We start from the raw sequence: 72,089 nt of genomic DNA, 5'->3' as shown, positions 1-72,089 counted from the left end.
TAGAATGAACTGACAATACCACTAAATCATTCATTCCATCCAAAAGTATTAAATGCCCTCTGTATACCAGGCATTATAGAAGATAATTGGGATAAATTTTTGTTTGTTTATTTAATTGTTTCAGTCACACTCTTTGTGATCACATTTGGTGAAGATACTAGAGTGGTTTGCCATTTCCATCTCCAGCTCATTTAAAGATGAGCAAACTGAAGCAAAGAGGGTAGAGTGCGTTGATTAGGGTTACAAAGTGAGTAATTCTCAGAGGCCAGATTTGAACTCAAGAAGATGAGTCTTTCTGATTCCCAGCCCAGTGCTCTATGCACTGTAGGATGAGCCAGCTGCCCCAAGTTGGGATTATAGTTAGAATACAAAGACAAAAAAGAAATACATCTTGACCTCAAGAATAACAGGATCATGTATCGAGTGCTGGCCCTGGAGTCATGAGGACCCGAGTTCAAATCTGGTCTCGGACATTTGATATGGACTGGCTGTGTGACCTTGGCCAAGAGTCTCACAAAAAACAAACAAACGAAAAAAAGAATAAGATCATTGATTTTCAGATAAAATGAACCTATAAATTTATCTATTTCATCTCTCTCATTTTATAGTTGAAGAACATGAGACTGGAAGAGATTAAGTAGCCAGATATACATACATACATACACAAAACAAAAGGTTAGTGACTTTAGCTGTGATTTCATTTACATAGGATGCTTGCAGGTGAGGAAACTCCTTCTTTGACTTCAAGTTGACCTCTTCTCTGAAACATTTAGTCTTTAGACAATTCTCTGGAGCACCATTGAGGTTAAGTACCTTGTCCAGGGTCACAAAGCCAGCAAATACCAATGGTGAGACTTGAATCTAGGTTTCACTGGTTTGAGGATGACTTACCAACCATTGTACAACACTGCATCATTTTATTTATATTTGTACTTCTGTGTGTGTCAGTACATTCCAATAAGGATATGTGCATTGGATATGCATCATTCTATCTTGACTCATTTTCTCAAACTTCCACTTATACAAGCAATTTGCCTTCCAAGCCAGTGAATGGTACTTTCTCCCTTTATGATTCTTGGGATAACCCTGAAAATGTAGAGTGAGTTCTAGTACTCTTATTCCTGAGATTCCGTAAGTATGTTTCTCAGTACCATTTCTCTAGTATCAGTTAAATGATTAAAAACATTTTTTTTTTGTAAAAGAGTTTTTTACTGAGAAAGTAGAGTAAGGACCAAAGAACAATAACACTATCATCTTCCTCCCTCATGAGAGAAAAACAACCCAAATCAACAACTATCCTTTCCCATCTATTTATTCCCTGGGAAGATTGGTTTCTAACATTCCACTACTCTTCTCTCCAAACCCCTGGGGGCACCCTACTCCCTGATCTTAGGAATCCTTTTCTGCATTGACAATCCTTTTCTCCACTGAGTTCTCTTCTGGGTATGGCACAGCTGATGTATGTTATTCTCTTGAAGTGGGAATTGGGGAGAGAGAAAGAAAGCAGAATTTATTAAAAAGCCTACTATGTCCCAAACTATTTGCTAAGTGATTTTCAAATATTTCATTTGATCTTTACAACAACCTTCTGAGGAAGATGTTATTATTATCCTTATTTTCAGTAGAGGAAAGTAAGGCAAATAGAGTTGTGACTTGCCCAGGGTCATAAACTTCTTAATGTCAGGGATAGGATTTGAATGCCGACCCCCCCACACCTAGTGTGTTTTTCATTGTGACATTTAGCTTTGATTAGCTTGATCTCTCTTTGGTTATCTGACCTCTCTTTTTTTGTTAATTTTTTAAATTTTATTTTATTTATTTATTTTGAATTTTACAATTTTCTCCCTAATCTTGCTTCCCTCCCCCCACCCCCACAGAAGGCAGTCTTTTAGTCTTCACATTATTCCCATGGTATACGTTGATCTAAGTTGAATGTGATGAGAGAAAAATCATATCCTTAAGGAAGAAAAATAAAGTATAAGAGATAGCAAAATTACATAATAAGATAACAAGGGTTTTTTTTTAAATTAAAGGTAATAGTCTTTGTTCTTTCTTCAATCTCTTCAATTCTTTCTCTGGATACAGATGGTATTGTCCATTTCAGATGTCCCAAACTTGTCCCTGATTATTGCACTGATGGAATGAACAAGTCCATTAAGGTTGATCATCACCCCCATGTTGCTGTTAGGGTATGCAATGTTCTTCTGGTTCTGCTCCCCTTGCTCAGCCTCAGTTCAGTATTTTCCAAGGATTTGTTTTCTTTATTGCAAGGTGTTAATTTTCTCTCCCAAATTTTGCAATTGATTTTTAAACTCCTTCCTGATTTCTTCAAGACAGTCTTTCTGGGCTGGAGATAAAACCATATTCTCCTCAGGGGTTCTAGATCTCTCTGTGTTGGGGTCTTTACCTTCTAGGAATTTTTCTGTGGACCCCCCCCCTTCTGCTGGCCATTCTTCTTGTGTTGGGGGAGGGGCTTGTTCACAGAGGTTTGGTGTTGGAATCCCTAGAGGCTTTACTCACTTGGGTTTAGTAACTCCAAGTGGGCTGGCCAGCAAGGTGTGCTGATTGCTTTCTCTGGAGTGTCTGTGACCTTAATTTGAGGCCCTCTCCCTTGGCCTGGAAGGTGTGGGTAGGGCTGCTGGATACTTTTATCCTTGAACAATGTGGGCTCTGCCCTGGGACAAGGTAATTACTCTCCCTATTCAGCTAAGGGAGTTCTGCTACCCATGGGGGGGGGGGGGCAGGGCACTGTTACTGTGTTTGTTCTGTGAAGAGCACTCTACTAAAGTGAAAGTATGGAGTCTGAGGAGCCCAGCAGAGCAAAGTCTGCAACTCTCCATGCTGGAACTCACTCTCCAACCTCGCAGGAGAACCCCAGACTTTCAGTCCCACAGCCAAATCCTTTTTGCCCCACTTGACTCTTAGAGTACAGCTCCCACATTCAACTCCCCTGTGGCTGATCCTAGGCCAGTCCAGCTCTCCCCACTCGCAGCAGGCTCTCTGCTCTCTGTGCTGGCTCACTTCTTCTCCTAGCTGCTTTTTCTAGGTTTTGTCGATCAGATTTTTGTTAAGTGGTTTCTTTCATATTATACATGAAGGAAGATCAGGAGACCTTAGCACAGGGCCTGACTTCACTCCACCATCTTGGCTGGAAGACCTGACCTCTCCTCTTGCTGTTTATTTTGTTCTCATTGTTAGTCTCTGTATATCCATCTCAGGATTACCTAAAAAATAGATGTTATTGTTGCTGTTGTTATTATTATTATTATTATTTTGCATTAGAGGAAACTAAGGCAAATTAAACTCTGACTTGCCCAGGACCATACAACTCCTTACTGTCTGAGACAGGATTTGAATTTAGGGCTTCCTAGCCCCAGACCTAGGATTCATTTCATTGTCACCTCTAGTTTTGATTATCTTGATCTCTTTTGGTTTGACTATTCTTTCATCATGATAACTATTTTGTTTTCATTGGTGGCTTCTGATAAGTAGAGGTAAAGTGAGAATGCCTCCCAGGGGCAAAACAATGACAAGCTATGGAGTTTCATAGATTAAGAATAGCAAGAAGGTCATCTTGGATCTTGGCTAGATTTTAGAGGATGTGAGGGATTCTAACATACAGTAAGAGTGGAAAGGGTTTAAATATCCAAAAGAGATCCATAAACACATATGGAACCATGGGAGTTCATTGAGCAAAGGAATGGCATTATCACATTTATAATTTTGAAAAATTACTTTGAAAAATATGTGGAGGATATTTTAATGAAGGGAGGGATGAATTAGGTGACTATGCAGCAGTTTATATGCAATTTGGTGGATGTCTGGATTGTGGTAGTGCAGTAGTTGTGTATGTTGCAAGAAGATGACATATAAAAGAAAGTTGGTGGAGGTAGACCTGTCAAGATTTGACAGTTTATTGAACTTTGTATAATGAGGAAGAGTGGTGAGTCAGGGATGACTCTGAGGTTGTACACTTGGATAGTTGCAAAAGATGGTAGTATCCTTAACCAAAATGAGTAACAGCAGTGGGTTTGAAGGGAAAAATAATAAATGAGTTCTGTTTTAGACATGTAGAATTTGAGAGACAGAGGAACAGGGCCATTATACACAAAAATATTTACAGGAACTCTTTTTGGAGGGACAAAGATTTGGAAACTAGGTCTATGAATTTAATGAAACACCATGGTGCCATTTACATGAAAGAAATGACATCAGAGAAATTAGGAAGTTCTGAAAGCTTTGATGCAGAGAAAAGTGATCAGAACCAGGAGAACAATTTTTTCTGATAACAACAATATTAGGAAAACAAATAACTCTGAAAGACTTAAGAACTTTTATCAGTACAAGTGACTACAATTTTGGAACACCATTAATAAAATTGGCTACTCATTTTTTGAAAAATATATTTTTACCCATGAACAACATGTGAATTTGTTTTTATAATTATGCATATTTATTATAAGATTTTCTTTTATTTTTTAAAACTATTTTTAATGTTTGTGTTTTACAATTTTGAATTCCAAATTCTCTTTCTTCTTTCCTCCCATTCTCCCTCATTGAGAAGACAAGCAATTTGATATAGGTTTTACATATGAAATCATGCAAAACATACTTCCAAATCAGCCATGTTGCAAAAAAAAATACAAAGCAAAAAACCTAAAACAAAAAAAAAAGCCCCAAACAAACTCAAGAAAAATAAAGGAAATAAAGTGTGATTCAATCTTCATTCAAATTCCATAAGTTATTTTTCTGGAGGTAGATAGCATTTTTCATCATAAGTCCTTTGGGATTGTCTTGAATATTTGTGTTGCTGAAAATAGCTAAGTCACTCACAGTTGATCATCCTACAATATATCTATTACTATGTAGTCTGTCTTCCTGGTTATGATCATTTAACTTTGCATCATTACATTTAAATCTAGGTTTTTCTGAAAACATCCTGCTCATCATATCTTACAGCATAATAGTATTCTATCATAATCACATATGATTTGTTTTGGTACCACAAAAAGTGTTACTAGAAATATTTTGTACATATAAGTCCTTTTCCTTTTTTAAAAACCCCTTTGGGATATAGCAGTGCTGTCACTTGGTCAAAAATCATGGTGGTTTTACAGTTTGGGGGGCATAATCATAAATTGTTGTCCAGAATGTTTGGATCAGTTCACAGTTGTACCAATAGTATATTACTGCCCCTATTTTACTACATTCTCATCAGTATTTGTAACTTAGCTTTTCTTTTTTTTCTTTTATTTTTTTATTAAAGATTTTATTTATTTTATAATTTTCCCCCCAATCTTACTTTCCTCCCCCACCCCCCACAGAAAGCAATTTGTCAGTCTTTACTTTGTTTCCAAGTTGTACATTGATCCAAATTGAGTGTGATAAGAGAGAAATCATATCCTTAAGGAAGAAACAAAAAGTATAAGAGATAACAAGATCAGCCAATATGATATCTGCTTTTTTTCTAAAGGGAATAGTCCTTGAACTTTGTTCAATCTCCACAGTTCTTTATCTGGATACAGGTGGTATTCTCCATTGTAGACAGCTCAAAATTGTCCCTGATTGTTGCACTGATGGAATGAGCAAGTTCATCAAGTTTGTTCATCACCCCCATGTTGCTATTAGGGTGTACAGTGTTTTTCTGGTTCTGCTCATCTCACTCAGCATCAGTTCATGCAAATCCCTCCAGGCTTCCCTGAATTCCCTTCCCTCCTGGTTTCTAATAGAACAATAGTGTTCCATCACATACATATACCACAATTTGCTAAGCCATTTCCCAATTGAAGGACATTTACTTGATTTCCAAATCTTTGCCACCACAAACAGGGCTACTATGAATATTTTTGTACAAGTGATGTTTTTACCCTTTTTCATCATCTCTTCGGGGTAATAAGACCCAGTAGTGGTATTGCTGGATCAAAGGGTATGTACATTTTTGTTGCCTTTTGGGCATAGTTCCAAATTTCTCTCCAGAAAGGTTGGATGAGTTCACAACTCCACCAACAGTCTAATGTAACTAAGCTTTTCTGTGAGGTAGTACCTAAGAGGTATTTTAATTTATGTTTATCTAATCAACATTTTAGAACATTTATTATTTGACTATAGGTAGCTTTGATTGCTTCTGAAAATTGTATGGTCATATCCTTTTGACCATTTATCAATTGAAGAATGACTAATATTCTTACAAATTTTACTTATTCCCTATATATTTGAGAAATGCAGCCATTTTCAGAGAAACTTGCTATAAATTTTTCCCAGCTTTCTACTCTCCTGACCTTGGCTGCATTTATATATATGTGGAAAACCTTTTTTAATTTACTATAATCAAAATTAGCTATTTTATATTCCATAATTCTTTCTATCCTTTGGTCATAAATTCCTCTCTTTTCCATGAATGTGGCAGGTAAACTATTCCATTCTCCTCTAATTTGCTTAAGGTATTGAAATAATTTACCCATTTCTACTTCATCCTGATGTGCAGTATGAGATGTTAGTCTATACCTTTTTTCTGCCAAACTGCTTCCCAGTTTTCCCAGAAATTTTTGTCAAATAATGAGTTCTTGTCCCAAAAGTTTGGGTCTTCAGGTTTATCAAATGCTAGATGCATATGGTCATTACGTACTGTAAATTGTGTACTCAATCTATTTCATTTATCGACTTCTCTATCTTTCAGTCAAGACCAGTTTGTTTTGTTAATTACTTCTGTTTGAGATCTAGAACAAACAGGATACCTTTTTTCACATTTTTTCATTGATTCCCTCATCATTCTTGACCTTGGGATGGAGTTCTATCATTCTGTAAGAAATTATGAACAATTGAACTTTAGCAAAGTCTGCAAAGAATTTCAAGAACTGATGCTGAGAGAAATGAGCAGAAACAAGGGAATTTTTATACATTAACAAAATATGATGAGATGATCAGATATGATGGATGCAATTCTTCTCAGGAGTTCAATGATCAAGGATAATCCTGAGAGACCTGTTATGGAAAATGCCATCTACTTCCAAAGAAAAAACTATGAAGTATTTTTTAAATTTATTTTTATGAAAGATATTATTTGCGTTTTACAATTCCCCCCCCAATCTTACTTCCCTCCCCCCACACCCCCACAGAAAGCGATCTGTCAGTCTTTACTTTGTTTCCATGTTGTACATTGATCCAAATTGGGTATGATGAGAGAGAAATCATATCCTTAAGCAAGAGAAGAGAAGTCTAAGATGTAACAAGATCAGACAATAAGATAACTGGGTTTTTTCCTAAATTAAAGGGAATAGTCCTTGAACTTTGTTCAAACTACACAGCTCTTTATCTGGATACAGATGGCACTCTCCTTTGCAGACAGCCCAAAACTGGTCCCGATTGTTGCACTGATGGAATGAGCAAGTCCTTCAAGGTTGAACATCACTCCCATGTTGCTGTTAGGGTGTACAGTGTTTTTCTGGTTCTGCTCATCTCACTCAGCATCAGTTCATGCAAATCCCTCCAGGCTTCCCTGAAATCCCATCCCTCCTGGTTTCTAATAGAACAATAGTGTTCCATCACATACATATACCACAATTTGCTAAGCCATTTCCCAATTGAAGGACATTTACTTGATTTCCAAATCTTTGCCACCACAAACAGGGCTACTATGAATATTTTTGTACAAGTGATGTTTTTACCCTTTTTCATCATCTCTTCGGGGTAATAAGACCCAGTAGTGGTATTGCTGGATCAAAGGGTATGTACATTTTTGTTGCCTTTTGGGCATAGTTCCAAATTTCTCTCCAGAAAGGTTGGATGAGTTCACAACTCCACCAACAGTCTAATGTAACTAAGCTTTTCTGTGAGGTAGTACCTAAGAGGTATTTTAATTTATGTTTATCTAATCAACATTTTAGAACATTTATTATTTGACTATAGGTAGCTTTGATTGCTTCTGAAAATTGTATGGTCATATCCTTTTGACCATTTATCAATTGAAGAATGACTAATATTCTTACAAATTTTACTTATTCCCTATATATTTGAGAAATGCAGCCATTTTCAGAGAAACTTGCTATAAATTTTTCCCAGCTTTCTACTCTCCTTCTGACCTTGGCTGCATTTATATATATGTGGAAAACCTTTTTTAATTTACTATAATCAAAATTAGCTATTTTATATTCCATAATTCTTTCTATCCTTTGGTCATAAATTCCTCTCTTTTCCATGAATGTGGCAGGTAAACTATTCCATCCTCCTCTAATTTGCTTAAGGTATTGAAATAATTTACCCATTTCTACTTCATCCTGATGTGCAGTATGAGATGTTAGTCTATACCTTTTTTCTGCCAAACTGCTTCCCAGTTTTCCCAGAAATTTTTGTCAAATAATGAGTTCTTGTCCCAAAAGTTTGGGTCTTCAGGTTTATCAAATGCTAGATGCATATGGTCATTACGTACTGTAAATTGTGTACTCAATCTATTTCATTTATCGACTTCTCTATCTTTCAGTCAAGACCAGTTTGTTTTGTTAATTACTTCTGTTTGAGATCTAGAACAAACAGGATACCTTTTTTCACATTTTTTCATTGATTCCCTCATCATTCTTGACCTTGGGATGGAGTTCTATCATTCTGTAAGAAATTACGAACAATTGAACTTTAGCAAAGTCTGCAAAGAATTTCAAGAACTGATGCTGAGAGAAATGAGCAGAAACAAGGGAATTTTTATACATTAACAAAATATGATGAGATGATCAGATATGATGGATGCAATTCTTCTCAGGAGTTCAATGATCAAGGATAATCCTGAGAGACCTGTTATGGAAAATGCCATCTACTTCCAAAGAAAAAACTATGAAGTATTTTTTAAATTTATTTTTATGAAAGATATTATTTGCGTTTTACAATTCCCCCCCCAATCTTACTTCCCTCCCCCCACACCCCCACAGAAAGCGATCTGTCAGTCTTTACTTTGTTTCCATGTTGTACATTGATCCAAATTGGGTATGATGAGAGAGAAATCATATCCTTAAGCAAGAGAAGAGAAGTCTAAGATGTAACAAGATCAGACAATAAGATAACTGGGTTTTTTCCTAAATTAAAGGGAATAGTCCTTGAACTTTGTTCAAACTACACAGCTCTTTATCTGGATACAGATGGCACTCTCCTTTGCAGACAGCCCAAAACTGGTCCCGATTGTTGCACTGATGGAATGAGCAAGTCCTTCAAGGTTGAACATCACTCCCATGTTGCTGTTAGGGTGTACAGTGTTTTTCTGGTTCTGCTCATCTCACTCAGCATCAGTTCATGCAAATCCCTCCAGGCTTCCCTGAAATCCCATCCCTCCTGGTTTCTAATAGAACAATAGTGTTCCATCACATACATATACCACAGTTTGCTAAGCCATTCCCCAATTGAAGCACATTTACTTGATTTCTAATTCTTTCCAACCACAAACAGGGCTGCTATGAATATTTTTGTACAAGTGATGTTTTTACCCTTTTTCATCATCTCTTCGGGGTAATAAGACCCAGTAGTGGTATTGCTGGGTCAAAGTGTATGCACATTTTTGTTGCTCTTTGGGTGTAGTTCCAAATAGCTCTCCAGAAAGTTTGGATGAGTTCACAGCTCCACCAACAGTGTAATAGTGTCCCTGATTTCCTACAACCCTTCCAACAATGATCATTATCCTTTCTTGTCATATTGGCCAGCCTGAGAGGTGTGAGGTGGTACCTCAGAGATACTTTAATTTGCATTTCTCTAATAATTAATGATTTAGAGCAATTTTTCATATGGCTATGGATTGCTTTGATCTCCTCATCTGTAAATTGCCTTTGCATATCCTTTGACCATTTGTCATTTGGGGAATGGCTTTTTGAAAAACTATGAAGTCTTAATGCAGAGTATGCATACTATGTTCACTTTTTAAGAATTCTTGGGGCAGCTAGGTGGTGCAGTGGATATAGAAGTGGCCCTGGAGTTTAGAGAACCTGAGTTCAAATTTGGCCTCAGACACCTAACAATTACCTGTGTGACCATGGGCAAATCACTTAATCCCACTGCCTTGTAAAACCCTCCCAAATATTCTTTTATGTTTTTTTTTCTTTCTCATGTTTTCCCCCCAAGTTATAATTTCTCTTTCAAAATATGACTAATATGGAAATTGGTCAAACATCATTGTATATGTACAACCTATATCAGATTCTTTGCTTCCTTGGGGAGGGGGAAAGAAAGGTAGGGTAGTGGGAAAATGTGGAACTCAACAGCTTGCAAATAAATGAATGTTGAAAATGATATTTGCAAGAAAAGGAAAAAAATGAAATTAAAAAAAATAATTAATCCATGGTTCATCTATTTGATTGTTTGTTCATAAAATAAACTTCTAGTTTTGTCTATTAATGCCTTTCTTACTTTTAATCTTATTAGTTTCCCCTTTTATTTTTAGCATTTCCAATTTGGCGTTTTTACTGAGGATTTAAAATTTATTCATTTTGTAGTTTCTTTTTTATTTGAATGCCCTAGTCATTGATCTGCTCTTTCTCTCTTTTATTGATGTAAGTGTTTAGAGATATAAATTTCCTCCTAAGTACTGCTTTGGCTGCATCTCATAAATTTTATCATATTATCTCATCATTGTCTTTTCTATGAAGAACAGATAGATTGTTTCTTTGATTTTTTTTTAGAATCACTTATCTTTCAATTAATTTTAATCTATCTTTTCATGGACCTCCACTAAATGTAATTTTTATTGCATTATTATCTGAAAATGATCCATTTACTATTTCTGCTTTTCTGCATTTGGTTGCAACATGGTCAGTATTTGTGTAGGTGCCATGTAATGTTCAGAGAAAGGTGTTTTTTTTGACTCCCATTTAGTTTTTGCCAGAGGTCTAGTATTGCTACCTTTTCTAAAATTCTATTCATTTCTTTTTCCTTGCCTTTTTTTGTTACCTTTATCTTGTTCTGAAAGTGGAAAGTTGAGGTCTCTCACTTGTGTGGTTTTACATGTCTTTTTCCTCCTGTAACTCATTTAACTTTTCCTTTAAGAATTTAAATGCTATAATATTTGTTACATATATGTTTAGTATTGATATTTCTTCATCAACTGTGGCATCTTTTATCAAGATATAATTTCTTGGTTATCTCTTGTAATTAGATCTTATTTTTTGCTTTTCCTCTGATGAGATTATATTTTTGCCTCTTCTTTTTTACTTCAGCTTAAGCATAACTGATTCTGCTCCAGCCTCTTAAGTTTTACTCTGCATTTTATCTCTCTGCTTCAAGTTTGTTTGTTTGTAAACAATATATTGTAAGAATTTTCCATTCCTCCTACTTTTCCTTAGGTTAAGATAAATTTCTATACAGGACTGACAGTATATGCTATTTATTCTTTGAGTCTATTCCATTGGTTTTAACTCTTCCTGCCACTACCCCTCCCCCACCTTCCTTTTCACTATAGAAGCTCTTTCACATCTCTTTTATGTGAGATCCTTTATCCCATTCTACTTCTCTCTTCCCCCTTCTCTCAGTGCATCCCTATTTCTCACCCTTTAATTTTATTTTAAATACATTCCTTTTTTAATATGGATTTCAGATTGTGCTATATTTCTTAAATTATCTCACCTTAATCTATAATAATATTCCTAGGAGTTTTCATTTTGAGAACTTATCAAAAATGGATTCTTTCAATTTATATTTTGGTTTTATAATATCTCATATGGAAAGAGTCCTGCCTCCAGTACCAGCAATGGGTGCCCTATAATCCCATTGTGGTCAGTTTTCTGAGCCCTCTACCATCTGTGGCTGACAACTCTAGATGCCACTGCTGTGAATTTAGTTGCCTCCAATCCCTGCTTGTGGCTTTTTCTACTGACTGTTTAAGTGGTCTTGAACTAGAAAATTGTTTCACTGTGTCCTTTTGTTGATTCTCCCGCTCCAAAATTCATTTTGAGACATTGCTTTTACTTTGTTTGGAGGGACATTTGGAAGAACTTAGGAGAGGCCCTGCCTGTCATATTGATTCCACTTCTTTTTTTTTTTAGAAAGATTTTATTTCTTTTGAATTTTAAAATTTTTCCCCTAATCCCTCTTCCCTTCCCCCACCCCCCACAGAAGGCAGTTTGTTAGTCTTTACATTGTTTCCATGGTATACACTGATCTAAGTTGAATGTGATTAGAGAGAAATCATATCCTTAAGAAACATAAAATAGAGATATAGTAGAATTACATAGTAAGATAATTTTTTTAAAATTAAAGGCAATAGTCTTTGTTCAAACTCCACAATTCTTTCCCAGGATACTGATGGCATTCTTTGTCTAAGATACCTCAAAGTTGTGCCTGTTTGTTGCCCTGTTGGTATGAGCAAGTCCATTAGGGTTGATCATTGCTCCCATGTTGCTGTTAGGGTGTACAATGTTCTTCTGGTTCTACTCATCTCGCTCAGCATCTGTTCATGCAAATCCTTCCTGGCTTCCCTGAATTCCCATCCCTTCTGGTTTCTAATAGAACAAAAGTGTTCCTTCACATACATATACCACAGTTTATTAAGCCATTCCCCAATTGATGAACATTCACTCGATTTCCAATTCTTTGCCACCACAAATAGGGCTGCTATGAATATTTTTGTACAAATGATGTTTTTGCCCTTTTGCATAATCTCTTCAGTGTATAGATCAAAGGGTATGCACATTTTTGCTGCCTTTTAGGGATAATTCTAAATTGCTCTCCAGAAAGGTTGGATGAGTTATCAGCTCCACTGACAATGTATTAGTGTCCTAGATTTCCCACATCCCTTCCAACATTGAACATTATCCTTTTTGTTCATATTGACCAGTCTGAGATATGTGAGGTGGTATCACAGAGTTGCTTTAATTTGCATTTCTCTAATAAGTAGTGATTTAGAGCAATTTTTCATATGACTATGGATCACTTTGATTTCCTCATCTATAAATTGCCTTTGCATATCCTTTGGTCATTTGTCAATTGGAGAATGCATTGTCTTTTTTTAAAAAAAAGTTTGACTCAGTTCTCTGTATATTTTAGAAATGAGTCCTTTGTCAGAAATACTAATCATAAAAATTGTTTCCCAATTTACTACATTTCTTTTGATCTTGGTTATGGTGGTTTTGTCTGTGCAAAAGCTTTTGAATTTAATGTAATCAAAATTGTCTTCTTTATTTTTAATGATGTTCTCCATTTCTTCCTTGCTCATAAATTACTTCCCTTTCCATAGATCTGACAGGTAAACTGCTCCTTGATCTTCTAATTTGCTTATAATATTTTTTTTTATATCTAGGTCCTGTATCCATTTTGTTCTTATCTTGGTATAGGGTGTGAGGTGTTAGTCTAATCCAAGTTTCTGCCATACTAACGTCCAATTTTCCCAACAGTATTTATTGAAGAAAGAGTTGTTTTCCCAATAGCTGGACTCTTTGGGTTTATCAAAAAGTAGATTACTATAATCAAGTCATGCTATTGCACCTAGCCTATTCCACTGATCCACTATTCTATTTCTTAGACAATATCAGACAGTTTTGATGACTGATGCTTTATAATATAAATTTAGATCTGGTAGGGCTAAGCCACCTTCTTTTGGACTTTTTTTCATTAAATCCCTGGAGGTTCTTGACTTTTTATTTCTCCATATGAATTTACTTACAATTTTTTATAACTCGTTAAAGTATTTTTTTATAATTTTGATTGGTAGGGCACTAAGCAAGTAGCTTAATTTTGATAGAAGACTGTAAGTCCCACTGCCATGTCTCCACTCTCTGGTTGTTTCTTGGAGCAGTTCCCCCAGTGAAAGCCTCTGGATCTTATCTTAGGTTAGTCTGGCTCTCACCCTGCTCCCACTGGCTGTCTTCTCTCTGTGCACACCCAAGATCCCCGAAGACAGACTTTGGGTAGGTGTTCTTCTGCTAGCTTCTCTTTCTGGGTTTTATCAATCAGATTTCTATTACGAGGTTTGTTTCATATTATATAAGTGAAGATCAGGAGATCTTAACACAGGGTCTCGCTTCTTTCTGCCATCTTGGCTGGAAGTACCACTTTTTTTCTAATGGGAGAATGGGAGGGAAACAAAATAACTGCTTCTTAATTGAAGTGTATAGATGTGCATACATGTATATGTATATTTGAGCGCTATATAAAGTCTAAAACTAAGTATATACATATAAGAATAATGTGCATAGAAGTGACTTACTGACTCACGGAAGTTGATGAGATTACTAAGAAAATGTATTGAAAGAGCAGAGTTGGGCGAGGAATAGATAATGATAGATAAATTCAGGAACAGATATGTACAGGGGTGGCTAGGTGGTGCAGTGGATAGAGCACAGGCCCTGGAGTCAGGAAGTACCTGAGTTCAAATCCGGCCTCAGACACTTAATAATTACCTTGCTGTGTGACCTTGGGCAAGCCACTTAACCCCATTTACCTTCTAAAAAGCCTAAAAAAAGAGCATAGGACATGAGGTAGACTTATAGTTTGAGAATAAAACATATATTAAAAACCCAGAAAAAGAGATTGAAGAGGAATGACCAGACAAGTAGGAAGAAGACCAGGAGAAAGTGTTGCAGAGGTCAGAGAGGAAGTGAGTATCCAGAAGGACAGGTTGGTTCATAATATCTATATAATTAAAGAAATAGCACTGAACTAAAAGACTATTTAGATTGTACCATTGAAATGTGATTGGTAACTTTAAAAAGGGTAGTTTCTATTGATGAGGAGTCTAGAAGCCAAAAACAAAAGAGCTTTGTAGATTTAAAGAATAATTAGTTAAAATAGGAAAATACCATATGGTTAGTTTATTTCTACTGCTTTTGTCCTCATCACTAGTGACCATGTAACTATTTTATCATGTTCTTGTCCTTTCTGAGGAGGTTATGGTCTTTTCAAATAGTCCTGAGGTTTCAGTCACCAGGGTTCAGTCTCTCTCTCTCTCTCTCTCTCTCTCTCTCTCTCTGTCACTCCTTTCTGAGTTTGTCTTCAGAAATTGATGGGAGTGTTCTTTTGAGCACTTTACCCTTGATTAATATTGTGTTAGTCAACTACTACTTACCTAAGTTTGGGGGATAAAGAAGAGAAAAAAGAATCCTACTCTGATCACAAAGAGCTCACATTCTACTGTGTAGAAACAACATATAAACAAACAGTAGAAGAAAAATGGAGAAAGAAGAGAACTCGAATAATTTGATCTTTCTGGAAAGACTTCATTGAAGAGGTAGGTGGTGCCTGAATTGAACAAGGAAGAAAGAGTAAGAGTTTGAGATTTATTTAGAGATGAAAGAGTGCATACTGGGAAAGGAGTAAAACTTGTGTAAATTCATGTAAGAGTAGAAATGAGGTTATGAATTCGAGGAAATGCTAGTTTGGATTGCCTAGAACATAGATTTCTTTGAGGAGAGCATTGTGAAATAATCATGGAAAAGTGGTAGTAGATTGGTGCCAGTTTATGAATGCCTATTTGATAAATGTCAGGTTAGGGAATTTTATGTTTTTGTAAGTAATACAAGCTCCCTGAAGATTTTGAAATAGAAGAGTAACAATATCAGACCTTTACCCACTTGAGAAATTTATCAGCTACCACTTGATTTTAAGATAGTGGATACCCCATAGATAGAACTAAGGTTGTGACCTATTACCCTTTATTAGAGTACCTAAACTGGTTTAAATCAGTAGATTTCTTTGAAAATGATATTGGAATATAAAACCAGAGAATGGTGAAGTTGAAGCAGTTACCTCACTACGTTCAGCTAACTAGGTAGAAATATGAGAAAAAGAGTTTGAAATAATGTGGTCACATTGAAGGATTAAGTAGTTTCAGATATTTATTTTGCTATTATTCAATGATGGTTAGGAAATAGGACCTATTTCAAGTTGCCTCTACACAGTAGCAAAAATGAAAATTTTATTCTACCAGCTAGTTGTCTTCTTTATACCAAATTACTTTCATTTCTACTGAATTGTGTCATGCAGATATAACCTTAGTTCCTTCTTTAAATTCAGAATATAATTCAATATGAAATAGTCATTAAGCCCTTTCGGGGGAAAATTACTGTGTTATGTCATTAAGTAGAATTTAATGACAAATGAGGCAGGGTCTGTACCCTCAAGATGCCTAACATTGAGTAGAGTTTTCCTTTGAATTTACTGATCATATTGGATTTAAGAATGTGTATTTCCTGTTCTTCCTCTGTAGAAAAAGACTAGAATTTGCTTCCCTAGTATAGTGTGTATTGAAAATAGTCTCCAACTGTGATTCAGTCACAGTTCTTACTGGCTATGGGGCATTGGGCAAATCATTTCTCCATCTTCAAAATGAGATTTTTGGGCTAGATATAATCCTTTCAATTCATCAAACTATTAAAGATTCATTTTTATTGATGTCCTTTTGTTGGATATCACCAGTGATTTACCCATTTCACAGAGCACTATTTTATAACAAATAGAATTTTTAAGACAAAAAAAACAGAAAAAAGTCAGTATAATTAATTAATACATTGAAAAAATCTGATAGTATATAAAATAAGCAACAGTTGTATACTCTACCTCTGTAAGTGGATGGTGTATCTCCTCAGATCTCTTCTTTCAAATCATTTTTGTTTTTATAATTTGTAACATTCACTTTTAATCTTTTTTTCCACTGGTTGCTCTTTAATTTACATTGTTGAAATCATTGTTTTTATTGCTTTTTTAACTCAACTTACTTTACTCTGCATCAATCCATGGAGATCTTTCTATTCTTCGGTATTTTTATCACATTAATAATTTCTTACAACACAATAATATTACATTATATTCATGGAAGAAATTCTATTTTACCAATTCTCTCTTAATGGGCATGCCTTCTGTTTGCAATTCTTTGCTGTCAAAAAAGTGCTGATTTAAATATTTTAGTGTATATGGGCACTTTCTTCTTATCAATGGTTTCCTGGGGTTATAAACCTAGTAATGGAATTTCTCATTCAATCATCAGATCTAAAACAATATTATATAAAGTGGCATTAATCAAAACTATTTGGTACTGGCTAAGAAATAGATTGATGGATCAGGTACACAAGACATAATAATAAATGTATAAAGTAATCCCCTGTTTGATAAACCCAAAGACTCCAACTTCTGAGATAAAAACTCACTATTTGACAGAAACTGTTGGGAAAACTGGCAAATATTATGGCAGAAACTAGGCATAAACCAACACTCACACCCTATACCAAAATAAAGTGGAAATTGGTACATGATTTAGACATAAAGGGATAAAATTAGGAGAGAAAGGAATAGTTTACCAGTCAGTTGGAAAGGAGAAGAATTTATGAAAAACAAGGTAGAGAACTTTATAACATGCAAAATGGATAATTTTGATTACATTTATTTAAAAAATTTACACAAGCAAAAAACAATGAAGTCAAGATTAGAAGGAAAGCCAACAATTTATCCAATGTTTATGATAAAATTCCTATTTATAAAATATATAGAGAACTGAGTCAAATTTATTAGAAGGCAAGTCAAGTCATTCCCCAATTGAAAATGGTCAATGGATATGAAAAGCAGTTTTCAGATGAAGAAATTAAAGGTATTTAGCCATGTGAAAAGATTTTTTAAGTCATTAAGTCACCATTGATTTAAAGAAATGCAAATTAAAACAACTCTGAGGTACCACTTCACATCTATGAAACTGGCCAATAGGACTATAAAGGAAAGTGATCAATATGGCAAAACTGTAACATTAATGTACTGTTGGTAGAGTGGTGAACTGATCCATCCATTCTGGAGAGTAATTTGGAATTGTGCTCTTAGAACTATAAAGCTATGCATACCCTCTGATTCAACAATAGCACTACTAGGCTTGTATCCCCCCAAAAAAAATTATAAAAAGGGGAAAAATCTCACATTTTCAAAAATGTTTGTAGTAGCTCTTTTTGTGGTTGCAAAGAACTGGAAATTGAGGGCATGCTTATCAATTGGGGAATGACTGAACAAGTTGTGGTTTATGAATATAATGTAATGTTATTATTCTATAAGAAATGATATGCATTCAAATTTCAGAAAGACTTGCATGAAATGATGCTGAGAGAAGTGAGCAGAACCAGGAAAACCTTGTACACAGTAACAGCAATATTGTGTGATGATCAACTATGATAGACTTAGCTCTTCTCAGCAGTACAGTGATTAAAGACACTCCAAAATTCCATATCCAGGGAAAGAACTTTGAAGCCAGTATGCAGTTTGAAGTATACTATGTACACTTTTTTAAAATTTGTTTTTGCTTTCTTTCTTTCTTGTGGTTTTCTCCTTTTGTTCCGATTCTTCTTCATTACTAAGATAGAAATATGTTTAACATGATTGTTCATATATGACCTTATCACATTGCTTGCTGTCATGGGGAGGTGGGAGAAAGGGAAAAATTTGGAAATAGAAATCTTACAAAAATGAATATTGAAAATTATTTTTACCTGAAACTGGAAAAATTAAAAATTGGAGCTATTAATAAAAATAAACAAAAGGCATGATTATTTTAAGTCATTTTAATTGCATAATTTCAAATTGTTTTCCAGAATTGTTGGACTAATTCACAACTCCACCAACAATATACTATTGTGCCTATCTTTCCACATTTCTCCATCATTGACTATTATCATATGTTGTCATCATTAACAGATAGCAGTGTATGAAGTGAAACTTCAGTCAGTCAGCATTTAAAAGTACCTACTATGTGTCAGACACTGTGATAAATGTTGGGGAAAAAAGAGAATAGACAGTCCCTGCCTTTGAGAAGCTCAAATCTCAGATCATTGTTTTTTATATTTGCATTTTTCTTATTTATAATATTTGTACTATTCTTTCATTTGATTATTAATAGATTGCTACTTTGAGAATTGTCTGTTCACACACTTTTTACCACTTATATGCTAAGGAATATACCTATTAAGGAAGGCACTTTAACAAATTTTTATTAAAGGGGTCCAGGTAGTATTACAACTTGGAGATATAAAGACAAAGGTTTGCAAAATAAATATAAAGTGATTGCAAGGGAGCACTAGAATTTGGAAGAATTGGGGTAGGTCTCTTGTAGGTGGCTCTTGACTTCAATTTTAAAGAGATTTATGCTTTTCAAGAAGTGGAGTTAAATAGGGAAACACAAATAAATTATTGTATATGAGGAACAGTCTCACCTCTAAAATCCTTTAATTCTAAGATTAATTATTTGGTGCCATTAAATGAACAAGACTGTTTGGGTTGATTAGATAAATAGACTGATTAGAACAAGAAAAAGATTAAGATCTTTTTTCACTAGATTTAACACCTGCCCCTCTCCTCTGCCCAAGAATTTAGATAGGCATACTGTTTATACTTTCACTAATATCCTGTTTTGATGATTCATTGTGTTATGGAGGTTCCCATAGGTTCCTAAAAGCAGAGTGAAACTGTGTCAGGGCCAAGCCAATTGGAAAGACTCAGAGAAGAAAGCTGATTGTCTTTGTGGCTCAAGATTCAATTGAGCTAAGTTTGGAAAGGCTTTTCAGTGGGTTTGCTACAGACATATGCTTTTTTCAATTACCTAACTCTCAAAAGTCATATAAGTTATAGAGGGATTTGATAATGGAGCAAATACCCACATCAAGAAATACCTTTTATCATTTAAATATTGTTTTATACATTATATACACATTTTATACATTAGTCTTTTGAAATGTCCACTGCATATTTTAAGTTTCTAGACTGACTATTCCCTTTCTACTAGATAAAATAGTAGCACACATTTCTTTATTGCAGATTTACAAACATTTTACTTACAATAACCCTCTTAGGTATATAATCCACATATTATTGAACCCATTTTATAAACACAGAAAGAGAGAGGTGAAGTAATTTGCCCAAGGCACCATAGCTAGCATCAGTGCCAGGTTGCCAACATAGATTGTCTGAATCCAAAGACCTGTGATCTTTCCATTACAGCATGCTGCCTCTGGGTCAACTCTTCCCTTCAGTAACTGTTCACACATATTTTCTTATTTGATTCTGACAACAATCCCAGGAGGTAGGTGTTATTTTCATCTCTTTTTATAGAGGAGGAAACTGAGGCTCAGGGCATTTTAGAGATTTGACCCAAAGTGACTCAGCAAATCTGAGCCAAGGTTGGAACTTGAGTCTTTCTGATACCAAGTCTAACACTTGATCCATTATGCAGGAAATAAAGCTCATCTTAATATTAACTAAAAAACCAAATAGAGCTGATCAGGAAATCTGCTGAAACAATTCATAAGAGTGAAAACAGAAAATACCCTCCCCAGGTCAACAGAGATGATTTTCAAATTATCTGCACCACTGTTCACCTTGTTATTGTAATTCTGTTATATTTTATAAATATATATTTCCTAGTATTTCATTAAAGACTCATTTTCTTATATGTGATTATGAGAGGGTGGTGCAAATAAACTTCCATTTATTGATATCAATTCTCCCTGTTAGAACACAAGTGATTGGGATGAGAAATGAGAATGGAAAATTTTAACTTTTTTTTTAAATTCATGCACTGATTTCAAAAGCCTGCAGTGCCATCCAGTGGATATATCATGATACTTTTTAAGACCCTGACCCAGTTTTCAGGAATGCTATCTGGGATGTGCAGAACCATATTTTCCCTTGAACATTTTATGGCAAGATTCTTATTTATCACGATTTAACAAGTGGTTTATGTATTGTCACCAAAAACTGATTGTGGGAGGTGACCCCATCCACCTAAAATGAATGTTGGTGGGAACAAAAGAAGCATGTGCTTCCTACTGCCATTGCTTTGTTGGTGTATTAATCGTGGTCCAACCTGAAACAGGAGAAATTGGGAACAGACCTTTTTGAGTAGTTGAAGTTTTAGAGACAAATCCATATTTTTCTTCCCTGTCTTGTTACTTTTGGTGTTTAGTGACATTCTTAACAAATTCTTTAGATGTATTTTTGGGATTACTGTGGTAAGAAAGGACTGAAGGAACCATCTTTCATGCATGTACTTTCATGTCTGCATGCACACTGCATGTGAGATATTGGTTCAATGTCATTCTGAGATGTGTTTATCCCTAGCACCTTACACAGTTCTTAGCATAGAGTAGTTGCTTAGTAAATGCAGATTGATTGATTCAATAAGCACCGGCAGGTAAGCTTGAACCAGGTTGTGAAGGACTTTAAAAATGTCACTTAGGAGTTCATAGTTTACCCTTGAGACAGTAGGGTTTTTGGTTTTGGACATAATCAGACAGGTGCTTTAAGAAGATTATTTTGGTAAGTAAAGGATGAATTTTATAAAGGAGATTCTAGAAATCTGGATCTCATTTAGAGGGCACTGCAGTGGTCTAAGAAAGAAGTGATAAAGAACCTGAACTAAGGTGTTGGCCCTGTGAGTGGAAAGAAGGGAGCAGATGCTAAGGATATTGCAGAGTTTGGTAGGGCCTGGCAACAGGTTGAATATGGAGAGTGAGGGAGAATGAAGAATTGAATATGCAATGAGGACCTGGAAGGCTGACCTCACCAGAAATAAAGAGTATAGAACAAGAGGGTTTTAAGGAGGAAGATGAGTCCAGTTTTGAATACTTTGAGTTTGAAACCACTATGGTTCTTTTAATTATGTCTAACCACATAATTGCCAATAAAGGCCTAGAATTCAGGAGGGAAATGAATGCTGAATATATATGGATCAAATAGCTAATCAACAAATATTTAATTAAATGCTTACTACTCTGTTGTAGGCAGTAGGGAAATGAATGAAACATTTCCTTTTAGAACTTACAAATCACCTCTAAGTACATACAGAGAACAAATAAAAATTCAAAGAGGGCAGCTAGGTGGTGTAGTAGATAGAGCACTGGTCCTGGAGTCAGGAGAACTTGAGTTCAAATCCAGTCTCAGATACTAATTACCTAGTTACATGACCTTGGGCAAGTCACTTAACTCTATTGCCTAGCAAAAAATAAGAAACAAAAAATATTTCAAAGTGGTTTTAAAGGAAAGACACTTGTAACTATTAGGGAAAGGGCAGGGTAGATCAGGAAAGACTTCTTGTAGAAGGTAGTGCTTCAGGTGTGTCTTGAAAGATGGAAGATTCTATGAGGCAGTGGTCAGAAGGGAATGAATTCCAGTCATGGTGGATGGTCAGTACATATGCACTGAGACAGAAAATGGTGTTATGTGTGAAGAACAGAGATGGGCAGTTTAGCTGAACTGCATGGTGTAGGATTGGGAGTAATGTCCACTAAGTCTGGAAAGATAGATTGGGTCTTGATTGTGGGAAGCTTTTAAAATATTACAGAATCACTGGAGTTGATTGTGTTTGGGAGTGACATGGTCAGACAAACACTGAAAAAAAATTAATTTTGCAGCAATGTGCAGAATTAAACTAGAATGAAGAGAGCATTGTTTAGAAGGTCATCACTGTAATAATCTACCTAGATCTATTCAGAGGTGATAAGTAAGGAGTAAATTTGGGAAATATCAGCATAGGGATGGTAACTGAACCTCTAGAAACTTATCAAATTAGAGAGACAAGAGAAGGCCCAAAATAAAACCTTAACATTCTATCTATGTTTATACCAGTCCCATCAGGGTGGATTGGAAAAGTCATTAGCCTCACTCTTTGATGGGACATGGACAACTGAGGAGATTCAATAAAAGGAGTGGAAGGGAAAAGTATTTCTAAGATGGTTGAATAGAATTATATTTAAACCCCCATATAATTCTACTTCTCTATGACTAGTAAAAAAATGATCTAATGAACTTATGAATGGTCTAAGGCCACTAACTGGTTAACTCTCTGTGTGTATGTTTATATATATTTGTGACTGTGTGTATGTTTCTGTGTGTATGAACATACATATAGGAGTCATGAATTTGAACCAATAAGTAGTTTCTCTATAAATCTAGAAAAGATCCTCTCTATAGCTGCTAAACTATGATACGTATGTGGAAGTGTATTAAAACCTCATTGAGAGTAAAACTGAAAAGATTAAGAAATAATATTTTCCTCTAAAGCTTTTTCCAAAATTCTAAGAAAAGCCCCATGGAAAGGTAAGTAATAGTTCTAGAATTAAAAAGACTTTTCTTAGGGAAATGGAATGTGGGTGATAAGCAGATTTATCTTTTGTGTTGTTATAGTCCTTGCCTCATTGCCTAACTGAAGTGGTTGGCTTTCTGATCCAGACTTCTTCATTGAGAAAGAATTAAGGGGGCAGCTAGGTGGCACAGTGGATAGAGCACCAACCCTGGAGTCAGGAGGACCTGAGTTCAAATCCAGCCTCAGACACTTAATAATTGCCTAGCTGTGTGACCTTAGGTAAGTCACTCTTAAACCCATTGCCTGAAATAAATTTAAAAAAAAAGAATTAAGACATGTACGTGGGAGAGGAGGAAGTTTTGTTTAAGCCCATTCCTTATGGGTTTGGTCTGAGAGGGAATGAAATGGGAACTTGAATATAAACAATTCTGAAAGTAAACATAAACTGTATTTTTACATATTGTGATCTTTTATTTTTCAAGTTTTCAATAAATATCATTTTGAATGATCTTAGGGTAGAGTCATGTCAGAAGGCATGGGAAACATGCCTGTTTAGACTTTTGACTCTTCAAGCTAAGGATAGTTAGATATAGATTATATTCAACTAAATAAAATGTTTCTGATAGATTTGAACTTATAAACACAAAGTACAATATGTGATAGTATATTATTATTGATGTTAGTATGTAGTATTTGTGTTAATATGTTTTTACTTAACACTTTGTATTTGAAGATATTCATTATTCTTGAGGTATTATCTTCAGCTTCTCTCCAAGGAAAGCATTCATAGCCTGAGTGTTGTTAATCATGACTAGGAGAGAGACATTGATAAAAGTAATTCATACTAAACTATGAATGGGCCTTAGGCCTAACCCTGTCAGGGGACAATGACTTTTAAAAGGAATTTATTTATTTTTAACATTCTTTTCCTTTGAGTTCCAGATTCTTTCCCTTACATCGCTTCCCCTACTTACTGGGAAGGGAAGCAAAATTATATCAATTATTTCATGTGAAATAATGCAAAATATATTTCCACATTAACTGTATTAAAAAAATCCAGAAAAATAAAGAAAGCAAGAAGATTATACTTCAATCTGAGCTCATTGTTCATCAGTTCTCTCTCAGCAGATGGATAGCATTTTTCAACAGGAGTCCTTTTGAATTGTCTTAAATTGCTGGGTTGATCAGAGTACCAAGTCTTTCAGAGTTGATCATCATTACAACATTTATTTTGCTTTGCAGAATGATTTCCCAGTTCTTTTCACTTAATTTTGCATAAGTTCACATAGGTCTTATCATGTTTTTTTTTTTTTTTCTGAAATCATCCTGCTCTTATTTCTTATACTATTGTGTTACTCCTTAATCAACCATTCTCCAATTGCTGAGCATCCTCTCGATTTCCAATTCTTTGCTACCACAAAAGAGCTGCTATAAGTATTTTTGAATGGATGGACCATTTTCCTTTTCCTTTGATACCTTTGGAATATATACCTAGTAGTGGTATTGCAGGGTCCAAGAGTATACACAGATAATCCTTTGGGCAGAGTTCCAAATTGTTTTCCAGAATTGTTGGGCCAGTTTACTATTCCACAAGCTGCTTATTATGATAACTTATTTTCCCTATTCTCTATAAATATTTGTAATTTCTTATAGGTGTGGGATGAATAGCTAGGTGGTTAAATGGATAGAATGTTCAGCCTCAAGTCAGGAAGAATCATATTTGTGAGTTCAAATGTAGCCTCAGACACTTACTAGCTGTGTGACTGGGCAAGTCAATTAACCCTCTTTGCCTTAGTTTCTTCATCTGTAAAATGAGTTGAAGAAGGAAATGATAAAATTCAAATGGAGACATGAAGACTTGAACATGACAAAGTGGTTGAAGAACAGCAGTGAGGTAGTACCTCAAAGTTGTTTTGATTTGCATTTTTCTAATCGATAGTAATTCAAAGCATTTATTCATAGCAATGCATGTAGCTTTGATTTCTTCTTCTAAAAATGTTTATGATCACTTATCATTTGGGGAATGCTCTTATTTTTCTAAATATTACTCATTTTCCCATATCTTTGAGAAATCAGACCTTTCTTTATAAGAGAAAATTACTGTAAAATTTTTATATTAATTTATTATCTATGTACCTCTTAGAAAAATGTGCTTACCTGCTTAATCTTTTTTAATTAGGTCAATTTTTACTTTTGCTTTCTCTGAGACTATAATTTCTACCCCTGCCTTTTTTACTTAAGGTGAAGCATAATGAATTCTACTCTACATGTTTATTTAAACTCTGTGTGTCTTTCTCTTTCAAGCGTTTCTTTTATAAACAGCATATTGTTAAAATTTAGTTTCTAATCCATTCTGCTGTCTCTTTCCTTTATATGGATGGGCTTATTCCATCCATGTTCACAGTTATATTACTAATTGTCTATTTTATCTCCATCCTATTTTCTTCTACTTATCCTTCTTTGCATTAATATATGGTTTGTATCATTTTGTATTAATATATTTGTTTTGCTTCTGAGCACTATTGCCCTTAAAATTTCTGACCTTTTATAATTCTCTCCAGAATACATCTCTTATCTCTTTTCCTTCCTACTTTGCTGTAGGGTAAGATAGATTTTTAGGCATATTCTTTTCTCTTTAGACCAATTCCAATGAAAGCAATGTTGAAACATTGCCGGTTCTTTCTATTTTCACTTCCATTTTACCTTGTGTGCCTATTCTCCATTCTACCCTTCCTTCCATCTTCTTCTTGAGCATTTTTCTTTCTCATCTGTTTTTCTTTTCTTTCTTTTTTTTGGGGGGGCGAAGAAGGAATCATTCAAACATAAACAATTCATGTCTTCTGTTTATGTAAACTCCTCATTGCCTTAATAATGAAACATTTCTTATGGGAAACGTATATCATCTTCCCATATAGAAATATAAACAGTTTAACTTCATTGAGTCTCTTATGATTATTCTTGTAGGTTTACCTTTTCATGCTTCTCTTGAATCTTGTGTTTGAATATCAGATTTTCTGTTCAGTTACAGATTTTTCATCAAAAAGTCTTGAAAATCCCCTATTTAACTTAAAGTCCATTTTCCCCTGCAGGATATACTCAATTTTTCTGGGTAGATTATTCTTGGTTATATTCCTAGCTCTTTTGCCTTCCAAAACATTATATTTCAATATAATGCTTGCTTCTTTTTTCTCCCTTTTTTATTTTTCCTAATTACATGCAAAGATAGTTTTCAACATTCATCCTTTTGCAAACATTTTAGTTACACATTTTTTCTACTACATTCTCTTCCTTCCCCCACTCTCCATGGCAGCAAACAATCTGATATAGGTTGAACATATACAATCATGTTTAACCTATTTCTATACGGGCATATTGTAAAAGAAGAATTAGAATTATAGGGATAAAAAGATCATGAGAGAGAAAGATATAATATAAAGGAAGTTTTAAAAATGGACATAGCATGCTTTCCTCTTCTTTAAGACTCAATAGATGTTTTCTCTGGATGTTGATGGTGTTTTCCATAATAAATCTCTCAGGATTGTCCTTAATCATTGAATGGCTGACAGGTACCATAGATAATAAATTAATATAAAAAATTTTGCAGTAATTTTCTCTTATAAAGAAAGTCCTGATTTCTCAAAGATATAGGAAAATGAGTAGTATATAGAAAAAAATAAGAGCATTCCCCAATTGATAATTGATAATTGATAATCTTACATTGTCACTATTAATGTGTACCATGTTCCACTTGTTCTAATCACTTCACTCCGTCTCAGTTCATGCAAGCCTTTCCAGGTGTTTTCAAAGTGAGTTCACTCATTATTTCATACAGAAGCAGTAGCTGTGAAAATTGTTTCCCAGCATTCTACATTCCTTCTAATTTTGGTTGCATTGGTTTTATTTGTGAAAAAAAGCTTTTTCTTTCCTTCATCCTATCTTCCCCATATTTGTATTTTTCTTTCTCCTTTCCCTTTATCCCTCTTCACCAATATGTTGCTTTTGACTGCTACCTGCTTCATACCATCCTCTCCCCTGTCCCCACCTTCTTTAGGGTAGGATAAATGTCTAAATCCTGTCATTTCCTCTCTGAGTCAAATCTGTTGAGAGTAAGATTGACTCAGTATTTATACTCTCCTTACTTTCCCTATACTATAATACTTTGTGCCTCTTTATGTGATGCTAATTATCCTCTAATGCTTCCACCTTCTTCTCCTAGTTTAATCCTTTTTTAAAGTTTTAATTGTTTTATACCTGTCTTGTAGCCATACCCTCTGTCAAAGTATTCTCCTTTCAGCTGTCCTGATAGTACAGTTCTCAAGAGCCACAAATATCATCATATCATAATCAATCATAATCAGTTAATTCAATCCTCATGAGCTAACGAACCTTCACATCTTGATTAATTTACACCCATACCCTCTGTCTAAGAACACTCCCCCCAAGTTATCCCAATAGAAATACTTCCACCTTATATCTAATTATGCTCCTTTCAACTGTCCTAATAGAAATACAATTCTCAAGAGTATTGTCTTCCTGATTAGTCTTATTGACTATCATTTTTCTTTCTGTTTACCTCTTTACATCTCTTAAGTTTTGTATTTGAAGATCAAGTTTTCTGTTCATTTCTAGTCTTTTTTTCTGAGAAGTTTGAAAGTCCTCTTTTTCATTGAAAATCCATCTTTTCGGGGCGGCTAGGTGGTGTAGTGGATAAAGCACTGGCTCTGGAGTCAGGAGTACCTGGGTTCAAATCCTGTCTCAGACACTTAATAATTAACTAGCTGTGTGGCCTTGGGCAAGCCACTTAACCCAGTTTGCCTTGCAAAAACCTAAAAAAATCCATCTTTTCCCCGAAAGAATATGTTGAATTTTGTAGGGTAGTTGACTCTTGGTTATAATCTAAATTCTTCTGACTTTCAGAATATGATATTCCAGTCACCCTTTAATGTTGACGCTCATAATTCTTAGGCAATCCTGACTGTAGCTCTCTGGTATTGAAATTACTTCTCTTTGACTGCTTGCAGTATTTTCTCCTTTAGCTAAGAATTCTGAAATTTGGCTGCAGTATTCCTTTGAGTTTTTATTTTGGGATCACTTTCTGGTGATGATCCATGGATTCTTTCAAGGACTATTTTATCTTTTTGTTTATTTTGACAATTTCCCACAGTAATTTCCTGTGCAGTATTGTCCAGGTTCTTTTTCTGATTATGCTTTCATGTAGACCAGTAATTTTTAAATTATTTTAAATTATTTCTTCTGCATCTATTTGCAGGTCGTTCATCAAAAAGTAAAATTAACCAAGTGGAAAAGGGAAGCAAATCATGTATTTTATTTTGGGTCTTTTTTTTTCTTTCCTTTTTTTTGGTTTTTGCAGGGCAGTGGGGATCGGGTGGCTTGCATGTCACACGGCTGGGTGATTGTTGGGTTTACGAGGCTGGATATGGACTCGGGTGCTCGTGGCTCCAGGGCTGGTGCTTCGTCCATTGTGCCACCTGAGCCATACCTACAATTATTACTATTTTTTTATTATTTTAATTTTTTTCTCTCCCCTTTACTTTTTTCGCCCAAGCAAGTCTATCTATATTCATGGGGGAGGAGGGGTATTTTGTTTACTTGTAAACAAAAATATTTTATTAATGTAAAAAACATTTGTACAAAATGAGAATAAAAAAATAAATTAGAATTTAAAAAAAAGATGTTATTATTTCTGGGATGATGATTCCTAAAGGTTTTGTGGTTACTTTAACAACTGCCTTGTGCTGCTACAACATGTGCTCTAGAGTGGCTCCCACCCCACTGTCATTGACCTCTCCTGATGATCTCTTATGTTGGCTGGAATAATGTCTCCCACTGTCCTTTTCTTGGCTTTGCTGTTCCAAAGTTTTACTTAATGAATTATTTCAAAGTTGTTTGGAGAGGAATGAAATGTTGTAAGAGTTCAGTTATGTTCCTGCCTATAATTGACCATCATGGTTCTGCTCCCTTCAGCACTGAATTTTTTTTTTTTATTTTTAGATTTTTGCAAGGCAATGGGGTTAAGTGGCTTGCCCAATGCCACAAAGCTAGGTAATTAAGCGTTTGAGGCTGGATTTGAACTTAGGTACTCCTGACTCCAGGGCCAGTGCTCTATCTACTGCACAGCCTAGCCACCCCTCAACATTGAATTTTGAAAGAGAACCTTATATAATAGAAACGAATCTCTAATTTTGTCAGTGAAGGAGGAGAGGTTTATTCCAGTTTTCTAGTTTATTCTAGTTTATTTCTAGTATCATATGCAATTACTCCTGCATGCCTGTCTTTTCCTCCCTTTTCTTGCCATTGGAGAATAATTATTGTTTGATGGTGTTTATCTTTAGTCAGTCTACCTTTTCTTACTTTTTAAATGTAACTCCAGTGAGACACTGATGTATTGGACAGAATACTGGATTTAAAGTCAAGAGAGCCCTTAATTTATATCCTTCAACTGACATTTATCTAGCTGTGTGACCTTAGCCAGATAACTTAACCTCCATAAACTTAGAATGCCTCATGTATAAAATAAGGGTAACAACAACAATAGTGCCTATCTTATAGGGTTTTATAAAGATCAAAGGAGATTTTATACACAAAATGCTTTGTGAATCTTCTTAAGAGTTCTATAATTGTACATTTTTATTGTGGTAAAAACAGAAAGTCATCAGTTAGGGAAAGAATCCCCACTGGCACAATGAAAATATATCTTTAAATCATTTGTCTAAGACTGTGGAATGCTTCTTAGATATTTGGCTATACATAAATGAACATAACATATATGAAGAAATAATTATAAATAAAATTTAACCATTCAAAAATATAACCCACATTTTAACAATGATAATATAATTTATAGTATAATAGATATAGAGTTGGAAAAGTCCTTAGAGATTAGTCTGATGTTCTCATTTAGAGATGAGGAAACCAAGTCCTAGAGAGGGTAAAATGTCCTCTATGGCAATAATAACCATGATTTTTAAAGGTTACAAAACAATTTACATGTGTTAACTTGTTTGATCTGGAAAATAGGCATTGTTATTGCTTCCATTTTTCATATGAGGAAACCAAGGGTGACAGAGGTTAATTGACTTACCTAGTACCATACAGCTAATAAGTGTCTGATTGAATTCAACTTTTCCAGACTCCAACACTAATGTTCTAGTCCCCTCAGACACCTCTAACCTATTCAGGAAGATAGTGCAAATGTTATTATCACTCCCATTTTGCTGAGGAAGGAATTGAGCCTCTAAGAGGTTATGGCTCATTCGTGATCACACAGCTCAGAAGTAGTCTTAGTTTTCTCATTTGTAATGTGAGAGGAAGTTGTTCTTAGATGAATTCTAGGGTCCTCTTACCTCTAAATCTTTTTTCTTCATGTAAGATTTTAAACTCCCTGTGATGACAAATCTAACATTCTAGTTTTTATCATACTCTCAGTCTTCTATATTTCAATACTTGCAATATTTCGGTCAACTCTTCCACTTATTTATGATAATAGTCACTTATATACATTGTTTCCACAAATTATCATCAATAATACAACATAATATCTTCCACAATACAAAATACCAGTCAAAAAACCTGATGAACAGAGAAATATATTTTTGAAACAACCTTCATGTCTGTATTCATGAGTTGTCGGCCATTTTACCATTACTTACAAATTTTCAGTACATTTTTAACATTATTTTTGTTAATATTTCTTGGTTGTCTCCTTATTTTAGGTAAAACATTAATTTATATTTAAAAGCGTGAAGGCAAAATTAGTAGGCAATTCTGAACAGATATTGTTCCCGAAGTAAGATGTAGCAGGTATCTAAATCTATCTCTATTCAACATCAGACTTACTTAGTCAGAATGGAGGTAGCCATATAATGTGCAAGAGACATCATTGAAAGATTAAAAGCAAGTGACCTTCAACGTGGCAAAATTTTTGCTTCAAACAATTCAAGACAAAACTCCTTAGACTTTCATTGTTCCTAGACAAAACTCCTTGCACTTTCATTCTTCCTAGGTTTTGTGATCTGACTCTCAGTGAGTCTTCTCTCTAACATTTGCATCTGTATCCATATCTTTCCATAAGTACTCTGCAAGGAAACTAGTCATTGTGTTGAAGACAATCCTGTGACTCTTCCACTATTTTGTAGAATTATGTGAATGGCTGAACTCTGCCAAGACTCTCATTAAAAAGCGCCTTTATAATGTTCTAAGGCTCAATGTGATATCGATGCATGAACATGACATAAAGGAAAGGTTGTGGGACTTGGCAGGAGGAAACCTGGATTCAGATTCTAAGAATTTTACTAGCTGTATGATCTAATTGAATCCCTCTGATTACCACAAAACCTCAATTATTGGAAGGAAAGCATTTTTGTTTTCTCCTTATCAGAACTTTTTACCCCAAAGAACATAAATTGTATTCATGGTTATGTTGCAAAACTAACATATTTCCCATGGAACTCTAGATTGCTGGCCTTAGTATTTTTGTGTATATTCTTTATATTTCATAACCTGTTCTTGCTAGGAAATTAGTAGTCAAAGGAACCAATATGCATTTATTTTGTTCTGCTTTTGCTTTGCATGAGAAAATCTGTTCGTGCTTTTTTCTAGGGTTCTTTCCCTTTTCCTTTCTAGTCCAAACATATTCGTAGGAGGTTTTGTTAGTCTAAATGGGATTACTTGCTAGTATTTTAAAATCATTCTCTGATTTGAATTTTAAATCTTTGGAAATTTTTTATCTCAGCAACAAAGCAAAGTTAAAGACTGAGACCAGAATTATTTTAAATTGGCATAGGCTACGTGTACTGTTTATGTATAGAGGTATAAAATAATCTTTTTTTAGCTAAAAGGGTTTTCTTCCCTTAGTTAGCCATAGCATATAAAGTCAAATGAAGCTGTCAGACTATTCTAGAGTAAGGAGTTGAGTTGACCTATATGTTGTATCACTTTTGCTGTTGCTCCTTTGATATCACATTTGGGATCTCAAAACTAGGAATGTTTATCTAGTTGGGTTAACAGGCTCTTCACAAATGAAATGAATGAATTCTTTGATTTCATGGAGAATACATCTTCCTGCAGTAAATATCCCATCTAGTTGTTTTCCTTTGTATTTGTATGAGGTACAGATAGTACAGGAGGGAGCTACTAGCTCTGGACCTTTAGTCCAACAGAAAGATGAGTAATCCAGAGTTTTTCTCATGGCACTATATATGGGAGGAACTTGGAGAGAGTAAGTGCTCTATCTCTCAGAAATCTCTTGTCCCTTTAATATATTAGGATGATAATATTGACTCTCTATTTGATTCAGAAATGTGTGAGCATTAATGAAATAATATTGTAAAGTATTGGAAGCCAGTACCTTCTATGAAACATTCAATTGGCAAATGGCAAGTAAATACTTCTACTTAATGCTGGTTTAGAAATATGACTAGACAACATGCACAGTGTTATCAAGCAGATGACAGAATTAGTGTCCCAAAACATTCATGAGAAGTTTGCAGATGCAAAAACAAGTATTGTTAACAATAGGAGATGCTGTCTATTTATGAATTTTTCAAAAGAAACCATGGCATAAAATTCTATTGAAAATGTATTACCTTCAAATTTCTTGAAAATGTTTTTGTAAGCCAATTCTCTAAGAAGATACTTCCCAGAGAAAAAGAAAATGTAGAATCTATAAAAACTGATTTTTGTATGTTTACATTAGATGGACAAAAACTCTCAAGTTCTCATTCATGACAATAAGAAAGAAATTTTTCATTTTAAGAAAATACTTTTTAGTTATACCTATGAAGACTAAATAATAAAATATTATTTTAAGTATTTCAGGTTCTTTCTTTGTACTGGGTCTATGACATTAAAAAATATAAGAAAGAAACAGGGAGGCTTTTGCAAATGATTTTCTGAAGTAGTCACCAACTTTTTGATCACACAATTGATTGCAGGTATAGAGATTTAGGATCCTTCTGTGAATATACTTCATTGATCCCCAATAAGACACTTGATTCAGTAGAGCAAAATAGCAACCTCTAAAGTTTCTACTAAGCAAGGTGATCCTTATACATATGTTAAGATTATATAGTGTTCCTTGATAGATAAAAACAGAAATAATTTTTCAACAATTTATTGACTCTCAGTATTAAGGAATAGGTATAGGAGTTTATACTTGTTATTTCATTTTTGTAAACAGCTTCTGGACTGAGAAAGAACACAATTTTGAAAGCACCTACCATGTCCCAGGCACTGCATTAAGCACTTTAAAAACTCTCCTTTTATCCTTACAACAATCCTATGAAGAAAGTGCTATAATTTCCCCCATTTTACAGTTGTGGAAACTGAGGCTGACAAAGGTTAAGTGACTTACTCAGAGTCACATTAGTATCTTAAATTTTTGTGAATGTGAGTCTTCCTGACCCAAGGCTCTTTTCCATTTGTGTTCAAGATGCCCTTGGTTAAGGAAACTCTCTTTATCAATGCAGTGTGAAATCTTGTCTTTAACTTATGATCTTAGACAAATTGTCTAGAGCACTGAGAGATTTTGTGACTTTCTTCAAGTTCCAGGGTTGGTCAGTAAGTGGCAAAGCACTTATGTCTTCAGCATCAGTCCCAGCTCTTTCTCCACTGCACTATAATGACTAATTTTTAAGATAGGCATTGAATGGGTAAATGACAAAGGTGATCACTGCTCTGGAACATGACCTGCACATGGTTCAGGTGTTATGTCAGGACAATTGTGGAGTACCATTCAGTCTGTATTAATGGTCCTACCACCACCACCATCTCCATCACCATTGCATCATGGTTATCACCACCACCACTACCACTATCCCACCATCACTGTTAGTACTGCATCATTATTTATTAACTTCATCACCACTACTACAATCATCCTCATTTTTTCCTCCTCTTCCTCATCAGCAACATTAGTCTCTCACTTGCAACCTTAAGTTTTATATGATTTAGATGAAAGGAGAATCTTAAGGCTAAATAGGAGCACTTTGGAGGAAGAAGTCAAGATGTGTCTTTTTTGCAGAACATTCTTGTTTTGAATTTACCTTAAAGCATAACAAGCATGCTTTAAATTTACATTGTACTTTTCCTTCAACGTGGTGTAAGGCAAGTCAACAACAACTCCAATAATAGCAAGTACTATTTATGTGACATTTACTATGTCCCCGGAGTTGTGCCAAGGACTTTACAATCATCTCATTTGATCCTCACAACAACCCTGGGAGGTAGATACTATTATTTTCCCATTTTACAGGTGAGCTAACTGAGGCAAACAGAACTTATTTATTAAGTATCTGATCAGATGTCAACTCAATTCTTCCTTATTCTAGGGCTGCCACTCTATCCATTGTACCACCTTGCTGTCAAACAATTTATTAAGCACAAGTATTTTTCTAAGCACTATGGATTCAAAGAAAGACAAAAACAAAGAGCTCATCCTATCATGACAGGGAAACAACATGCAGACAACTATGTACAAACTTGATAAAATATATGACAAATTGGAAATAATCACCAGAGGGAAGACACTAGCATTAGTTTAGCAATGGTTTCTTGTAGAAGGTAGGGATGTATCTGGAACTTGAAGGAAGCCAGGATTCAAAAATGAGAAAGGAGAGAATTCCAGAAATGGGGAAAGTCTAGTAAAAATCCACAGTGTCCGAAGATGGAACATCATGTACAAGAAACAGCAAAAATGCTAACATCATGGTATCTTAGCATTTAGGACCAAGGACATGGGAAACAGAGGGAGCAAGGATCCATGTTATAGAGTACTTTAAAATCCCAACAGAATTTTATATGTGGTCCTACAGGAAATGAGGAACTATTAGAGTTTATTTAAAGGGAACAGGGTGGGCAGCTAGGTGGCGCAGTAGACAGAGCACTGGCCCTGGAGTTGGGAGTACCTGAGTTCAAATCTGGTCTCAGACACTTAATAATTACCTAGCTGTGTGGCCTTGGGCAAGCCACATAATCCCATTTTCCTTGCCAAAAAAATCTAAAAAAAATAAAGGAACAGGGTGACATAGTCAAATCTCTGTTATGAGAATATTAATTTGCCAACTTAGTAGAGGATGTGGGGACAGACTTAAAGTGGGCAGATTGACCAGCAGTCTATTGCAATGGTCTAGTTGTGAAGTGATGAGGGCCAGCACTGAGACTGTGGCAACTCTTTTTGTAGTGGCAAAAAATTGGAAATTAAGGGGATGCCCATCCATTGGGGAATTGCTAAACAAGTTAGGTATATGAAAGTTATGGAGTATTATTTTTCTTTAAGAAATCAAGATCAGATGGACTTTAGAGAAGCATGGAAAGAATTACATGAACTGATGCTAAGTGAAGTGAGCAAAACCAAGAGAACATTGTACACATTAACAATGACATTATGAGATAATCAGCTTTGATGGATGCAGCTCCTCTCAGAACTTCAGAGACCAAGAACAACCCTGAGATATCCAGAGGGAAAAAACTACAAGGTCTGAATGCATACTATCTTAACATTTTTAAAACTTCGTTTATGCATTTCCTTCCTTTCTTGGGATTTTTTCTTTCCCCTTAGTCCTAATTCCTCTTTTACAATATGATTAATATGTAAATATGTTAAACATGAATGTATATGTGCAACTTTTACCAGAATGTTTATCATCATGGGGAGAGAAAGGGAGGGTGGTAGAAAAATGTGGAATTCATAAATTTGCAAATGGATGAATGTTGAAAAACTATCAAGGTTGTGGTAGAGGAGAGAAGGGGACATATTTGCAAGATGATTTCAAGGTGGCATAGACAAACATCTGTACAAGATTAGAAACGGAGAAATATAAAGAGTACAGAATCTTCGAAATTGTGAGCTGGGAGACTAGAAGTGATAGCACCCTCTCCAGGAATAGGGGAAATAAAGAAGAGATTGTTTGGAGGAAAAGATAATGAGTTTAAAATGTCTATAGGACATCAGGTTTGAGATATCTAGTAGGCAGTTACAGATGCATGTGAGGAAGGATGTTAAGACTGGATAAGTAGATGTGAGAAGCATCTACAAAGAAATGCTATTTGATTCCATGGGAGCTAATAAGATCATCTAATTAATTAGAAAAGGGTTAAGAGAAAAAGGACCAGGACAAAACTTTACAGACCACCTAAGATAAGCAGGAATGACCTGGATGAAAATGCGGCAAAGGAAACTGAGAACTCATGATCAGATGAGTAGGAAGAGAACTGGGAGAAATGATTTGAATAAGGTCTTTTAGTTATTCGAGGACAGAGTCTTATTGTTTCATGTGAGTCAGGAAGAAATTCATTCACACACACACACAAACAAGCACAAAACAAAACAACAATAATAACAAAAAAATACCTAACAAAACTACTACATCCATCTCCTTCTCTTTGGGAAGTAAGTAACCTGTAAGATTGTGGCAGAAAAAGGCTAAGATGTCAAAAAAGGAAAATGATGTTGGAGAGTATGACTTTAGTATCACTTCCTTCCTGATGGATTCACTACTTTGCTCAGTGGCCTGAATAATAGCTACCTCAGTACTATCCCTTTGGATAGTACCCATTTCTTCAAATTATATACTCTGTTTTCCCCACTGGATGTTTTTTTCCTCCTTGTCTTCCTCCTAGATTTAGTACAGAATGTCCATGATGGGTCTGATGCAATGCTACTTCAGTTTTCCTGGCCAAATTGATAATAAGAAGGCATTATCCACTGTAATGGAGCAACACAGTCACTCTAACCTCTCACCCTGAAGCATGGTAGTCACTGGAAGCCTCTATGCTGATCTCACTCACCTTAACTTAAAATACACAAACTGAGTCCCAAAAAGTCTGGAATGATTAAGTGCATGAAAGTTTGTAAAGTACAAGGTTGTATAACATGAATTATACACTTTGAATTTTATAATAGTTAAGTACTCTTGGTATTATCATCCCTGTTTTGTAACTAAAGAAAGTGAGGCTCATTGAAATTGTAACTTGAGCACAGTTATAAAGCTAGTCAGTGTCAGGTGGAATTTGTGCCCAGCTTTCTCTTCTTGCCTCCAAGTCCCATTTTCTCTTTCCTGTATAACACTACCTCTCAGAAACAATGTTTTTTGGTTTGAGTGTCTACTTAGGAAGAGGAAACGGTTTCAAAGGGAAAGTAGATTCATTTCAATTTGATTCAACAAACTTTTACTGAGTACCTTATTGTTTGCTAAACACTGAACCAGGGATATAATGACCAAAAAACACCCCAAAACAAAACCTCAACAGTACGCATTGTATACTAGGAAGAAAAAGCATGTATACATGAATAAAACCAGTAGCAGTAGCCTCCAAAGACTTCCCAAACTTATCCAAAAGCTTCCTCCATCTCTTTTTGTAAAAAACATAGATTTTTGTTTTGACAAAGATGATATTTCCCCAAAACCATCCAAATTACCACCTTTTCACAAAGCACATTTTATTTAGCAAAATTGTTGAATGAACAACCCATCCATATCAGTACACATATCTTGAATAGACAATGAGAACAGGGTTGAATGGGAGGAAGTGATCAAGCTGGATTGGCTTTGAGAAATAGATCATTTTAATGGCCTCAATCCTCTTTCTGAAACATTTTTTTAAAACACCAATATTCTTCCAGATTTGGAGTCATGAGATCCTACAGTCTCTGGAAGATCTCTCAAAGGGCATTGCAGAGGGGGTTATAAGCAGATTGCAACACATTACAATGAGTCAGATAGGAGATATGACATAGAGGAGTGCAACTCTGGCTCACTTAAAGCCAGTTCATGTACAAGTCAAGACATCACCCCGTGACATCATTGGTCCTCTTTGAAAATGAAAGGACACATAATGACAACAGCAACAAGATTTTTAGGAAAAAGATTGTCTGGTCATACAACAAGAGAGATAATCAGTGGGCACTTCAAGTGCTGTATTGGTATCAATAAATGAAACCCATAAACATTAATTAAGCATATGCCTGGCACTCTGCTAGTTTCTGGGGATATACACACAAAGAATAAATCAGTTTCTACTTTCATGAAGCATTATAGCGTGAAGTATCCACATGATATCAAGAGAATGAAAGGAAGGCCTTCACTGTATTAGGTAGACCCCATGTGGTAGATTTATAGAGGAATAAGAGTCTTACTGGATAGCTAGGCATTGATGGATTATAACATGTCTTTTTGGAGAGAGTATTCAGTTCACTGAGATCATAGATTTTTTTTGAAGTATCAAAGGTAAAAAATAGCTGTCATGGTTTTACAAGAAAGATATGTGTCCAAGGAATTGTTTTCTTTTTCCAAGTCATTATTGGAAATGTACAGCTTTTCATCTACCTAATGTTTTAATTAAGCTTTTTTCAAGTTTTTCTTTCTATGGTGAAAACTCTAAATGCTAAGTAATCAATTTACAAATGAGCATGCTATAGAAAATTTGAGGATTGATTATTATACTTAGGAGTTGAAATCAAACTTTTAGGCAACTATGGTGCCATATAAACCTTTTTATCTTTGGTGTATGCAACAAGAGAGTCATCCTAGGATGATAGATTTATAATTGGAATGTAACTTAGAAATAATCTAGTTCAACCTGCTTTTTAATCAATGAGACTCTGAGAAATGAAATAATTTTTCTACGATCCACAGACAGTAAATAGCAGATATAGAATTTGGACTTGAATCCTCTGACTTTAAATCCTGACCTCTTTTACTTTCCCAACATGCTCCATGTTAAGACCCATTCCTTTTAAAGCATTGTTGCATACTGATTGTCAGTTCACATTTCACAGTACAAATGACAGGTATTTTGCCATTAAAATATTTTTCAGTAGCCTTTTTTGTAAGGTTCTCAAATTGTGGTTTAGCTATTTCTTAGGTAGTGATCTTGGACAGTGTCCCCCGATCATATATTTAGCCTGAGGAAGAAACAATTCTTTCTGGAGGTGATTAGATTAAGAAAACTATTGGGCCTGAGCTTTTCTGCATTATCTCCAGTATGAATCAGTTCACTTAAATTTCTTCTTGAGAAAAGTCTGACATTCAATTTAACCTTGTGTGGAGTTTGTTTACTACTAGAAGCTGCCTAGATATTTTTGAAAAACCTCTTGATGAAATAGTTTACACCTCAAGGGATTTGGGGAGGTAGAGCGGGAACAGTTGACATCAACAGTTGACAACACCTCAGGAAATCAGTGTAGAGGAGATATGCTGGAATGGTCATTTATATTGCAGAAAGAATTGTGGAAAAACACTTGAAAAAATGCAGCTTGAATGCCAGAGTTGCAGGAGAATTCAGAGGTTAATTTTACTGGATCTTTACCATTTTATTCCAGTCCTTCACTCTTCCCTGATGGAATCCCTGTCATACTCTTCATTAGCTGATACTAACCTTTAGATCTTTTCTCAGACCACTCCCTCTACCCCTTTCTTAGTGGAAGACACCTCATATTTCAGTGAAAAAAATTGAAGCCATTTGTCATAAGCTCTGTCTTCCTCAATTTCCTTTTTTCAAATTGCCCCAGTATCATCCCTAACCCTTTCCTATTTTGCTCCAATATTAGAGCTTAGTGACTCTTACTTTTGCCAATGCCAACTTTTCTTTTTGTTCCTTTGATTCCTGTCCCTTCAATCTGTTTTATGAGATTGTCCCCATCCTATTTTTGCTCCAGTGTTTGAGCTTCAGGTGACTCCTGCTTTTGCCAATGCTAACCTTTCTTTTTATTCCTTTGATTCCTATCCCTCCAGTCTATTTTAGATGATTGTTGCTTTGCTTGCCTCTTTCTGATTTTCTTTACCTCTGATTCCAGACTTAGCCATCATTTCCCATTTAATTTTCTCCCTTTATGAATCTAGACTTCCTCTCTTTTGCCTGAAAATATTCCCATATCTTCTACAACCTTAAAAATGTAAAAAGAATCTTTCATTTGACCATCAATTCAAGTATTCATTCTGTGTATATAGGAATATATACATATATACTTATATATATTTATATGCATACATCTATTTATTTAATTAGCTAGCGATATTCCCTTTCAAAGCCATAATTCTAGAAAAAAAATTGTCTACACTTACTTGCTCTGCATTCTCTCCTTTTACTTCTCAACTTTTTTCCATATAGCCTCTTTTCTCACCACTCAACTAAAACTTTTCTACAAGGTCCCTCATGATTCTTTTTGCTAAATCCAGTGACCTTTTCTCAGTCCTTAACCTTCTGGACTTCTCTGTAGTATTTGACACATTAAATATCCCCTACCTATAATTATTTTCTCTTCTCTTAATTATTGTGATACTTCTTTGCTTGGTTCTCTTCCTATCTTTAGCACAGTCTATATATGGGTATATCTTAGAGTTCTGTATCAGATCCTCTTTTATCTTTATCTTATTCACTTGGTGAAAAGGTGAAACCTTTAGCTTAGAAGTCAAGCAGCTTGACCTAAGACACACAACTAATTTTTGGCAGAGTCAGGACAAGGACCCCAGTTTCTTGACTTCTTTTTTTTAATATTCTTTCCATTGTACCAGGATGATTTATATTTTAGTAGGTATAAATCCTTTGGTTGAAGAGCTCAATTCCTGATAGTTGAATTGCAGCTATTAACCAAACCAAATGTATATATCTGCTAGTAAAAGGTGTTAGCAAAGGAATTATCAAGTTTTTGAATGCTATTGAATTTTTCAAATATGCCAATATTGGGTTGGGAGTCAGCAAACTTGGACTCAGGTCCTAGTCCTGTCAATTTCTATCTGACTGGCACAAGTCATTTTATTTTATTGGGCCTTAGTTTACCCACGTGTAAAGGGGACTATATTTAAGTAAACCATGTCTATATTGTCTTGTATAGTTCTAGCCTAAGACCTATGTTAATCTTTGTTCAAATGGAAATGATTGATTATAACCAAGCCGCATGGCATGGTGATTAGAGCCAGACTTGAAGTCATGAATAAGACCTGGGTTCAAATCCTCTCTGGTGGCCACTAGTTTTGTTACCATGAGCAAATGATTTCACCTATCAGTCCTCCCCCCCCCAAGAAACTCTTGAAGATTCATTATAGTTGAACTGCTAATTGACATCAGTAGATAGAGTTACCTCATAAGTTGTTCCCCACATCTATGAAATCACAGGTCAAGACCTCATTTAGTAAAGAAGTGAACCAACTTTCATGCAGTCAACAGGAATCATATTTCTAGCTTGTTATTGTGACTCTGGTGAAAAAGGAAATAGCCCATAAAGCCCACGAGGACATAGGTTCATAGGATTATAGCCCTGCAGCTAGAGGAGATCTCAGAGATCATTAGCATAATTTCACTCTGACTAGATGATATGGTAAATCAACCTACATTCAGAGTGTACTTGTTTCCTTGACTGGCTTTGCACATTGTGATTTCTGATAACTTTTATTTTTCCTCTTCTAGCATAAGTGTGTACATGAAGAGCAGAAAATCAGAGCGATGAGTTCTTACATGAATCTACTCTCCATGCAATGTGAATTGTAGGTAGGCACAGTCTCATGGAGACGAATGCAATATTCTTTTCTAATGATGTGATTATTTTGAACCCTATTGGGAACTAGTTCCCACTCAGTATATGAGTATATTTCGTATTATTTATTATTTAAAATAATAACCAGAGAAATCATGTAATTTGCCTGTTGCATTATGTTAGACCAGAGGGAATACTATCAGATTCTGTAGAAAAACACTTAACTTCCCAACTGTCACTTTGAATAAGTGCTATGTTATTTGAATGTACAGAGTCATTCATTAATTTCTCCCTGCCATTTTCCCTAAAGATAGGTGTCTGAGCATGGATAAGAGTAAAGTACAATTTCCCAAACTGGCAATGAGGAATAGGCTCTTCAGAATGTCCTGATGGGGAAAGCTAAAGCTTTGATCTTCATGATTCTGACTGTATTTAGAAAAGTGACATAGGCTACAAAAGATCTGGACTGTAATTTATATATCAAATACTGCCACACACACCCCCCAATTCCTTCAAGTACATTCAGTGGTAGAATATGGTCTAGTCTTAGGATTTCAAGGTTGTTTAATTATTAGCATGGTATATGAAAGGCTCAGAACTGGACTTTGAAATGGTTCCATAACACAAACACATGATTTTTAGTTCTCAAGAATTAATTAACATGTTGTACAATGTGAACTTACTTGTTATACAAAAATTAAATACTATTTAAGATAATTCAAAGTAAGACTTAGATTACTGATCAAATATAAATCATATAAAGGTATTTTTCAGTTCCATAATCATGAAATTATTTTTATGGGTATGAACAGTGAAAGCAGATTCCAGGTAGTAATGGGAAGGAAATTAATGGCCTTCTTCCATACTCTGGTGATTCTCCTTTGAGATGTAGTTTCTTATCCAATTTCCACCGAACATTTAAAAAATTGATATTCAACTCTGACGACCATAAAATGTCAAGTAATATATTTAAAAGTTAAAGATTAGTTTTTGTACAGTGAACTAGGGTTGAGAAGGAGTTTAATTCAAAGATTTAGAATGACCTTTTCATAAAAAACAATCTCTTCCATGACCAATTTCGACTTCTTCTAATGTATATCTCTATTCAAAGACTGCGAATGTGAGTGGCTAGTGTTGCACATTTTTAGTATATTTATAATTGTCAATATCCTTGCCTTCTGATGAATTCTTGCTAGCCATTAAAAATCACAGGGAGAGGGTGTAAATCTTGTGCCTGACCGTACCCATAATCTGTATATTTACAAGGTATACAGTTTATAGCATATTAGAACAGTGTAGATAAGGGAAGTTGTCAAGCCAGATTCCTAAATCAGGGATAAGGATGGGTTCTAAGGGCTGGGTAGGTAGGACTGGGGTATGGAGAGCCTCTGGGCCTGAACTGTGACTGTACAAGATACTGCTATTTCCATACCAGCACTCTAGAGACCAAGCTCTTGGTAATGTAGTAATAGCAGAGCAGTATAATCCTATGAATGGGAAGCTGACATTGTGCTAGTGTTAAAGCTGTTTCCAGTCTTGTCATACTGACAAGTAACTCAAAGGTGGAAGGTCTGAGAGAAAAGACCATACTGACAATAAGTCCATCGAGAGATAGGTAAGGATATATCCAAATGTCACATTATATCACCAAATATCAAATGCTTGGTATTGGTGGTATGTCCTCGTACCTTGCCGATAAGAAAGGAAGAGAAGCCAAGGAAAGTCTAAGAGGAAAGGCCAAATTGATCATTAGTCTATTGAGAGCAAGAATAGTATTTTATCATGTTGTTGCATTCTTTTACCAGATATCACATACTGGTATTTATTTGATATTGGTAGTGTGCTATGGTGCCTTGCTGATATGAGCATACTGATGAGGAGCTTAAAGGCGGAAGCTCTGATAGGAAAGATTGTACTTATTATTATTCCATTGAGAGATAGCTTAGGATATATCAAATTGTAACAGTTCGTCACCAAGTGTCAAATGCTGGGGTTTGCCTGGCATTGGTGGTGCATCCTGGTGACTAGCCTTCACAGGAAGAAGAGAAACCAAGGAAAGTCTGAGATGAAGAGCTAAACTGAAGATGAGTCCACAAAGAAAAAAGGTAATAATATATTAGATTGTCACATTTTGTCGCCATATGTAAAATGATAATGCTTCTCCAGAGTTAGTGATGCACCATAATGCCTCACCAATATGGGGGAGAAGCCAAGGAAAGTCTAAGAGGGGAAAAGGTCAAATGGACCATTAATACAATGAAAGACAGTTAGATTTATTGGTTTGTCACATTCTGTTGCTAGCTATCACATGATGGTACTTGCCCAGTGTTGGTAGTGCTCTGTGGTCTCTTGCTGATATAGGCATACTGATGAGTAGCTCAAAGGTCTAAGAGTAAAGACCATGCTGATGATTACTCTATCAAGAGACAGGTTAGAATTTATCAGGTTTGTGCATTCTGTTGCCAGATATAAAATGCTGGTGCTATCCTGGTGTTGGTCATGCACTATGGTTCTCTGCTGATATGGTAGGAAGAGAAACCAAGGAAAGACTGAGAGAAAAGGCCAAACTGATGCTTAGTCCTTTGAGAGAGATTAGGATTCATCAGGTTGTCACATTCTATTATCAGATATCACATGCTGGCGCTTTCCCAGTATTGGTAGTGCTCTGTAATGCCTAGCTGATATAGGTATACCAGTGAGTTACTAAAAGGTGGAAGGTCTGAGAGGAAAGGTCATACCGATGAATATTCCATTGGCTTGTGTATTCTGTTACCAGATAACAAATGCTGGTTCTTACCCAGTATCGGTAGTGCTCAGGACTGCCTTGCTGATACAGACATACTAATGAGAAGTTCAAAGGTAGAAGGCCTCATAAGAAAGACCATACTAATGATTACTTCTTTGAGAGACAACTTAGGATATATCAAATTGTAGCATTTCATCACCAGGTATTGGTGATACATCCTGGTGACTTACCTTTACAGGAAAAAGAGAAACAAAGAGAGTCTGAGCTGAAAAGCTGTAATGAAGATGAGTCCATCAAGAAACAGGTAAGAATTTATCAGTTCTCAACTTTTGTTGCCAAACGTAAAATGTTTGTGCTTGTCTGGCATTGGTGAGATACCTTTTGTGCCTCACTGATTTGGGAGAAAGAGAAACTAAGGAAAGTCTAAGAGGAAAGGCCAGATGGGTCATTAGTACATTGAAAGATGGGCTAAGATTTATCAGGTTATTGCATTCTATTTCCAGTTATCACATGCTAGTGCTTGTCCAGTGTTAGTAGCACTCTGTAGTGCCTTGTTGATATAGGCATACTAATGAGTCACTCAAAAGTGAAAGGTCTTATAAGAAAGACCATACTAATGATTAGTCCTTTGAGAGACAACTTAGGATATATCAAATTGTAACAATTTGTCACCAGGTATTGGTGGTGCGTCCTGGTGACTTTTCTTTACAGGAAAAAGAGAAACCAAAGAAAGTCTGAGATGAAAAGCCATAATGAAGATGAGTACATCAAGAAACAGGTAAGAATTTATCAAGTTCTCAACTTTTGTCTCCAAATGTAAAATGATTTATCGAGTTATTGCATTCTATTACCAGTTATTACATTCTAGTGCTTGCCCTGTGTTGGTTGTACTCTGTAGTGCCTTGTTGATATAGGTATACTAATGAGTTGCTCAAAAATGGAAGGTCTAAGAGGAAAGGTCATACTGAGGATTACTCCATTGAGAGACAGGTTAGGATTCATCAGGTTGTCACAATCTGTTGCCAGATTTTACATGACAGTTCTTGCCCAACATTAATAGTACTCTGTAGTGCCCTGCTGTTAGAGGTATACTGGTAAGTAGCTAAAAGATGGAAGATCTGAAGAGTAAAGGTCATACTGATGATTAATCCATTGAAAGACAGCTTAGGATATATCAAAGTGTCACATTTTGTCACCAAATGTCAAATGCTGGTGCTTTCCTGGTATTGGAGGTGCATTCTTGTGGCTTGCTGATACAGGAGGAAGAGAAACCATGGAAAATCTGAGGTAAAAGGCTGCATGAAGATGAGTCCACAGAGAAACAAGTAAGGATTTATCAGGTTGTCTCATTCTGTCATCAGATGTCAAATTCTGGTGCTTGTCTGATGTTGATCTTGGATCATGATGCCCTGTTGATATTCTAGGAAGAGAAACCAATTTACGACTGGGAGTCCAATTATCCTATTTTTCATCAGTCAATTCATGGTATGGAAGAATTCTAGTAAAGGCAACTGAGTAGTATGTCTAGTATAGCATAGCCCTCCAATAACAAACAAAATTTTATAATTCTGTGCCACCAATCACTTGGTTGATTGGTGTGGTCCTCTTCAATACTGAAGGACTAGTAGTAGTAGTAGCAGTAGTAGTAGTAGTAGTAGTAGTAGTAGTAGTAGTAGTAGTAGTAGTAGTAATAGTAGTAATTTTATTAATATAATATAGCAGCATCATAATATTAGTAAATTAATAATTATCCAATTAATGCTGTCTCAACTTCCAGCCAAGATGGCAGAGAGAAACCAGGAATTTTCTTAAGCCTTCTTGTGTTTTCCTTAGAAATGAAATTAATCAAGTCTCAAAATAGATTTAGGAATGATAGCACCTACAAAAGAACAGAGTGGAACATCTCCCAGTTAGGTTTGCCAAGGGGAGAGTGTGAGTATACCATGGGGGTAGTGTGAGTATACTTAGGGCAAAGAACAGAAACCCAGCATATAGGAGACAGGACAAGACAGGACTAACCTGGGGTTCTTGCTTGCAAGAGAGATCTCTGGCTCAGGCTCTTGAAGTCTTGGTTCTATGGGTTTGCCGTGCAACAGGCAGACTGGGACTTCAGTGTGGGTGCCCTGGACTACCTTTTCTATGCAGGCCGAACAGCCTGGCCCAGCCATGACAGCAAGTCTCTGACATTCCAAGCCTGGAAGACGTAACCTAGTGAACAAACTACTGGTGTTCTGGCACAGGCAGCCCATAGAGCAGACCCCACCATTCCCAAAACAGATGACCCAGGACATGGGTAGTTGGCATCCCTGGTGTAGATGGTCCAGAGGGCAAGCTGCTGACTTTTCTTACCTGTTAGTCCAGTGAGAAACATCTTAGAATTCCTAACATCTACAGCTCCAGGTCATTGAGTAAGCCTCTAGTGTTCTCAACACTGAAGGTCTGTGAATGGACTCCTCCCCCAACACAAGAACGGTGGGATAGTGGCCAGTAACAAAACTCAAAATGAGTAAGAAAGACCAGAGAAAATCAGGGTCTTTTGAAAGTTACCTTGGAGATAACGATGGACACAATATCATTACAGAAGAGGATGGCAGTAGTATTACATGTAAAGCTGCAGAAGAGACTATGAATTGGTTTCCAACCCAGAAAGACTTCTTGAAATAATTAAGAAAAAAATGGGAAAAGAAATACTAGAGAAATTCAACATCTTGTAACAAAAATTGTCAGAAGCAAACAAATCCTACAGAAATTCAATTGGACAAATGAAAAACACAATGGATCAAATGGAATAGGAAATGCAAAAGTTAAGTGAAGAACATATTTTCTTGAATAGGCCAAGGCTAGTGGAGCTAATGACTCCATGAGGTATCAAGAAGCAGTTAAATAAAATTTTTAAAAGATGAAAAATAGAAGAAAATGTAAAATACCTCATTGTTAAAAATAACTGACCTGGATCCAGGGGAGATATAAAAATAATTGGATTACCTGAAATTCAATAATCAAAAACAAAGAGTCTGGAAAATATCTTTCAGAAAGTCATTGAGGAAAATTGCCTTGATATCCTGGGATCAGAGGACAAACCAATTTTTGAAAGAATCTACTGCTTACCTCCTGAAAGGCATCTCAAAATGAAAATGACAAGAAATACTGTAGACAAATTCCAGAATGATCAGATTAAGGAGAAAATCCTGCAGCCAGTCAGAAAGATACAATTCAAATACCAAGGAGTCAAAATCAGTATTATGCAGGACCTGTATGCATCAATATTAAAGAGTCAGAGGGCCTATAATATATTACAGAAGTCAAGGGAGCTTGGATTACAACCAAAAATCAACTACCTAGCAAAACTGAGCTTACTCTTTTAGGGGAAAAGATGGCTCTTTAAATTAGTGGCTATTTATTTTCCTGTTGAAAAAACAAGAAATGAACAGAAAATTTGATCTTCAAACAGGAGGATACCTGAAAAGGTAAATGGGAAAAGGAAAAAGACTGCTATTCCATAAGATTAAGCTGGTTACATGGATGGAAGATTCTCATTATTCTTGAGATTTGTAACTCTAGGGGCAGCTAAGTGGCACAGTGGATAGAGCACCAGCCCTGGAGTCAGTAGGACCTGAGTTCAAATCCAGCCTCAGTCTCTTAATAATTACCTAGCTGTGTGACCTTTGGCAAGTCACTTAACCCCCCATTGCCTTGCAAAAAAAAGTATTGTAACTCTATTAGAGGGAGTATACTTAGACTGCAGGTGTGAACATAAGTTGATTTTGATGGGATAAATTAAAAAATAAGACTTTATAAAAAGGGGCTTGTAAGAAGATGAGAGAAAGTGGGAAGTAGAGTTTGGTATATTACATCGCATGAAGAAGAGCAAAAGACCTATTACAGTAGAGGGAAAGAAGGGATGGAGGGAGAATTGTTTGAATCTTTCTCTCCTAGGATTTGACTTAAAGAGGAAATAATGCATACACTCAGTTGTTTAGAAATTTATTCTACCCTTCAGGTATTAGGAGGGGAAGGGGGGTAGGGGAGGGAAAGATGAACTCATAGAAGGGAGGACAAGATTAAGACAAGGGAAAGGGGAAGAAAAGGGAGGATGACTGATAGAATGGGGGACAGATTGAGGGAGGTGGCATTCAGAAGCAAAAAACTGGTGAGGAAGGATAGGGAGAAGGAAAAGTATAAATGGAGGGAATATAGGATGGAGCATAATAAAGAGTCAGTAATTATAACTAAATATAAAAGGGAAGAAGACTACCATAAAATGGAAGCAGATAGCAGAATGGATTGAAAAAACAGAATCCTATTATTCTGTTTGCAAGAAACACATTTGAAGAGAGAGATATGAGTAAAGGTAAAAAGCTGGAGGAGACTTTATTATGCTTCAGCTGAAGTGAAAAAATCAGGTGTAGCAATCCTTATCTCAGAGAAAGCAATGCTAAAATAGATCTCATTAAAAGGGATAAGAAAAGAAACTATAAACTAAACTACTAAACTCTACCATAGACAGTGAAGCAGTTTTAATATTAAACATGTATGCACCAAGTGGTGCATTTAATTAATGCTTTATAAACAACCTTGACTTGTTATCTAGTTTAGTTGCCAAAACAGTCCAAACAATCAAGATATCTTACAGGGCAAGAAAGCCTGAAGCAATTACCATTGTATTGAGTGTGGATCTTGTGGATGGTCTTTTTGATGGGAACTTAATTCAATACTGTAGCTCCAAAACATCTTAAGCTCTGCCATCAACATCCTTTCCTATTTTAGTAGTTCTTTGGTCACAATGTTCTTAAGCACAATTCTGCCCTTTCATATGCCAGGTAGAAAATGTTTTTTCTAATAAACCTCCATAGTAATGGGCAGATGTTAAATTTGCTTTTGCAGGTAGATTTATCATTTATTGGACTATTTACACATTGTCCAGTTAGCTGGTCTTAAAAATTGTATTCCAGATTCCAATATTCTTCATTCATGAGAAGTGATCATTACAATGAAATTGTTACACTATTCTTTTCAATCTGAAAATTGAGGTTAATCTCTACATTCTGAGAAAGTAGTAAATAATTAAAAACTTGAATATCAGTTTGACTTTCACAGCAAGAAGTGATTATCAAAAGCTAGATGTAAGTCCATCAGTGGGTCTATCTACCATTTCTATGTCCTTCTCTACCCTACTATGTTAATAGCTGTATGACCTTGGGCAAGTCACTTAACCCTGATTTCCTTAAATCCAGAGCCATCTCCAATGATCATGATCCATATCTGGTCACTGGACCCTGATGACTCTGGAGGAGAAAGTGAGTCTTGTGACTTTGAACAGCACCCTTTCATTCAAATCCAATTCATATACATGTCATGGCATCACCTCCCTTACTCATGGTATTCTTTGAGAACTAAGGACAAACAACAACCTAGTGAGATAGCATCCCGATTCTTAGAGAAGAAGCTAAATGAGTTAAAAGAAGATATAGATATCAAAAATTTATTGGTGGAGGACCTCAACCACCTTCTCTCAGAATTAGATAAATTAATCCATAAAATAAACAAGATGAAAATTAAGCAGGTGAAGAGAATGTTAGCAGTGTTAGATTTGATAGACCTCTGGAGAAAAGTGAATAGTAATAGATAGGAATATTCCTTTTTCTCTGTGGTATATGGTACCTACAAGTAAAACTGACCATGAATTAGGGAATAAAACCTCACAATCAAATGCAGAAAAGCAGAAATATTAAATGCATCTATTTCAGATAATGGCGCAATAAACTTCATATTCAATAAAGGACCAAGGAGAGAGAGACTAAAAATTAATTGGAAACTAAATAACCTAATTTGAAAGAATGAGTAGGTCAGACCTCAACATGGAAATAATTAATGATTTCATGCAAGATAATGACAATAAGGAGACAATATACCAAAACATGTGGGGTATAGCCAAAACAGTTATTATGAGAAATTTTATATTTCTAAATGCTTACATGAATAAAATAGAGAAGAGGAGGTCAATGAATTGGGCATGCAACTAAAAAGGTAGAGAAAGAAAAAAATTTAAATCCTGAATTAAATACCAAATTAGAATTCTGAAAATAAAAAGAGAAACTAATAAAACTGAAAGAAAACCATTGAACTAATAAAGAAAAGCTAAGAATTGATTTTATGAAAAACCAAACAAATAGATAAACCTTTGGTTAATTTGAAAAAAATAAAGGAAAAAAATCAAATTTTCTACATGAAAAATTAAAAGGTAAATTCAACACCAATGAGGAATAAATTAAAGTAATAATTCAGAACTATTTTGCCAAATTAATGCCAATAAATTTGGCAATCTAAGTGAAATGTATGAATATTTACAAAAGTATAAATTACCCAGATTAAGGTAAGAGGAAATTAAATGCTTAAATTAAAAAAAAAAGAATTGAACAAGCCATCAATGAAATTCCTAAGAAATCATCTCCAGGGTCAGATGGATGCACAAGAGAATTCTACCACAACATTTAAAGAACAGTTACTTCTAATTCTATATAAACTATTTGAAAAACTAGATCAAGATGGAATTTTGCCAGATTTGTTCTATGAAACCAATATAGTGCTTATAATTAATCCAGGAAGAATTAAAACAGAGAAAGAAAATTATAGACCAATTTCCCTAATGAAATTGATATAAAAATTTTAAATAAAACACTGGCAAAGCAATTACAGCTAATTATCACTAGGAAAATATACTATAGTCAGGTAGCATTTATACCAGGAATGCAGGGTCTGTTCAATATTAGGAAAACTATCAGTATAGTTTACCATATCAATAACAAACTTAACAGAAATCATTTTTTTCAATAGATGTTGAAAAAGCTTTTCACAAAAAACAACATCCATTCCTATTAAAATCACTAGAGAGCATGGGGATAACTGGATTTTTTTCCTTAAAATGATAAGCAATATCTATTAAAAACAATCAACAAGCATTATATGTAATGGGGATAAGCTAGAAGCATTACAAATAAGATCAGGCATGAAATAAAGATAACCATTATCACCAATATTATTCAATATTGTATTAGATATGTTAGCTTTAGCAATAAGAATAGAAAAACAATGAAGGAATTAGTATAGGTAATGAAGAAAGAGAACACTCACTCTTTGCAGATGATACGATGTTATACTTAGAGAATGCTAGAAAATCAACTAAAAACCTACTTGAAATGATAAGTAACTTTTGTAAAGTTGCATGATACAAAATTATTTTACATAAATCATCAGGACTTCTATATATGACCAGTCCAAGGCAGAAAGAGGAATTCCATTTAAAGTAACTGTAGACAACATAAAATTCTTGTACGTCTATCTGCAAAGACAAACTCAGAAACGATATGAAAACAACTATAAAACACTTTTCACACAAAATCAGATCTAAATATTTAAAAAATGTCATTTGCTCATGGGTAGGCCACACTAGTGTAATAAAAGTGACAGTTCTACTTAAATTACTTATTCAGTGCCATACTAATCAAAGTACCAAAAAATGCTTTATTTGAACTAGAAAACATAATAAATAAATTCATATAGAAGAACAAAAAGTCAAGAATATCAAGGGAATTTATGAAAAAATGCAAAGTAACGTAGCCTAGCCTTACCATATCTAACATTATATCACAAAACATCTGTCATCGAATCATTTGGTACTGGCTAAGAAATAGAGTGGTGAATTAGTAGAATAGATTAGGTTCAAAAGAAAAAATAGTAAATGATTATAGTAATCCACCGTTGATGAACCAAAAGACTCCATTTATGGGATAAGAATTCACTCTTTGAATAAAAAAAACTGCTAGCAAAATTGGAAAATAATAAGGCAGAAATTAGGCAGACCAACATTTCACACCCTATACCAAGATTAGGTAGAAATTGGTACAGGACTGAGACATAAAAGGTGATAAACATAAGCCTGTTAAGAGAATAAGGAATAATTTATCTGTCAGCTCTATGGAAAGGGAAGCAGTTTATGACCAAAGAAGAAATGGGGAACATTATAAAATGCAAGATGATAATTTTGATTACATTAAATTCAAAAGTTTTTGCACAAAATAAAACCATTGCAACTAAAAGGAAAGCAGTAAGTTTGGTAAACAATTTTTTTACAACTAGTATTTCTGAAAAAGGAGTCATTTCTAAAATATATGGAGAAGTGAGTCAAATTTGTAAGAATTCAAGTCATTCCCCAGGTGATAAATGGTCAAAGAATATGAAAAGGCAATTCTCAGATTAAGGAATTAAAACTATCTATAGTTAAATGAAAAAAATTCTTTAAATCATTATTGATTAGAGAAATGCAAATTAAAACTACTCTGAGGTACCACCTTGTACCTATCAGGTTGACCAATATGACTAAAAAGGAAAATTATCAGTGTTGGAAGTGATGTGGGAAAAACTATCGTGCTAATGCATTGTTGGTGGAGTTGTACACTGATCTAATCTTTCTGGAGAGCAATTTGGAATTACGCTCAGAGGGCAATAAAACTATCCATACCCTTTGATCCAGCAATACCACTACTAGATCCCTATCACAAAGAGATCACAAAAGAAAGTATGTACACGTGTACAAAAATAATTTTAGCAACTGTTTTTGTGGTGGCAAAGAATTGGAAATGGAGAGTATGTCCATCAACTGGGGAATGACTGAACAAGTTGTGGTACATGAATGATGGAACACTGTTGTTCTATAAGAAATCATGAGGGCGAGGACTTCAGAATAACCTGGGTTTGCATAAAATCATGCTAAGTGAAGAGAGCAGAACCAGAAGAACACTGTGCATGCTACCAACAGCATTATGTGATATTGACTATAATGAACTTGCTCATTTTAGCAATATAATAATCAGACAATTGTAAAAGACTTGTTATGGAAAATACAGTCCATATCCAGAGAAGGAACTATGGAGTTTGAATGCAGACCAAACTTTACTATCTTCAATTTTTATAAGTTGTCTAATATATTATGATTTCCCCCTATTGTATTTTCCCTTTTTGAAATGATTCTTCTTTCACGTTATTAATATGATATATGTTTAACATAGTTACACAGATATCTTTATTAGATTGCTTTCTATCAAGGGGAGGGGGAAGGGAAAGCAGGGAAGAAGCAAAATGTGAAACTTAAAAATTTTAAAAAAGATTGCAGAAAACTATCTTTGCATATAGTAGGAAAAATAAAGAAATAAAACATTAAAAACTTAATTCTGTCTCATGTGAATAGAAAAATATATCACAATTTTTTGCTTTTTGAGGTGAGGAATTTTAGAATTTAGACATGCCTATTCCCTCAGGTTTTTTTTTAACGATTGGAGGTCAGATTTGTTTTTGATAGCTTTCAGTTTTATATAGGATCTTACGATAAACATGGACTATTATTTATTCAGTAATTCAAGGAGTGTCGCACACAGCATCTCATGAGTTCAACCTACCTATAGGTATAAAAATCACTCAGGCAGTCCTCGAATTTCAAGGGAATTACAAAGGGAGAGACCCATCTCTCTTGAAAATCTGGTTGTTTTGCAGGTAAGGAAGGGCAAGGAGGGGAAAGGGAGTTTCTTTTTTTTTCTTTTTTTTTTTTTGTTCATTGCTCAATATTTAAACTTGTGGCATTTGCCTTTACTGTGCCTTCCTGTGGATTCTACCTTCTCAGTTATTTGCATTGTACATTTTCCCCTAAGAGCGATCTCCTGTCTCTGTCCCTGCCCAGTGGTTTAAGGCATTTTTTTCTGGATCTATAATAATCTGCCTATGTCACCTCTACCTTTGTAGCAAATTGTTAGCATTAGAATTTTAATTTCCCTGGAGGGGGGGAGGAATAAGAGTCCCAAATCTTCCCCAGAGGTCAGGGTTTCCAGTGTATTCAGGTTTGAATTATTCTTTCAGTCTTCAACTATTTCTTTACTGACTAACCTTAGTCTGCCTAATTCTATACACTACGTGGGATGGGGAGACAGTGTGGGAGCTAGAATGAGAAAAATCTGAGTTCAAATCTAACCTCAGACACTTACTAGTTGTGAGTCCCTGGGCAAATCACTCAATCCTATTTGGCTCTAAAATGAGGATAATAATAAAGTACTTAGCACAGTGAAGTAGGTGCCTAATAAATGCTTCTTCCATTCTCTACTATGCTGGGTGCTCTATGAATAAAAATCAGTCCCAATTACAGTAACTGGCCATCAAGAGTTTAAGATCATGTCTGTTTTTGCAGCTAGATCTTCTGCATTTCCAGCTATTCAGGAGTTAGTATCATCAGTATCTTTATGTTTGATCCCTTTTATATAGAATTAATATAATTTGAGGCTTTAATTGCTGTCATCCTTATATCATGCATATTTTGAAAATGTATTTGAATACGTATAGAAACTACCTTATCTATCACTCTAATCCATTAGTCTGACCTAAAAAATGAAGGCATTTAGTTTGGTGTAGTTCAATGTGTTTACCATGTATTAACTATATGATGTAACCTTAACTCTGCCACTTTCCCCTTCCCCCTCTACAAAATGAATCATTTTGATGTTAAATGGCAATCAATTCTTTTTTTATTGATCTTGTGGAAATATCCTGTGAGTTTTAAATGCTCTATCAATTGCTGATTATACTGTCTAGTGCCTTAAATTAGTAACTGATTGAATTAGAACATAGAAGAAAAATGAATATCCCCTAATAAAAGTTCTTAAAAAATTATTTCAAGGACTTGATAACTCATCTACATAACACAAAAGTTGGTATATGATAGAAACTCCTCTGAAAATATGAGAGTGGCAAAACATTCAATTAATCACTATTAGATACCAAAGAAAGCCTTCTCTATGTTTATTGCATTCTGAGCTTTCTGTAATAAGCTCAGAGTGTAATATTAAGAAATGTGGGTACAGGATTCCATATCTAATATTTTTTATTGATAATCACTGAACTGGACATAAACAAGAAGCTGACCATTAATTTTTATTATGCAAATAGTTCACTAAGGTGAATATTTCCCCATCTGCATATTTTTCATTTTAATACTGACAACTTCCCTGAAAGAAAGTGCACACTGGCCATTAGATTCTCTGTTCAGAGGATTTAAAACTCCAGAGGGCCCTGTTAAATTCAGCTTTATGTTGGCATGAGTATCTGCAATTGTGCCTGTAATTTACATTTAGGAAGAGCTAAAGTCCTTTTTTCTTCTGTCCTTGAATGAATAAAGCAGCTTAGTCAGTGCAGGATATTTAATGAACTAGTTCTTTTTTTCCTCCATTTCTTCTCATATATCACTCTAAAGGCTCAATTTGAAGCTAAAATTGTGAAATATTGCATGCTTTGTGTTATATTTTCAAGATATTATTTTGTTGTTGGAATCATGACTTCTTTCTCAAAAAATGTAATATTCTGTTACCTTCAGGTCTACCTCAGGAGGGATAGGAGTTTGCTGACTTAGCTAGAGGTTGGGTTACCTAGGCATGATAGTTGGTATTATTCATCAAATAATGGAATATGTTAAGGATTCTGCCTGCTTAGCTATACTTGGCACTATTACAATTAAAAGTTGACATCTATTTTCTTTTAGATGTTTAGAATGAGCTAGGGAAATGGGGAAGCAGATTACACTTCACCATTCCATTTGTTTCAACTACCTTATGTCTTATAGAAGTCTAAAATGTTTTATATTGTCCAGATAGAGAGGGGTCAGTAGTTCCTCCTCTATCTCATCCCCCAAAACCAAATGTTGATTTCTAATATGTCGTTTTAGAAATGATCCCTATTTTGGTTTACATGACAGTGTATTCCCTGTATACCACTTCCTTGACCCTTCCTTGTAACAAAGAGAAGTTAAGTAAAACCAACTAACATAGTGGTCATCTTCAAGAGCATATATGACATTTTATATCCATAGCCCACTTATTGAAAAGAAGGAAGTATTTTGGTTCTTTTGTTCTTCAGGACTGAGGTTGTTGATTACAATTAATCTGCTTATAATTGTTTTCTAGTGTTTTTTCCTTCTTTTCTAATCTTATGCTCATGATACATATTCTTCTCCCAGTTGTTTTTCACTCTGTACTACTTTGTATATTCCTTCCCATGTTTCTCAGAATTCTTCATATATGTTATTTCTTGTGGATTACAATAGGATCATAGACTTAAAGTTGGAAGAGACCTTAAAAGTCATACAGTCAAACTCTTTCATTTTGTAGAAGACCCTGAGGTCCAGCAAAGTGAAATGTTTTAAACATGATCCCATAGATAGTGTCAGAGCTGAAATTCAAAGTTGGTTTGACTGACCTAGCACTCTTGGTCTAGCACTCTTACTTTTGTTCTATATAGGAGGATTCCAACTTCTTTTTGCCATTTGGGACTGCTACAAAAATATTTCTAGGAATATTTTTGCCTATGTGGAATTTTCTTTCTATCTTCTCCTTCATTCTTGTGTTTTTGTTGTTTTAAGATAATGAAGTCAAAGAATATATATGATTTAGTGACTTTTTCCAACTAAATTTTATTTTCAGATTCACATTCTCTTTCTCCCATCTCTGTCTTCCCCGAACACAATTGTGAAAGAAAAAAGACAAAATAAATCTGTTTTGAATATGTATAGTCAATCAAAATAAATTTCACCTTTACCTAATGAATATTTGCTAAATGTAATAAATAATATCTATATAAAATAAATTCAGCATTATCTGAATCACTACCTATCAGCATTATTATTTATAACATTATAGCATGATTAATTATATCATTATATTAGCATTAGTATTAATGACAAGAAATATTCTAATAAGATCATAGGTAAATCATAGATGTCCATTACTAACATTGCTATTCAGAATTACTAGAAATTCTAGTCACAAGCAATAAAGTAAGAAAAAAGAAATTGAGGAAATAAAGCAAAATAGGCAAAATGAACCCAAATTGTTTTGGATAATGTCTCGTCCACTTCACAGCTCCAACAGCTGTGCATTTATACACTTGGTTTCTTGTATTCCCTCCAACAATTGTCATTTCCCTTTTTGGTCATTTTTGCTAATGAGATACTGTATGTGGAGGCTACTTGGGTTGCTTTAACTTGCATAGTATTAGTAATTTGAACTTTTTTGTATGTTTTGCCTTTGAAAACTGCTTGTTTCTTCATATCTTTTGACTATTTATCTATTGGGAAATAACTCTTATTCTTATAAACTTTAATCAGATTCTTATATAGCTTTGATATAAGAACTTTATAAGAAAATTTTTCTACGAAATTTTCCTCTAATTATCTGTTTCTTTTCTAATTTTACGTGCATTGGTTTTGTTTGCGTATAAATTTTTAAATTTTGTATGATTACCAGTTTACTTTCTGTTATCATCTCTGTCTTGTTTGATCAAAAACCCTTCATCAATTCACACATTCCACAGCTAATTTCTCCCTTGTTCCTCTAATTTTTTTATGTCACCTTTTATTTCTGAATCATGAATCCTGTTGGAGCCTATATTGGTGTACAATGTGAGGTATTAGTCTATATTAAATTTCTACCAAACTGCTTCCCTGTTTTGCTTGCAGTTTCTTGTTGCACAGTGCAAATCTTAACCTTAAGTGTTGGGATGTTTAGGTTAATGAAATATTATTTAACTGTGGTTACTTGCTTCTTTATGTTATATGTCTACTCTCCTTCACTGATCTACCTCTCAGTTTTTTAAATAGTACCATGTAGTTTTGATTATTTGTTTGTAGTATGTAATTATTTAGGCCTATCTTTATTGTAGAGTGTTTTGTAGTTGTACTTTATAATTCTTAAATTTATTTCAGTTTATAGAATCTTAGATATTTTGTTTATTATGTTGCTATTATGAATGATATCTCTTTTTTCTCTTCATACTGGGTTTTGTGGGTAATATATAGAAATGTTAATGATTTCTATGGATTCATTTTATATCCAGAAATTTTGCTTAATTCATTGCTTCAATTAAATTTTTAGCTGACTCCTAAGGGTTTTTATGTGGACCATTATGTCATATGAAAAAAATTGATAATTTTATTTCACATGTCTCTCTTTATTTTTTCTTGTCTTATTGCCATAGCTATATCAATATTAATAGTGATAATATTTTATCTTTTTGTAAAGGCCTTTAACTTTTGTTCAGAATATGAAATGTTATAGCTTAGTTTTAAGTAAATATTACTAACTTAAGGAAAAGTATTTTTCTTCCCCCCCAAAAAAATATTGTGTTTCAAAAACTTACTTACCATCTACTGTTGTATTATTATGATTTATTATGTTTGCAATTTTCCTTATATTGAAACAACCTTCCATCTTTGGAACCATTAGGAGTTTTCTTTTCTCATGTGTCTTGCCTTGGCTCTTCATTTGGGACTTTTTTGCCAGATTTGGTCCTTTTTCTCATTATTGGATAGGGTAATTAGATTTTAGTCTTTTGTCCTTTGCAGTGTACATGCAGCTGCCACTGTCTTATCCCACAGTTCTGAATGGTAAGACTGGATTTGGTTCCAATATATTCCCTTTGTCCCCACTATCTTGGCCTGGTCCATGATGCTAGAGCCCTGGAACTTTGTCTCAGTCCTTGCTTTTCAACCTCCATTTCACCTCAATGTGACGGCAGACTTCAGATCTTACTCTAATCCTCCTTTGGTCATGTTTCCTGTTTGCTTCAGGCCTCATGGAGGTCTGAGCTACCTCTCCCCATCATCATCTTCTTGATCCCTTCATATGACCTTTATATACTTGAAATAATGCTGGGTTTTGACCTGTTGGAGGACCCCTGAAGGAATACTTCAGAGTTATTTTAATTGAACTAGGTGGCACAATGGATTGAATGCTGAACCTAGAATCAGGAAGATATGAGTTCAAATCCTGTCTCAGACAAGAGTCATAAATAGCTGTGTGACTGGGCAAGTCACTTATTTTCTGTCTGCTGCAGTTTCCTCATCTGTAAAATGGAGATAAAAATAGCACCTACCTCTCAGAATTGTTGTGAAGACAGAATGAAATATTTGTAAAGTGCTTTGCAAACATTAACATGCTATGTAAACTCTAGATATTACTTGAATTTCTCTGATTAATGATATGGAAGAGTTATCCATATAATAAAAAATGATTTGCAATTCTTTTAAGAATTGCTTGTTCTTATCCTTTGACCACTTTTTTGGGGGGGGAAATGGAATTTTATTTTACATAATTTGTTAGTTTCTTGCATATCTTGTGTACCAGATCTTATCATATGTTTAATTCAAATATTTTTTCCTAACCAACAACTTTCCTTGTTAGCCTAGTTGTATTAATTTTGTTCATGCTAAAATTTCTATTGCATACCATTAGAATGATCTGTGCTGTATATTTATTTGTGATAATCCCTATCACTTCTTTAAGAATTCATACCCTAGCACCAACTGTGAAATGTACTTAACCTGAATTGTTCTGTCCTAATTTTTTTGTGTGGTAGGACCGTTAATATTTTTGTCAGGTATACATTTTGTTCTTGTGGTCTACAACTTTAAATATTGATCTAAACCTAATTTCTACCCAACTCTTTGGCAGTTTTTTCCCTAGCAACTTTTTGTCAAGCAGAGTTCTTCCATGGAGTAATTTGTATTTTCAGATTTATTAAAGAATGACATTTTTTAAAATCATTTTTGGCCTTCCCAAGTAGTTTTGATGATTGTTGCTCATAGTACAATTTAAGACATGGAAGTGATATTCTCCTTTCCTTCTTCCTTTTTTTTTCATATTTTCCCTTGAGATTCCAGATAGATATTCTTAAAGCATAGGCTTGATCCTGTAATTCCTCTGCTCTGCTCATGCAACTTCAGTGATTCCCTGTTGCCTCTGGGATCAAATACAAGTTTCCATCTTGGGCATTTCAATCCATCTAAAACTGATTTCAGCTTACCTTTTCAGACTTATTGAACATTGTTCCCTTTTTCACATACTCTGTGTTTCATGTAAACTTACTTACATTCCATTACCCATGTACAATATTCCTTTTACTCTTTCTATGCCTTTGCCCAGCCAGTTGTTCTTTTTTTTTTCTGCCTGGTTTAAATTCCTTTTTTAAATCTCTTCTATCTACCTCTAATAACTTCTAATTTCCTTGTTCATATGCCATCTTTTACATAAGGTCTTTCCTGATCCCTCCAGTTATTAGTATTTACCCTCTAGAATGACTTAGGCTTTCCTTCATGTATATATTGAATTTATTTCACTATTTTTATCTTGTTTCTCACCATAAATTATAAATTCCTTGATGGTAGGAACTATTTATTTCATTTATATCTTTATTTCCCCTGTGTCTAGCACAGGGTCCAATATGTTCTTAATAAATATTTCTTGAATTGAATTAAATTTCAATAGAAACTGAAACAATTGGTAAAGACAAAAGAAATGGTAATAACAGAATTATAAACAAAAATTAATGAGGTTACCCAGTTGGAGAGGGGGAAAATAAGGCCAAGTGATATAATTCTAAATGATGACATGATTTGGAAGCAGAAAAGCATAAGTTTAATAAATTATAAGAAGTGGTTCAAAAAGAAAGAATGCTGATAAAATAATACAGAGAGAATGCAATGACTTGGAACAGAATCAGTCCAAGTTGCAAGAAATTTTAGAACAATTGGATATTCAGAAAACATAATGGGAGGATCAAAAGCAGGAACTAAAAAGAGAATTAGAGGTTAGTGAAGCATGCTTTTGAATCAGTACAGTACAATCTTTCAGCTCCAAAGTTAATAAGTAATACATAGAGATGAGATGGACACTAGAAGAGAACCACAGTATCTATAAAGCAGAAATAGAAATATTTTTTAAAGCAGCTAAACATACATTGGGCCTTAACTGAAGCAAGTCCTAATCTCTGATAAATCTCCAGCAACAACTGGGGTCTCTATTTACAAGGTTCTAAATAGATGATCTTCATTTGCTTTCCTTCCTTTTACAGCCAAACTCCTAGGGGAAAAAATCAATGTATTTGATGCCTTCATCTTACCTCTTTTTTACTTTTTTAGCCTTTGCAACTGACTTCTGCTGTAATTACACAAATGAAATTTCTTTCTCCACATTAACAAATGACCTCTTCATTAACAAGTCTAATATCCTTTTCTTAGTAGTCATCTTTTTTGACCTTTCTGTTGCATTTTTTAATTAATGACCACCCTCTCTTTCTGTATACACTCTCCTCTCTGGGCTTGTATTATCCTAGTCTCTCCCAACCTAACTTCTATTCCCCACTGTCCTTTGCTGACATCATACATATCATGCTTGCTTCCTATGGGTGTTCCCCAGAACCCTCTTTCCTTCTCTCTCTCTCTGTTCTTGGTATATTATCCAACTGTCATGAATATAGATGATTCTCAGATCTATATTGTTGTTAATAAGATTGATGTTATATCTCAATGATTATACAAAATATTTTTTCTGTGACAATGTTCTTTTTGCAGTACAGTTTATTTGTAGGATTCTCAAGAATATTTTAAAAGTCTGTATCTGTAATATGGCCAACCCTTTATGTTATGAAGTATAATAAACTTATTGTATAATTACGGCTATATCATAATGTCTTTGTAGAAATTATATGGGTGTTAAATTTTTGAAACCGACAGTGATATGTTGTATAGTTACAACTGTTTCTTTTCCCACTCCCACTCCCATTGATCACTAAATTTGCATTGATCACTAAACCTGGACTCCTTAAGGATAACATGTATATAATTTTAAAAGTAATGATGTAATTTTGTATTGCTTGGTAAGTTTCTCCTTTTCTGTCAGAAATTCTGTATGTATTTAGTCTATTGATCATCGTCTCAGATTATCTTTCAACACTTTTAATTTTGATCAACGTATAGCATGGAAACAATGTAAAGATTATCGGACTTCTTTCTGTGGGGGGATGGGGAAGAGAAGGGAGGTTGGGGGGAATTGTAAAATTCAAAACATAAAAAATGACAGGTAAAACTATTATTATATATAATTGGAAATCAAATAAAATATTTAAAATAGATAAATTTTAAAAACTATGTGTAGAAAGTGGTGCTTGAGCTATATCTTGAATGAAGTAGAAGGGTTCTGTGAGAAATGTAGAAGGCATGCATTCAAAACATGGGGCATGTTCAGCGCAAAAACAGAGGTGGGAGTGTTATCTGTGACAAATAGCAAGATCAGTTTGACCAGTTTAAAAGGAAAATAATTGCACATTTTGGATCCAGGTTATGTTTTCTTGTAGAGGCAAAAGGGAGCCACTGGAATTGATTGAGTAAGCTAGTGGCATGATTATACCCATATTTAAGGAAAATTTCTTTTAATGACTTTGTGGAGGATGGATTGGAATGGGAACTTGTGTCTTAGAGACCAATGAGATAACCTAGGTAGACAATGATTAGGGCTTATTCTAAGGTGGGAGTTATGTGAGTAGAGCTTGAAAATTAAATATGAGAGGAGTGAAGGTAGAAACAGCAAGGTTTGGCAACTGACTGTTAAGTTTGGATGAATAAGGAATAAAGTATAACCCCTGGTTTAAATTCCTAGGGTATTTATATACTAGAACATTGGTGGTATTTTCTTTTCCCCTTCGATATATTGTTATTTATTTCATTAAATATTTATGAAATTCATGTAAATTTTTTTAATATTTATTTTTTTAAAAATTAAGTTCCAAATTCTCTTTCTTCAGGCCATCTACTTTTCCATGAGAAGGTAAGTAATTTGATGTCATGCATGTGAAGTCCTTATTAGCCATGTTGCAAAAGACGAAAAAGATGAGAAAAATAAAGGAAGTAAAATTAATATGCTTTATTCTGCATTTTAAGTTAATCAGTATTGTCTCTGGAGATGGATAGTATTTTTATGAGTCCTTTGGAATTGCCTGAGGTCACTAACTTGTTCAAAGTAATTAAGTCTTTCATAATCTATCATTATTATAATATTTCTGTTACTGTATTTACTATTCTCCTGACTCTGCTTACTTCACATTGTACCAGTTTATATAAATCTTCCCAGGTTTTTCTGAAATTATCCGGTTCAGCATTTCTTATAGCATAATAGTATTCCATCACAATTATATATCACTATTTGTTCAGACATTCCCCAATTCATAGAACTCTCCTCAATTTCAAATTCTTTGCTACCACAAAAAGAACTGCTGTAAATATTTTATACAAATGTGTCCTTTTCCCTTTTCTTTACTTCTTTTGGATACTGACCTAAGTAGTGGTATTTCTGGGTCAAAGGGCTTGCACAGCTTTATAACCCTTTGGGCATAGTTCTCCAGAATTGTTGTTCTCTAAAATAATTAGAATTCTGGCAATAGTGCATTGTGTCCTATTGTTCCCCATAATAGTTGAACTCTATCAACACTGCATTATGTTGGAATTAGTCCAAATCTTCTCTAACATTTGTCATTTTCCTTTTCTGTCATGTTAACCTATCTCAGAGTTGTCTTAATTTCTCTAATAGATCATTTTCTTCATTATTAATCATTTTGATAATTGTCAAAATTATATTATTATTATGTTATAGTATAGTATACTATATTATTATTTCAACAGAAATAGTAGAGTCTGAAAGAAGTTCTATTTGAGGGAATTCTGAATTTGAAATGTCACTGACAGTTTGGGATAGTGAGACTTATACTGGATATGTTGACCTGTGATTCATTAATACAAAGATGATTATTGGGGCGGCTAGGTGGCGTAGTGGATAAAGCACCAGCCTTGGAGTCAGGAGTACCTGGGTTCAAATCCAGTCTGAGACACTTAATAATTACCTAGCTGTGTGGCCTTGGGCAAGCCACTTAACCCCACTGCCTTGCAAAAACCTAAAAAAATGATTATTTAATCTTTAGAATCTGATCAGGTCATTAAGAGAGAAAATATAAAGGTATCAAAGAAGATCAATGACAGAGCCTTAAAGAACACCCATATTTAGGGCTGTGGTATAGCAAAAATATCTACAAACTATATCCCTAAGGTAAAATCTAACTATGGCTTGTTTTCTTGGGTTTGTAAGCTATGAATGTTTTTTACATTTTAAATATAATACGGGTATTACAGTGGTTCTAATCTAGGGTGAATTAGGATACCAGCATATAATCTAGGGGGAGTTGGTATTGTTTCTCCATCCTGCCTCATGAGAAAATAAATTTGAGTTTTGGGGGAGCAACCAACATCCAGAAAATTTGTAGGACATGAATTAAGAGATGAAATTGAATGAAAATAATTATGTTAACTAAGATTTTTTCAATAAATATCATTTTTAGCAGTTTGGTATTCAGGATTATGGACAACTTAATGAAATACCAAAGACTTAAAGCTATTATCAGTAGAGAAGTGGCCACAAGATGAACAAATGACGCTCAGTAAGTAAAATCATTTTAAGCATGAGAAGAGGCAAGAAAATTAAAACAACTCTGAATTTTTCCCTCACACCCAGCTAATTAGCAAGAATAGAAATAGTCAGTGGTGGAGGGGTTAGTGGTTGGTAGACAGGCACACCGATTTATTACTAATGGAGTTATAAATTGTTTCTGGAAAACAATTTGGAATTATATAAATAAAGTGATTAGAATACCCTCCCCAATGACTTAGAGATTTCATTGCTAGGTATATACTCCAAAAAAGACATTGACCAAAAAGAGGGCTCCTTATGTACCAAAATAATTGATAGCAGCACTTTTCTTGGAAAGAACAATTACAAAACTATTGAAAAGTAGATAAGATGTTCATCGATAAGAGAATCACTAAGCAAACTTCATGTGTGAATATGATAGAATATTAATGTTGTCTGAGGTAAGAAAAACATTGAATGTAGAAAAGTATGGAAAGAGTTAAATGAACTCCTGAGAAGTTACAATTACTTTTCATTGTATTGCTTTTTTCCCTTTATTTGTCTTCCTATTTAAAACAAATTCTTTGTTATTAGGGATGTGATTATATAAAAAAAGACAATGGTAAGTTATATTTTAAAAAAAAGAAATTATACTCAAACAGATACTAAAAAAGATGAAAACTATTTTAAAAATATTAATATCTAAATTATCAACATGAGAAAGAGAGAATCTAATCAATTCTATCTTAGAGCAGGCCATAAGTGAATCCCCTCTAAAATATATGTAGATCAGATATATTTGCAAGTGAATTTTATCATATATATCATGGACAAATATAACTAGGTATCGAAAATCCAAAATCCAAAATCTGCATGAAAATAACACAAAATGTGTAAAAGGAAGTGTTTTTTTAATTACAAAAAAGTCATCAGCAAACATCTAAAAAGTATTCAAAATCACTTAATAAGGTAAATGTTAATTTAAAAATGCTGAGATATCACCAATACTGATCAAATTGGGAAAGATGGTATTAAAAATATCAGTGTTGCAGAAACTATGGGAAAAGAGGCATGCTAATTCACTGCTAGTGGAACTGTAAATTGGTCTGACTGTTCAAAAAACAATTTAAAACTATTCATACCTTTGACCCAGCAATCCTACTACTGAATTTATACTCCACTAATGTTTCTCATGGCAAGAAAGAATCCATTTGTACAAAAATATTCATAGTGTTATTATTTGTGATAGCAAGATGCCAAAAAACAATCTATGTGTCTACTGACTGGGAATGGTTGAACAAAATTGTATATGAACACAAAAGAATATTATTGTTTTATAAGGACCAGTGAATATGAAGAATCTGAGAAACACAGGAAAATTTTTGCTAAACTATTTTGAGATATTATTGATCGGGATAAATGATTTACAATATAATTTTGGTGTGTGTTTCCATATATAATTTCTATTGAATGCTTTATTAACTAGAAACCCTGAGAAACAAAGCAATCCTCCTATTCTACTTTGATTTCTTCTCACCTAACTAATCAACTGTTTTCCACCACAAGCTCATCTCTCAAAGTGGAAAGATTTTGAATTTCTATTATCATTCAAAAGGATTATATGTTATTTTGCTAAAAAAAAAACCCTAAAATCTATAAGAACATAAGTATTCAAGTATCTCTATTCCTTCCAATACTCTCCATTGTTCTTATATTATTCATGTCAAGTTTTCACCAGTGAACATTCAACTTATTTTTATGCAGGTAAGTATTCCGAAGACATATTTATTTGCCGTCTTTTATAAAATATTCTTTTATTGAAAAATTTTTGTAATCTTCAATTAAGTTTTTAAAAAGTGGCTCTTTTCTCTTCAACATTTTGCGCAACTTATTTCATGTCATGTTATGTCAAACTATATTGTACATATAACTAACCTGACATTACATGATATGACTGAAACAGCCTGACAATAAGCATCTTCTAGACTATTTGTAGTAAGTGATTGGATGCTAAAGAGAATCTTAAAGTGTTTCTTTGAGCATAGACTGATTCTTTTTTCTAAAATTTTGTATTTTTTTCTTGCATTTTACATTTTCTTCTTTTTGCTGCAACAAGTTTATGACCATTTCGATGGCAGTTGGAGGCATTGCCCTATTTCAGGATGCTTGATCCTGACCTAGAAAAACCCCTTCAGGGTTTGGAGAAGATGTGTTGAGAAGCTGTTAAGGGGGTATCTTCACAATTTCACCCAGGACTACCTTCTTGAGTTAAACTGTGCATGAATCATGCAAGGAAAACACAGAACTGGGGGGGGGGGGGCTAGGTGGCATAGTGGATAAAGCACCAGCCCTGGAGTCAGGAGTACCAGGGTTCAAATCCGTTCTCAGACACTTAATAATGACCTACCTGTGTGGCCTTGGGCAAGCCACTTAACCCCATTTGCCTTGCAAAAAACCTAAAAAAAAGAAAAAAAAAAGAAAAAAATACAGAACTAATGAGCCAAGATCATGAATTCATTCTCTTTGTAGACCAGACAGGTCTATATATGGAAGGAGGAAGAGGGACATTGATACCATGCAGTCAGTTTTAACTTACTATCACTAGCACACTTACTCTGCTAATTTCATATGTATGAGAGCCTGAGGTATTTTTTAATATTTATTTTTAAAAATTACTGATAATTTTGGTTTTTTCACTGTGGTTATTTCCCAATATATTTCTCCCCTTACCTCTTGATCCTTCTCTTGTAATAAAGAAAAACAAGTTAATACAACCAACTAACAAAATGACTACCTCTCACAGGATAAGTAGCATTCTATTCCCATAGTTCCAATACACATACCTTGACTGAGAGATCACCATGTGTTGTTGATCAGTATGGATAATTTCCCAACAAATGGAATATAGCATCTGTTCTTTGAGACCAAGCTTCATTATAAAAAATAATCTAAGTTCTTATCCTTCTAATATGTTTTAATTGTTTCTCTAGGTGTAAGCCATTGTGTGGGTTTTTACCTAGTTTTCTTTGTTACTCTGTGTTGCAGTCCAGATAAGTCTTCCTGCGTTTCTCTGAATTCCTCAGTTTTGTCTTTTCTCAAAGTATAGTGGCATATCTCATTAAACTCATATACCAGTTTTTTGTACTATGGATACCTATGTAATTTCCAGTTTGTTGAGACCAAAATGTTCTACTGTAAATATTTTGGTATGAATGAAACATTTGTCTCTTTAACCTCCTTGAATAGTGGAATTGCAAAAAGTCAGAGTGAAAAGTTTTATGACATTTTACATAATTTCAAAGAGTATTCCAGAATAGTTAGACTACATTACTGCTCTGACAACAGGATAGCCTCTATGCTGATTTTGAGCATTAACTTTTTTTTAGCATTAGTTGAAACTGCCACCTCCTCTTTCTTGCTTTTCTACCTGCTTACAGCTCCAGCTGTCTTTGGGACCTTGGGCCTAGCATTTTTATTTGGCAGTGAACATAGGAATGGTTCTGTAAGATAAGTCTCATTAAAGTCATTGGGCCTGGCCATTTTTTAATAGGCATCTGTTTGTGGGGAAAATCTAACTATATTTTCCTTAGTCATAAACTTATGTTCTATTTACCTAGTGATATGGGAAGCAATAAGATGGAGGGTTGGTTTTGAATGGGAGGAGAACTATTCTTCTAATTTCCTGTCACAGAATTTCTCCCACACTGACTTTGATGGAAACTGAATGAATCTCAACAGAGACTCATTAACAGATGAAAATGGTCCTGATAGAGTATCTTTCTCTCTATTTTAATAAGTATCTTGTTAGCCAATGAGATCACCTTTAATTTAAAAAAAAAGCTCATTCTTATGAGAAAATCTACAGTTCATTTAAGGACTAAACTCTATGACCAGCCAACTCTACAGAAAACTTAAAAGATTTTAAGAAATTCTTTCTCTCCATTTTTGAAGCTAATCTTCCTATAAAGATAATTTTTTTTGCCTTTCTCTCTTTACTATCTGATATCAGTCATTACTTCAAACATTTTTCAAGAAAACTTTTACAAGAAAATTAGAAAAATATTTCTCAAAATCACTGTTCAGAATTAACATGCGAGGGGGCAGCTAGGTGGCGCAGTGGATAGAGCACTGGCCCTAGAGTCAGGAGTACCTGGGTTCAAATCCAAGCTCAGACACTTAATAATTACCTAGCCATGTGGCCTTGGGCTAGCCACTTAACCTCATTGCCTTGAAAAATCTAAAAAAAAAAAAAGAAGAAGAATTAACACAAAGATAACTTTCCATAAAATTGTAGTGTTTCTGTCCCCTTCATTTCAAATATTATATACATTAAAAATCTTCATTTATTAAAGTGATACACATTTTTCTTTTTGAAGTGCCTGTCTTTTATGTTAAAAATAATAGCATTTTATTGAAGTCATAATGTGTCATCACCTTCAATGGGATATACATATACTCTTCATTTGATTCTTAGAATCATAGATTTAGGACTGAAAGGAATCCTAGAGGTCATTGAGTCTACCATCCTCATGTAACAGGTCAGAAAACTGAGGCCACAGAAGTTAAGTGATTTACCCGAGGTTACATAGCTAGTAAGGGAGCTCTTAAAACCAAGTCTTCTTGACACCAAATCTTTCTGACTCCAATCCCAGTCTTTGTCCATTATCTATTTAAAAGTTTTGGTTGTTTAATTTCTGAAACAGTAAAAGCAGTATGAATTTATGAAGTTAATCTTAATATATCTATTAAGAAATCTCATCTTCCCTCCATTTTATTTATCCTTTGTGTACCAACAAGAAAAACAAAGGCATAATATTTCTATAAATTGAAGCATTTGGAAAAGAAATTAAAACCCTCAAATTAATTAAACCTTTAATTCAGAATTGTAAATGAATTAACTCTAAACTTGTAAATTAGTTGAAATAGCTGTAATTGCTGAAATATAGTTGCTACTATTCCTATCCTCATAGGGTAGAAGAGTAAATTGATTGAATTACAAACTATAACTTTAACACCAAAAAATAATTAGATAAATTCCATATTTAAAAATCCCATATGCCTTTGCTATTTTTATTGGAATTATTCAGATCATATGATTGATCTGCATTCTAATGGAAACATTTAACAAGTCAAGATGGAAAACTATTAGCAAATATTCCCAGCTGTCATCTTGTCATGTCACTGTTATATTTAAATAAATGTATAGGCAAAAGAGTGAATTAGTCCAGCTTCTTTTAATATTAGGAAACTTGTTCCATTTGGCTTCAGTAAAGATCTACCACAGGACTTTGTAATGAACTATAAAGAAAAGGGCTAGTTCGGGTTTTTTAGAAAAGACAAGTGAAATGGCCTAAGCAAAAGCTAATTGTGTTAGGGGTATCTGCAAAGTTGATTATTAAAGAAAAGCACTTGCTCATATCTGGCAGCTATTTGTGACTATATGTTAATGGCATCTGAGGAGCTTTGGGCCATTGTCCACTGCCATCATCACAAATTTGTACTAAACTAATAAAGAGGCTATCTCACAGGCATGGCTTCTCAGGTCCTTCTGTATAGCTGAACTGATTTATAAATCTCACTGTTTTTATTTGTTTCCCCTGAACTTGAATTTAAAAAAAACCTAAAAAGTTAAATACTTACCCTCTTTTCCTTGGGTCCTAATGACCCATTTACAGAATAGGTTAAAATTATTTTGAGCAAGTAAATTCTGCGTAGCCAGTATTGTGTAAAACTATATAATTGTTTTCTTTTCTTCACTGGGTTTTGCTATAAATATTTTGGTATATCCAGGGGCTTTGAATTCATTGGCATGAATATTCCCTCTGCCATTGCAGTAGAATGTAAGTTCCTTAAGGTCACAGATTATTTTTTTTTGTCTTTGTAACATGAAGGTTAGAATAATGTTTTCTATACAGGAGCTGCTTAAAAAATTCTTGTTGAATAAATTGAAAAACATTGCAATCTGTCTGTGAAAAACTAGTTGGTTTTTTCAGAGTTGCTATGGTTAAAAATTCGTCATCCTGCCACCACCCTGCCACCAATTCAATGAAGATTTTTAAACTCCTATGTACATAGAAAGCAGTAGGAGAGGTGATAGAGATTTCCTAATTTAGCTAAGCTTATTCTTGGTCAAAAGAGGCCTTTGAAGAATCCTTGAACTTCTCTGGGCTCCATTTTGCTCTTCTGTTAAATGAAAACTTCTAATGCCCCTTCTGCCTCTAAAATTTGGTGATCTGGTAAAGCCTTTACAGCTTCTTAGGACTGGTTTGAGCTTGAGTTGAATTGGCATAGCTTTGGAGAACCCAGAGTCAACTCCATAGCACAATAAGGCATTGGAAGAGACTTTGATAAAGTAAAATGAAATCATAGGTCCAGCAGTCCTGGTGACAGCAAAATGCTCTGGAAGGCTTATGTTGCATACATATTATTATATTAACAAAGCCATATCCAGTGGACAAATATGGCAGTTGATTAGTTAATATTTTTCCATTCAGCAAGTATGTAAAGTAGATACCAGACCTATAATTAAAATTCCTCATGGAACAATAAAACTTGCACAAATCAGTTGAATAGTCAATAATGAAATTCTGCTAAGACCTAAACAGATAGTGTGCATTTAAATATTGTCTCATAAAATCGCTGTGGAGAAAAGTGTTATTGAAGAGTTATCTAAAAATGAGAAAGCAAGAGGTAAATAAGGAACTCCGGGAGAATTATTTCAAGCAGTGGATAGGAGAGATGTGGAATAAGTGAAGCACGAAGTGTAAATGACTTCGAGAAGGAGATTGACTTCAGTAAAGCAATGGGATTATGAATTATAAAAAAATCAGGAGAGTGGAAATGATAATACCCCAGAAAGTGAATGAGCAACCAGATAGGGGAAGGAAAAGGAAATCTGAACTTTTTCTCTTCTCTGACTTTTCTTCCAAGAAAATGATCTGCCTCCCTCAAGCACCCTATCTCTAATGAAATCCCTTCTAACTCAGTTATATGTGCATATGGTTCCTCTCAAATTCTTAGAGCATGTTACTTTATTTATCCAGTCTCTTGCATTTTTCTCTCTGTTTTCTATTTTAGAGCTAACAAACTTTCCTTCATTTTGCACCTCATTCTCTCATGCTCCTTCCATCCATCTTCTGCAATTCCCAAAGACCTGGATTCCCCCACTGGCCATCCTCTTTAGCCCTGGTTGTACTACCCTTGTATTCCTCCATCTCACCAGTTATAGAAGGAAAATCAAAATAATCATGATCCACGTTATCACATAAAGACTCCCTTTGCTGTCATCATTTAGTAAAGGTCTTCTCCTTTGACATTCATATTATCAAAATTCATTATACAGTGGACATCAAAGTGGCTCTCTAACCCCCAAGTCATTCTTTCTCCATTCTCATCGTATTCAGCACCTGATTCATTGACTTCCCTCAATTTCTTTCATTATTCAAAGGCATGTTATTCTCACTAGTCTCCTCTATCCTCACTTAACAAATTGCTAAAGAGAACTGTAAGAAACCATTCAACTGAACTGAT

The 72,089-nt window shown here is 34.5% G+C and overlaps 1 long non-coding RNA gene across 1 annotated transcript; it reads left to right on the top strand.

Annotated features, from left to right (window-relative positions):
- The first annotated feature begins 23,122 nt into the window (after positions 1 to 23,122).
- LOC141503146 (uncharacterized) lies at positions 23,123 to 45,013 on the top strand. Its single transcript, XR_012472769.1, has 5 exons — positions 23,123 to 23,284; positions 35,301 to 35,499; positions 41,429 to 41,509; positions 44,480 to 44,545; positions 44,917 to 45,013. It is a non-coding gene; the product is annotated as an uncharacterized LOC141503146 (long non-coding RNA).
- Positions 45,014 to 72,089: the final 27,076 nt, after the last annotated feature.

This window comes from Macrotis lagotis, chromosome X, assembly GCF_037893015.1.
Source record: "Macrotis lagotis isolate mMagLag1 chromosome X, bilby.v1.9.chrom.fasta, whole genome shotgun sequence".
Taxonomy (NCBI): domain Eukaryota; kingdom Metazoa; phylum Chordata; class Mammalia; order Peramelemorphia; family Peramelidae; genus Macrotis; species Macrotis lagotis.
This window is presented reverse-complemented; position numbering and strand designations above follow the sequence as displayed.